General features: G+C 38.5%; 2 protein-coding genes across 8 annotated transcripts; one reads left to right on the forward strand and one right to left on the reverse strand.

Moving 5' to 3' along the window:
• Window positions 1-19,000: 19,000 nt before the first annotated feature.
• Window positions 19,001-25,610, reverse strand: RPS24 (ribosomal protein S24). Of its 5 annotated transcripts, none has more exons than XM_015633240.2 (8): window positions 25,513-25,610; window positions 24,274-24,339; window positions 23,520-23,729; window positions 22,946-23,056; window positions 22,822-22,824; window positions 22,047-22,063; window positions 19,978-20,013; window positions 19,001-19,120 (listed from the first exon to the last, which is right to left on the reverse strand). In XM_015633240.2, exons 1-6 carry the CDS (start codon window positions 25,513-25,515, stop codon window positions 22,058-22,060), a joined length of 399 nt encoding a protein of 132 aa, XP_015488726.1. In that variant the 5' UTR covers window positions 25,516-25,610; the 3' UTR covers window positions 19,001-19,120; window positions 19,978-20,013; window positions 22,047-22,057. The 5 variants fall into 5 exon arrangements, with proteins under 5 accessions (XP_015488726.1, XP_015488729.1, XP_015488727.1 ...); XM_033515843.1 differs by lacking the exon at window positions 19,001-19,120 and adding an exon at window positions 19,154-19,481; XM_015633243.2 differs by lacking the exon at window positions 22,822-22,824.
• Window positions 25,611-25,668: 58 nt separating this feature from the next.
• POLR3A (RNA polymerase III subunit A) lies at window positions 25,669-59,237 on the forward strand. Of its 3 annotated transcripts, XM_015633238.3 has the most exons (32): window positions 25,675-26,308; window positions 27,177-27,312; window positions 27,832-27,969; window positions 28,468-28,639; window positions 29,850-30,004; window positions 30,979-31,218; window positions 32,118-32,280; window positions 32,474-32,610; window positions 33,122-33,225; window positions 33,898-34,039; window positions 34,553-34,693; window positions 35,809-35,878; window positions 36,565-36,692; window positions 37,401-37,539; window positions 38,717-38,881; window positions 39,147-39,319; window positions 39,937-40,048; window positions 41,376-41,494; window positions 42,814-42,951; window positions 44,413-44,583; window positions 45,373-45,486; window positions 46,186-46,221; window positions 49,304-49,390; window positions 49,476-49,558; window positions 50,951-51,121; window positions 51,695-51,788; window positions 51,899-51,991; window positions 52,420-52,584; window positions 53,250-53,414; window positions 53,750-53,881; window positions 55,117-55,249; window positions 57,222-59,237. In XM_015633238.3, the coding sequence occupies exons 1-32, from the start codon at window positions 26,265-26,267 to the stop codon at window positions 57,368-57,370; spliced, it is 4,209 nt and encodes a 1,402-aa protein (XP_015488724.1). In that variant the 5' UTR covers window positions 25,675-26,264; the 3' UTR covers window positions 57,371-59,237. The 3 variants fall into 3 exon arrangements, 2 of the variants coding, with proteins under 2 accessions (XP_015488724.1, XP_015488725.1); XM_015633239.3 differs by lacking the exon at window positions 46,186-46,221; XR_004498193.1 differs by lacking the exons at window positions 51,695-51,788; window positions 55,117-55,249; window positions 57,222-59,237 and having other exon boundaries at window positions 25,669-26,308; window positions 53,750-53,872.
• The last annotated feature ends 11,704 nt before the right edge of the window (window positions 59,238-70,941 follow it).

The raw sequence follows: 70,941 nt of genomic DNA on the forward strand, positions 1-70,941 counted from the left end.
ATCCCAGGAGAGCAAAGGACACAGCAGCAAAAGCATCATGATGATAATTGACTGCTGGAGCTTCAGGCATTGGCGTGTTCTGCTCGCACTACTTCAACACCAGCCTGCAGCTGGGAGGCACAAGCCAGCTGGAATGGGGCCTGGGGCAAGGTGAGAGGGCCCCACATGACCTACAGCAACTCCCTCATCAAAAAGAAAGCATATATGACATTTCCAAGTCAGGACCTTTGTTCTGGCACCCAGCCAGGGTTGTAGAAGGAAGCCTGGCATATCAGCTTCCACTGACCAATGGCTACAGGCAAACCCCAGTGTCTGCCACGAGGGAGGTGAGCACATGGCTCACACTGTGGGCACCAGTTGTGTGCCCACACACACAGACACACGCCTGCAACAAATGCCTCCTTACACAAATCTAAGCACAGACTAAGTGCAGGGGCACAAACAGCAATTACAGGCTAGCAGAAAGGAAAAAATACTGCCTGACAACCCAGTTCTCTGACATGCAAAAAACGTGGAGGTCTGCTAACATGTAATGAAGCTCATGGGGAATGAAGGTCAAGACAAAATAGGTGGGAATCAAACATCATTGGTCAAAAAGCAGTAATCAGTCTTCAACACTTGCTTTCAAAAAAGGTAAGGCTCGATTAATCAGGCTCTTCTAACAGGCAAGGCTGGCTGACCTGCATCTTTCATTTGTATTATTAACAAGGATTAAAGCTCATTATTCCATGTGTTCCCCATCCTGGCAACTAGAGCAATGTTTGCCAAGAGTGATATCAGCCAGCTCATCCTGCATCTTAATCCACAGCAAATACCTTTAAGGCCAGACAAGGCTTTCAGAGTCATGGTCCCTTACCCTGTTACATCTGAGTGAAAATCTAAACCAAATAAAGAAGAAGTTATTCACCAATGGAGAATCCAACCAACCACTCAGGCTCAACGTTAGAAGTGCAAGAATCTTCATTTCATAGTTTGCTTCATAGTAAAAGTCACAGAGAGTCTTTGGTAAGAGAATATTTCAGTTCAGGTCACCAAGAAAAAAACATGATTCATTCAAATACAAAGTGACTGTAGGAAATAATTGCAAGAGAAAATTAAGTCCACAGTATTCACAGTTGTATTTGCATACTTGCTATTTCCTTCCATTTTTATTTCCAGCAAGTGAGAATTCTGTTTTGATACTCAATAAAAAAATCTATATAAGTGACTCAATTTGATAACAAAAATAGAAAACCAACAACAATTACAAAGAAATCACCAAGTGTGAGAACAAGCATTAGTGTTTATGATGGGAATCTTTGGAGAAGACAATTCTTACCAAACTCACTCCCATGAAAGTAATGCCATGGAACAGAACTGTACTAATCAGATCCCCTCCTCCTGAATGCCACTATTTGAATGGATGTAGACATCTAAAAAGCTAAAACAAAAAAAATGCACTGTTCTACCCACACTCACAAGTTCATTAGAGGGTTTTTAAATGCATTTTATGAATCTCTACCAACTTCTATTATTCTCTGCAGGAATATAACAGCAATACCTCGTAGCAGGTAATTAGAAAGCAGCGCACACAAAAATATTATATGTGCAAGTTTCAGTAACTGGAGACAAAGAAGGTGGGAGAAAGAATTACTATCAACAATTTAGTGTGAAACAAGGTAGCTTTTTCCCCCAAATTACTTGAAAATGTATGACAATAATTGGTTTATGTGGCAAGGCTTTGGTCACAGGGAGACTCCAGAGGTGGTTTCTCTAAGAAGCTGTGAGAAGCTTCCCGTACCTGATGGAGCCAAGGCCAGGCAGCTCCAAGACATCACCTGGTAGCACCCCTGAGTTAGCATACACAAAAATGGAGAGAGGGGAAATGGACAATGCAGATGGAAAGGGCAGCAAGAGTACATGAGAAAAACAATTCACTTTAGAGGCAGAGGAAATCAGAAGTAATGCTGGGCCCAGGAAGATGACAGGTGAGGGAAGGCATTTGAATATTTAGGTTTTATTTTCTCATTGCCCTACTCTGATTACAATAAATCAGTTTTCCCCAAGCTGGGTCTGTTTTCTCCATGACAGCAGTCACTGAGTGATTATCCCAACCCATGAACTTTTGTTGTATTTTCTCTCCTTTCCAGCAGAGTAGGGAAGAGAGAGCAGCTTTGGAGGGCATTTGGCATTCAGCCAGGATCAATCCACTACAGTACAAAACAAAGTATTGTTAAAAACCAGACTCTGATTAGCACAGAATTTACCAATTCTACCATATATATGTGAAACCCAATAGGTAATGTCCACTCTTAACAGCAGATTCTGTGGTGCACCTTTTCAAGCTGCTGTTTTTCAGCTCAAAAGCACCTCTGTTATATATGACCCTATTTTCATAATTCTTAAAACTTTTTAGAGTTGGACAGCATTATCAAGGGTCTTCCAGTGAGTGAACAGTGTCATGATCTTCAGTTAAAGAACCCCTTTTAAATCCTAAACCTTTATTTTGGGCTCTGTTCCAGTATGGGTCCTGAAGATGTCAAACCAACAAGTTCTTGCCCACTTCCTTGATATCCATCTTTTTCATCTGACAGTGAGGACCTGGTAAGCTCAGTACCCAGATTGTGTTTTTTGCCTCCTTTGAGATTCAAGTTGTTCAAGAGTTCCCCAAGGACCTGACATTTGGGGGCTGGGAAGGAGGGTTTGGGAAGAGGCACAGCTTAGGAAACAGGGCAGAGCCCACCAAGAACTTGTGAACTTGTTCCCAGCTGACATGGAGTTACCTGCAGAAAGCCATTCTGCCTTTCTTTACTCCTGTATTTCTGTTCCACATGAACTGACACACACCACACAGATCTATGGGATTGGACAGGGATAACTCACATGCCAGCCAGATAAACACAATTCAGCAGGTTTTGGTCTTTCAGCATTATCCCTGTCAGAGTGAATATGGCAGGTAAACCCAATAAAGTGAGACAACAGGGATGCTGGCTTTCCAAATCACAGCCAGAAACAGCAATGAAGACAGGCTGAACATGAGGCTTATCCTCTTTTATGAGGGGAACTTTTACTGCAAGCCAATCCTGAAACCTCCCAAGATACAAATTCCTACAGCATATTTATTTATTTATTTGCTTTCCCCAACTGGGTCTTTCCAGAAGAAAAAAAAAATAAATTATCTTTCCAGACTCCCTTGTTACATTTTTTTCCCCAGCTTATATATTTTTTTAAGCACACATGAGTTCCAGTGGGTTTACCATTGCAAGCTCACAGTTAATAACTCAGGAAGAAGGCAGAAGCTGATGAAAGGAAGCACATATTGAAGCAGAAAGGACAGGATCTAAATTAAACCATTGGATCAGGCACTAGCTTTTCCTGTGGGCCTTCATAAGCCACAATCTTTTTCTGTCCCTGCTCCCTATCAGCAAGATCATTAGCTGAATAAATGATAGTTAAAAACCCATTAACAAAAGTCAGATTTGCTAGGCTTGATCAATTAGGTTTTCCAAGTGTAAAAGGATCCTAACTCACAAGCCTTATGGAGGAACTTGTTTCTGCCAAATGTATTATGCAATTTTGGGTCACTGCTGTGCTTTTCCAATCCCTTCCCCACTGCTTCTTTAAAAGTAGAGATTTGGGGCAGGTAAAGATAATAGGTTGTACTTCCTGATATTCACATCAAAGACTTCCTTTGTTTTGGAGTTTAATTAATTCTATTAATTTGATTTTTTTTTTTTTCCAGATCTCCAAGTCTGAGAAGGGAATGAAAAGCAAGATGGATGCTGCTAGATAAACACAACCTGGTACTCATTCCCAGAGTTCATACCAAGACTGCAGTGGTACTGCTGGCTGTAACCATTCAAGCTCAACAGCCCAGTGGGACCAATTACTGCATTTACAGTAAAACATGCAAGGAAATCTATCCCCCTATCTCCACATAACCAGGTTTACTGAAGGATAACCTACTACATTACACAGATTAATACTTCAGTGAGTAAATTAATCCTCAGAATTTCACTCACTATTTGTGGCTTATAAATTTTAATTGGTTCTAAACTGCCACATGAATTTATGTGAGTGTATATTGATGAAGTAGAAGGGATCAAAAATTACTCTATTAACACACAGAGACAACAAGAAATGTTGGGGCAAATTTATAAACACCTATAAATATTTACAAAGCAGGATCCAAACTTGGTTTAGAGGTGTATCATCATAGCTGACATAGAACTCTGGGAATACAGCAGAAGAAGCATTAGCTGAGAATGAAAGGCACCAAAAGTGAAAATTTCAGAAGGAGGAATGCTTCCATTTTGCCAAAGCCAGATGCAAAGCTGAAGGGTAAGCAGTGCTTACACTATATTTGATTGTACCACTATTGATCCAGTCAGTCAATACTACCAGTACAGCAATCAGAGCAGCTTTCCAACACACTAACATGCTGGCACACCTCAGAAATGAATACTTGTACAAGAATAAAACACAGCACCACCTTTTCAAGTATTTCAGAAGTGCCTAACAATATAGACTGTCCTCTTTAGAACATCACACAACTTCAAAAAGTTTAATCATCAGGATAAATCTTTCCCTCCTGTGTATCTGTTTACAAAGGTTCAATTCACTGTTTGAACTTTCCAACTGTGTCGCATGATAGAATTAGTGCTCTGAAACATTATAAGAAAAGTGGGTTTTGGGTTTTTTTATCTTAATCCTGAAGCACAGCAATGACTATTTGAACACCAGTAACAGTATCATATTCCTACTCCTAAGCACAGAGGCATTCGGTACATATTTCTTTTCAGTTTTGTGAAATACAACAGCAGTTAACAATTTAATCAATCAGATACCTGACTTATAATTAATGTCAAGACTTCTCAGACTTGGTAATATGAAAGGCCAGGTCTTTCTCCAGTCTCCTGCACAAAAAAATAAAATAAATAAATAAATAAAATAACTACACAAAAGCCAGGAAGCAACAGTGTTACCCAAGGATTATCTCCCATCTTTGCACTTCAGTTGTGCATTTTTTCATTTCATGAATGCAGCACAAACAAGTAATTATGACAACACACTAATCAATTCTGTACACTATGAATGTAAATACAATATGAAATAATAAGAGGCTGATTTTTCTCTCATATCTATTTGTGCATCTACCCAAGGTTTCCACAAACATTTCTGAGAAGCTTCACAAATTGCTTTAGCTCCCAGTAGCTAGTTATTTGGGATGGCCCATTCAGCATCATTAGCAGTGATGCTGCTGGAGAGCAGCAAAAGGCCCCAAAGCTAAAATAGCCCATTGTGCCCAATTCCTCTTAAGGATGAGTCACTGAATTGCTCCAGCAAATATTTCAGTAGGAAAATGTGCAGAGCATCCCTTGCTCAGAACACCTTTCAGGTACACTACCAAGCTCTGTGAACAGATTCTTGTACTTATTATAGAGCCTAACCATAACTTTAGCTCCTATGACCACATCATCTCACTAACAAGAATATCCAATGTCTGTCTTCAGAAATCTGGATATCTTTTATTGTTTGAGTAAATCGGGGCCAGAAGGCAATGGAAGTTTTCTTCAAGGCAAACTCAGTAAACCATAAGCACCGATATCATATAGCAAACCCTGAGATTTCCCTGGAATTCATAACACTTCTTGCAACACTGAGGAAAAAATAAAAAAGGAAAGGACCAGTAATTTTATAGTCACATGTGCACTAAACCATCAATTCTTACATGTCTTCAGTTTATACCCTACAGCTGTGCAGGGCATCACCAAGTAAAACAACTTGAAAGAAGCAGAGATATACAGCCTCCAAATTGTGAGATATGCTCACAATTAAATAACAACTTATTAAAGAAATTTCACCAGCTCAAATTTTAGCTTTCTATACTGACTGAACCAAAGAAGACCTTTTTATAAAGCCACCTTTTGAGTAAAAAACTAAGGGATGAATAACTAGAAACAATTACAAAAAAGCAGCCTTACTTATAAATATTTTTTCCTAATGTATTTACTTCATCCATTTAACATCAAGTCCTTTTTTACTTTACTACATCCTGATTTACTCATTCTTGACATTTCAAAGGACAACTTGAAGTTTAGAGGCAAGGCAAGCTGCCTCTTTTAATTTAAAAGGAGAGGCACTATTGTACTGACACATTTAACTTTTTTGCTCTTTATTTTAAGCATCTTTTAAATTCTTTTAAGAATTTCCAGCTTCTGAATACAAGCAGTGAAGCTCTTGCAGTCTTAAATGGAAATCCCAAAGTTTTCCTACATTTGCACTCGGGGCTTCTTAGGGCTGCTCTCCTTGAATTTCAGGGTAAGTGATCAATCCCCAGAGCACTCAGAAAGATCTCAGTTAGGCAGTCATTCTTCCACCTTCTCATCCAGAAGTGAACTGGTGAATGTTCAGCCACCCACTCCTGCTCCCTCTTCCTTTGGGCTTGCAGGATCTGAGCAGCCATCGGGGTAGGAAGGCCAGGCCCCCCAGCTGGCAGCAGGAAAAGCTCCCTGTCCCACCTGGCTGTGATGAAAAGTCCAGAGATGTTGTGCTGCATCCCTGCCCTCCCAAGCCCTGGGGCACAGGGAAGGGGCAGCAGCTGAGCCTGGACAGAACCAGCACCTGCAGCTGCATGGAGTTACCACCCCTCTCCTTAGGGCTAATACTGGCCAACCTGTGAGGCTCTTCAGCCTGCTGGGAGGAGGAGGCTTTTGATAAAACACCTACCTTTTCTTTTCATAGAACAAATAGGGAGGGGGAAAAAAAGGTGCAATTGAATTTGTTGTTCTACTTGTTAAGAGACAGTATGAGGTACTCGAGTTTCATTATCACAGTTTTTCTCATTGTTTCCATACACAGAGCATGTGTCTTGTTATGAGCTGCTTTTGGTAAGATCTCAGCACTTTCAAGTAGATAATAAATTATGCAACTAACATCTATTAAGCATTAATTCTTTTATTCCATTTGGAGAAAGAAGAGCATATAGTAAAGCATTTTATGATTCTTGGTATGCATTCAACGGTGCTGTTCTCCACTTCTGCTGTTGCATGCCATGTATCATCTGGAAATCAAAAGATGGCTCTATATTTTAGTCTCTTTCACAGGTGTAATCCAGCACATGCAGATTGCCCTACATGAAGGGATTCTGAGTTGTCTGGTTGGGAGTTTGGAAGGCTGAGAATATCATCTTTTCTAGGGGAATTTATTGTTTTGACATCCTTTAGGAAAACAGATGCAGAACGTAGCCCATTCTTTATTTTCCAAAAAGTGCTAAGCCAAAATAGAAAAGTTCATCAGAAGAGACTTGGCTAGACACATTGCACAGATAGACCTAGCATGTTACATCAAGGCCAATAAACTAATTAGATAGTAAATATCAGAAGACCTACTTGTTCATTAGACTAATTGAGCTAATACTGTCCAGACATTAAAATATGAGGAATGAAAGCTATATGCAAACAAAACAGCTGTAATGACTTTCTGATAAATACTGCCTGGCTGCATAAGGCTGGGGGATATTACTCAAGGGGAGTAAAAAGATTTCCTTTGCACAGCAGCAATAATCTGTACATCCAGAGAGAATTTAAACACATGCTGGAGATCTACAGCACACCATACTCACTGCAGAGATAGAGGTGATGTTGCAGCTAAGCTTGCATTACAAACCAGCATCCCTGAATTTCCATCTCATCTTCAGGAAGATATTTTATATTAAATTTTTGGAGAAATTGACATAGGATGTAGAAATAAAAGGTTGCCAAGAATAAGAAAAAGAATCAGTCATTGGTGCTGTCAAATTTAACCATTACTGTCTCAACAAAACAGTCCAAAAAAAAAGAGAAGATTGAGCTTCTGGGTCTTATATACTTAGAAGATTAATGTAACACTTGTTTTTAAAGTTCATATTTTAGAATTATCATAGAATAGTTTGTGTTGGAACTTTAAACATCATCTTATTCCAGCACCCCTGCCGTGCAGAGGGACACCTTCCACTAGACCAGGTTGCTTAGATCCCCACCCAGCCTGGCCTTGAACACTTCCAGTGATGGGACATCCACAGCTTCTTTAAGCAGTTTGTTTCACTCAGATTGCCTGACTGCCACAAAAGTTTGGTTCAGCTCTCTCAAATTAATATTAAGAATCCATGTTCTCAAATGGAATGCATATCTCACAGTGCTTCTTCCTTTTTAACAGTTAGAGAAAGTAATATTTATATCAGTGCCTTCAAACCTCTCAATGGCAATTAACTTACTTGGGCTGAAAGAGGAAACTGTTCCAAGGATCATTTTCAAATGGGCTGTCCTGAAGCTGAACATTTCTTTTGGTGCTGGCTGTTTATACTCCTTCACCTGTATCCAAGTGATAGAAATTCAATCACCCATTTATGAGATATCCTCTAATTTGATATGAAACCGTAAAAATGTTTTGGGAAATAGATCTTAGCAGAACTTACTGCAGATGCCCTACAAGTCTCTTACAGCAAAATCATTTATCAAATATGTGAGCACCTGTCAGGACTGAGGATTTCTGAACCTTGTCCTAGATTGCTTTTTATATATGGATTAATGAATGAAGTAATAAATCAAGAAAGACTGCTGTGCTCTGATTATTCTCAATTCCTTGTATACAGCTTTTTTTAATGTCCTACCTGCAAGGCAGTGGGGAGAAATAGCACAGGAAAAGACAGGACTGGAGAGAATCAGCTTTTATTTTTATAATGATTCTACCTAGTGCTGCTTACCCTTTTTTTGATTGTGTTTGCTCTGTGATGTCTAAAATCTGGGTGGAAAACAGAATTCTTGCCTCCCTAAAAACACCCATGAGATCTGAGGGAATGGGTTTCTTCATACACAGCATAATTACTGACAGTATTTCAGAAAACATTATACGTTTTACAGCATATTTGTTCTTGTCTACAGTAAAGCATGAAAATACATGTAACAAATTTAGAAATTATTACATCTTTTAGTCTCACAAAGTAGTCAAGTGCAGCCTTACTACTACTGTCAGTTATAGTCCTGAAGGTCAATTATTACAGAAAACAGTGTTGATTTAACTGTCTAATCTAGCTAAGAGAACTTGTTAGAAGTTGATCTGAAAGCAAGTGAGAGCACCAACATGGTGTTGCACCTCTCCACCAATTTATTAATTTTTTCAACTATGTGCCAAATGATTTATTTTTTTTTTTTTAATAATGCCAATTTGCCATATATACAAACCCAAAATGTCTTGGAAATTCGTAAACTTTCATAGTCTACACCAGAGAGTTCCTGGCAGGTAGTACACAACAGGGTCCAAGAGTCGTTTCTAAGACTTTCAAAAGCAGATCTTCCTTCTGTAGCTTGTGGAATCTGTCTAGATTTATTTTCTTTCAGGCATTATAAAGTCTTTGGGAAGAAGTGTAAATGAGGAGGAGACATTTCTGGCTCCCAACCGTGGAGGGCTATATGACTTGTAATCACAAGTGTTCTGACAGTGTTTGCTATTCTGTTGCTGGAAAATCCCCCTTGCCTATCCTGAAGCTTTCATTTTCTCCTTATCCCTCATTTGCATTCTCTCTTTCATCCAAACAACAACACAAGTTCAGCATTTTGACAGGTTGTCATCAGTACCATTCCTATCCTGAGGGCAGGATCCATGGTGTACAGTTGTTCTCCACGGCCTCTTTCATCTTTCCTACCGAGCACAAAGGAGGATGCAGAAATATTTCAATGTTTTAACATGCAGACTACTGTAGAAAAGGGGGGATAACGCATTTTAGCATTCAAAGGGGTGGGTGCCAGATTAATATGACAAACCTGGAAGAAGCTGGATAGATAGCCAGGAAGAGATGACATAAGGTGCAGGAGGATGAGTTTTAAATTGGTGCTGAAACAAGCCATGTTAGCACTGATGTCATGAAGTCATGGAGTGTTTGCATACCACAGCAAGTGTTTGTTTTCTCCTTAGGGACAGTTTGTGTTTGCTATAGCTGACAAGAAGAAAGGTGAAGAAGAAAGAGCTAGTCTGTTTTAAAGTGTGATAGGAGAAGGGGGAAAAAAAAAGGCAAGTCTTTCGTATTTTCCTGGTGTTTGGAGAATATTTTGCTCTGCAATTTAAACAGACTGTAACTGGTGAAGGGTGGGAGTCCTTCAAAAGAAGGAACATAGGAAAACAAAATGGGAGTTGTCAGTTAAATCCTGAATCTGAATTCACCAGGATGGTGTGGGGTAGAGGGGGTATAAACACTTGAAGTCAAACAGACACTGGGGACTTGGAAAGCCATTTGCTAGTTATTTCAGGCCATGTGTACTTCATGATCCTATCAATATAATATAGAATGGCCCAGACTGTATTCCTCTTACAGTGAAAAGGGACAGATTACCTGAAATTTCAACATGCACACATATACCCACCTGCAGTGCAGTTTGGGTCAAAAAATATCCCAGCATTCTGGGGATTTTTTGGTTACCCCTGTGCTCATAGAGGGTTTAGAAGAGAGTAGCTGATGGCAACCACTGAACAGCCCCACTGATGACAAACATGGGACAGTTCATTTCCCTTTGTGGTCCTGGGTTGGCTCCAAAGACATAAGAACTGCTGAAATCAGAAAGAACTCTTTCACTACAGTGACTCAATATACTCACTGAATATACATAGAAAGACTCTAAAAGAAAAATATTTAACATATAGATACATTTTAAAAATAAGAGTTTATCCTACTAAAGCTTTCCTTTACCATATCAAGTTTTCAAAAGAGAAAGGTATTTTTCTATGTACTTCAAGCTTTAAGAGTTCAGAATTGAGATGCAAAATAAAATCAGTGTTTCAAGGTAGAACTGTGTCTCACTGCTTTCTGTGCAGTAGCCAGAACAGAGTAATTTCCTGTTGAAATTAGAAATTAAATAGAAATTAAAGTATGGTTCATATCAAAAATTCACATTGTAGACAAGTGATGTATTGTTAACTCCATTTTTTTTTTTTTAATGTATGTAGAGATTTCTTTTTCTAATTGGAGATCCCTAACAAATACTCTAAAAGAGACGGGTAAGTGGTGAATTTTTGTGTGCAAACATCCCCAGAACAGGTTAACTATCTTCAGGTGACATCTCCTTGGACAAGCAATTTCTTGTTTTCTTTTTCACTAATGCTTAACAACCCAGCTCAGATGACACCTTGGAATTCCTTAGGCCAGGGAAGATGTAACAAATAAGAGAATTTTAAAGAATCTGAGAGTTTGTGGATTTGTTTTTCTCATGTAATAGTCTCAGCCTTCATTTAGATTTACAGCATTAGGGAATATTTTTAAGTATTTTATCCATGTATCAATTATTCTCTGAAGAGGGCTTCACTGTATATCTACAATATTGCACTTGTGCAGTAAAAATAAGCATCTGAAGAACCCTCATGAAAATACATAAAAGCCAATTATTGTGATTTGTGTTTACATTCCAGCTGTCTTCTAATGAGATTTTTTCCATGCCACTTAAAAAAAAGGAGAGTGCTGTCAGTTTCTGGACTCAGAGATAAAGTTCATGAAAACATTTAAGTATCTATTTCACGTTTTGTCTTATTGAGACATTTTCCTGAAAAGATATTAATTTAAACATATCCAGGAGTGCCTCCATGAATTAAAAAATCGATTAAATAGAAGCAAGTAAATGCACAATGAGAGTGAATTCACCACCCATTTATAGCTGTCGTTCCTTCCCCACTCAAAGTAACTGCTCACCTTTGATGATCAATGCCAAATGTATGTCAGGGCAGTTAAAAGGACAGATCTGGCTTCCAGAGGAATTCTTCCAGACTACTAATATTTCTATTTGACTTTGAGCAGGGGATAGATGATCAAAGGTGAGGCCTTGTTACTGCCAGTACAGGAGCTCCACCTTTTACGGAGTGCTCTAGTCAATCTGCCCACCCCAGGCGTGGAGCCCTTCTGCCCCACAGGGACACAAATGTCCCAGGAAAGCAGCTTGCTGAGACATCCCAGCACAGCTCAGGCATCAGTCCACACCTACAGAAGCAGCTGAATGAATGCACTCCTGTGGGAAGTGGCAGTGGAGTGAGTACGCCACAATAACATACCCAAACTGCAGCTGCTGTAATAGCACCGTGAATGTTCCCGCTTCTCAGAGGCTGCCATGTATATCAAACCATTCTCAGTCTTAATTACAAAACAAAAAATAATATGATCCTCTTACTGTATGTCTTTCTTTACCCTCTCATCTGCTCTGGTGTTTTAAATATCCAAGTTTTAGTTAGAAGCAGATGCCTCAGCTTTAGCACCCTCTTGTAATGGCTTAATACTCTAGGTAAGACCAAAGACAGAGGAAAAAGATGCTACGCTGTGCACAACTTCTGAGCAAATGGACTTGAATATTCATTAAACAACATTTAATTTAAACACCCAAACCCTAAAAGCAGCAACATATGGGCCTGTTTTATTTTACATAAGCTGAATAGGAGGTTGTGCCATTAGTTTCTGCAGACATAATGTTCATTACAAATGAAGTATATTTTCCTTTAGGGAATGCACCACCATTTCTGTAGAGTTGTCATTCCCCAAAAGGTTCAGTATACTTACCATATGAAGTACTACTCTTGGCAATGTGCTTCAAAATGTAAACAAAATTCCCATAGATTTTCATCGACAAGGGGAACCTGAGGCAAATTAAATTCCTTAATGAGAAACAAACAATGAAAAGAGCCCTCCCTTTTCAGTATTTTACCATATTTAAGAGACTATGTAGACTACATAGTTTGGTACATGGGTTTTTCCCCTACTCTTTGTGAAGCAGCATTTTTGCATAACTGTGTGATACGTGGTTCTACAGTCCCCTGCTGGCTAAAGGGTTACTTTGCACCATCTCTTTCAAAATCTAGGATTTTTTTTGTATGTGCCTTTGCTGGAAAGGCACATACAAAAAAAGGCGTTTGCTCTTGAATTTCGTGTAGATTAAAAATGGCTGGATAAAAACATTTTGATTCCTCAGCAAGCCCCATGAAAAAAATTCTACACATGCTCCTGCACTTCATATCCCAAGATACTTTTCTTACTTAAGTAAGAAAAGAATTGAAAAAACAGAAAACAAAAAGTCTGGGAGAACTAAGCTGAAGTAAGCAAGAGAAGCTTCACTACTTCAGAAATTATTTTTTATCTTTGCTAAAAAACACAGTTAATTTAGGACTGAAGAAGAGTAGTATCTTGATAGACCTTGATACAGTCTATCTCCTTTCATCCCCATAACAGCAACACAAAATGCTTTACAAACTCCCCTCAGCCCTGCAGACAGCAGCCTCAGGTTTCTGCTGGGTTTTTCAGAACTTGTACCCACAGAGGTTCCAATGGAGCACTGATGATCCACTAGGAAAGACACTGATAATTAAATTGCTTTATATGAGCTTTGTGATTATTATCATTCTTACATGGTCTATGGGAATGTAAAGATAGAAAAAGCACCTGCAAGCAGAACAAATAAAAGAAACAAAAAGCCAATGGGTCCATACGCAGCTTGAACAAAGACAAGATGTTCTCTTGGCTAAGCAGGCTTGTGGGTTAAAGAAACCTCAGGAGTCTTTAGGGGAACAGCAAAAGATCAAAGATTGAAGAACTAACTAGCTTCCCCCACTTCTAAACCATTAAAATCAGTAGTAATCACACAAAGCAATTAAAGGACAAGATGTTTATGCTATGGGCCAATGAACTTCACCAATGAACACAGGGATACAAGTTATAAACCTCAGAGAAGAATGCCCCTAGTTAGGCAGCCAGATATAGGAACAGCTGAGCTGTGATACTTAAAGGGCACAAAACTATGCTTATCTATCATCACTGACAAAAGTTAATCCCCACATAGTAAGTCTGGACTGTTCCAGCATTCCTACTTCACACACAAAACACAGAAGAATAAAGTAGGAGGATATTTTTTTAAGTACCTCACTGTTTTAAAGGTGTAAGTGCAAATACATTTCTGTGCAAATACATAGAATAGACTATTTCAGTTGGAAGGGAATTACAATTATCATCTTGTCCAATGATCTGAGTCAGGGCTGGCCTGAAATCAGGTATGAAGGGCATTGTCCAGGGAATTGTAAGGTCGTCCAATGATATCCTGCCAGGACTGTAGGAGCGCTTCACCTGTCTTCAGCAGGCCAGGTTGTGCTAAGGAGGCTCCCCAAGGTCTGTCTGTGCAGCACACCATGTTAAAGCTTCTGTAAAAGCATTTTTCAGTCCTACACTGAGGTTTTCACCCTGGTCATCAGACACTTCATACCAACAAAGAATCGCCAGGAGCCAAAACATTGTTGAACCAAAATAAAGGATTTTAGAGCAATCATTCACCATGCTGAGGGGAGATTTATTTTTTTTCAAAAGCCCAAGTCAGAAGCACAAAAGGCAACTAACAGACATCAACACACATGAAGATTTTCATGTTTAATGACAATGAAAAAAGAAAATATGCATACTGCACTTACTGTTTAATGACAGATGTTTATTTTTCAGCATTTCTTTGACTCTGGACAATTCAATTTCACCCTGTTTTCTGTTGTTTATGCATGAGTACAGCCCTTCTGTGTTTGTTTTCATAAGCACTATACAGTTCATTGCTAGGAATAATAAATTTTCAGTTTAATTAACTGCTCAAAAAACATAGAAGTTAAATATTAGTGTGTGAATAGGAGGCAGTTTCTCCCAGTCCTAGGTCCTCTTTACATTATTCTTTCCTTTTCTAAAGCCCTGATGTAGGGTCTAAATCAACCTCTCTACAATAACCAGAACTGATCAATTAAAACAAGTACTTAAAACATGAAATGTCTCAGTTCTTGTATTTTCTAATACCCTATCATTTGCCTAACAAAAAAAAAAATTAAAAAATAGAAGCTTAATTTCGCCTCTTGGCTGTGGCAGGATACATCACACTATGAAGACAACAGGGAAACAAGCTATGCAAGAACTATTGACCAACATTTTAAAAATTCAACTGCTTCCACTCTTTTTATTTAAAAATATTAAGCTGTTTTGATTGGGTTTTTTTACATTGGACGTTAAACAAGACAAAAAACATTGAAAAAGCCAAGTGTCAGTCCCAATTTTCTACTTACAGCCAACACTGTGCAGGAGATATGGATCTGAGGTCATCTGTCACAGAAAAGTTTTATTATCAGTGATTGAAACCTGTTATCAAATCAACACAAATGATGCCTGGCTTAACAAACAGGCTAGCAAAAATTGACAGAAAATGATAGCAGGGCAGCAGCTCCAGTACAATCAAATCAGATCATCATGAAAGGCAGCGAAGCATGTTTCTCCTAATGGGGGTCAGTGTGCAGCCTGGCCAGCTTCATTAAATAACAGCTGTATTTTAACCCAATGAACACGAGTACAAACTGCTATCATCCACCCCAGTGAAGCACTGCACTCATCACTTTTGCTGCAACATCTACTGTGTTAAGAGAAGGCACAGGTGCTCTGAATCCTCTGCCCCAGCACATTACCTGCCTTTACCTCAGATCTCCCTGTACAAACAGCAGCCACAGAAAGGAGATGGAGCTTTGTCAGAAGTACTGGCTGCCAACGGCCAGCTCTTGGAAATCACAGTTACCTTCTAGCACACAGGATGTCTTTTAGCCACTTCTGCAGCTCTTTCATTAGCCACAGCCTTTACAGGGAGGAATAAATTAAGAGGAAACTTAAGGAATTTGAGATGTGCACAAAATTCCACATATTTTTAAGATTTAACTAGAATTCAAAAATGTTAGCAACAGACCAAATTTTCCATTTAATCCCTTTATAATGAAGGTGTCCAAAGACATGAATGTACTTGGATGTGTCTGCTCCTGTCACTGATTTGTAAAAAGTTCACTTAAATCTTTCCCTTTGACATCTTAGATGCATTACCACAAATATGGTCATAGGAATCATTTAATCCTATTGCTGTTCTGTTAGGGACATTGATGAACAAAAGAAACTTTTGCCACCTATATTGGAAAATTCACCTGCTCAGGTGGAATTTTGCCAGCGTTCATAGAAAAAAAAATAATTAACTACTCTTATCTTTCTCTTACCAGTATCAAAATACTCATCCAAAAAAAAAATGGTTAACTAGATCTCCTTTTGCTCAAATAGAAGCACAGGAGCAGGAAGCATTCACAGCAGGAGTTTCAAACTCATTGTATGAATCTAGTATCATCAACAGCTGCTACCAGACAACATTCTGTGTAAGAAACAACAACATTGAAACTCTTTTTTTTACAGGAACTGACCAGAATAATATGAACAATTTATTTTGCCTGCTGCAAGCAGATTTTATAGTGACCTACATACTTCAGTCCTTAAATGACACATCTTCTCTCAATAGAAAGAACCCACATTGCCCATTCTACTGACTGTTGCTACTGCAGGCTTCTCAAAGCATACTATGCCTCATTTATTTCAAGCCACTGTTGGTATTAGCTTCATTTCTTCCCCCCAATATTTGTTCTCAAACTTCTTACAAGCTGGTCCCTAGACAAAACCACCTCATTGCACTCAAGTGGTGCCAAATTTTGCTGTCTTTCATCTTTATCAAAGCTCTCTTTTTCTGTTCAGCCAGGACAGTAACCTGTGCTCCTCCCACCAGGCTCTGCATCACTCCTCTTCCTGGGCTGCTATACAACTTTGAGTCCTCCCTACAGGAAAACACCAACATTTTCTGTGCGTGCAACTCCAATAAGCCCTAGCCATTATAAATGGTGATTAATACAAGACTTTCCACATACATAAATTTAAGATTGCTCACCACCAGATTAATTTACAAGTTGTTCTCCAAAATTCCTTCCTCCTCTAATCTGGATTCCAGACTTGTTGAATAGATAAAATTTTTAAGATCCTGAAATATGAGGGCCAGGCCAAACAGGTAACAGTGACAAAACTACCTCTAGTTTGGCCCTACCTCTATGGGATGTGCCAAGATCAGCAGGAAATAAAAGGGTTCCTTCAGCACACAGAAGGGAAAAAAGTGCAGATTCTTGCTCCACTTAATTGTTTTACCTCCCACAGGAAAGGGGATTAACCTAGTGTTTGCAGCACAACGCATGCTTTAAAATGAATTACAGAACACCTGCTACACCTTGCTGAGACGGGAGTGCAGAGGCAAAACACTGGCAGAGCAAACCTTACATGAAGAGCTGTGTACAACTCCCAGCTGCTGAAGCACAAAGATTCCTGTGACAGCTCTTTGGTTGGTTGACATTTTCCAGATAGAATGATAGGAGAAAAGGACAGCCTTGTCAACACAGAATGCTGCAGAACAGGGGAGAAAAACTCCAGCAGTCTGATGTGATTTGATCAGTTAATTCTGTATCATTTTAACCGCTTCCCTAATTTTACTGCTTATTGCCTCACATTGCAAGACCAGAGGACAGCTTACAGATACGAGGTTATAACCCAACCATGCAACAAGAGTCAGTTGTTCTTTGGATTTACTACATGTTTTTGCTGTCAATCTTCAATCAAAATGGGGCATTAAAAATACCAAAATGCAGCACCAAGCTGTGACTGTTTCAATCCATCTGCTTTGCAGTTACTGTACTACCCACATACACAAATCTGTATCAAATAAAATGTAAGACATTACAAAGGTGAAGAAGCTAACCTTCAATATTCTGAATAATTTTTTCTAGAGGCAGACCCTCCTGGAACAATGCTGTTTACTGTGGAAACTCAAAACATTAATCCTACACAAGGCACTTTATACCACATACCTTTATGCAAGCACCTGTTTTAGGTCCTTTCCTGATTGCATAGAACTAAGGTAAGGCTTCTGAAAAGAGCAACTAGAATTTGTGCCAGCACTCTACAGCTTCCAAGCAGTAAACATTTGGAAAATACTAATTCTTATGGTCTTCACTGAAACAGATGGTTTCCATTGAATTCAAACCAAGAGTGAAACAAACATATTACTTCAAGTCTCAGCTTCTTCACACAACTATTTTAAATGCATGTTTTCAAAGAAATTGACCTTTGGCAGGGGACAATTTGGCCTCCTTTCAGCCTATTCTATGAAAGATTGCCACGTCTTCCTTGTATTTGCATTGCTGTGTTCACACCACCCCCTAGTGATTGTTCAATTACACTAAATAGCACCACTCCTCTCTTCTTTCGTGCTGAACATTCCATATGGGAAGGGTTTACCGCAGCTATGAGCTGCACAGCTAACAGTGTGACGCTGCTGAACACAGACAGTTCAAGACTCGAACTGAAGGTACTACAAGAGGCATTAAGTGCTTCATCTATACTTAGCAGATCTTGTAAAATGTCACTTTTGAACCCTTTAACAACTCTTAGCTGTGGTAGGGCTGGTTTTCTCCCTCAAACACTAGAGGTGCTTTACCTGTTACAATGTGCTGCCCAGTACAAAGGTAGTGCAATTCAAAAAGAGTGCATATGGGTAAAAAAAAAATCAGAGCCTTATTTAACACAGTTGCTAGAGCTGCCCAGTCTGTTTCAGTCCTATTTAAAGTACAAAATTTCTGCTTTCCATACTCCTCAAAACATCTGCAACAGACTGCCCACACTTCTCTTAAATGGCTCCTTTAACACTACCAGATGAAAAATTAGAGATGTGCCACACAGCTTACAGGCCCATGACAGACCCCAGAGCCTGTCCTGACAACTCAGGAACCAAAGACAAATCATTCCTAATGCCTTCATTAGTAAAAATCTTAACCATGGAAGCAGGCAGCTCTAAGTGTCTCTGTCTGCATGTTTTGTTCTCCTTTCCACTGTGTTCTACAGGTCTATATAAAACAAGCAGCCAAACAAAATGACTTTCCAAACCACAGTTTGACCAAAAGTATATTTACCTCCAACACTGCCTGCTTTGAACTGGCTCCTACTACCACGTGTAGGAAGGAGTGGTTCACTTCAAACTGATACTCAAAACAAGACTTGTTTAATTACGAAAAATTTTAATCCAGTGCAAACAGTACACCTATACTGAATTTCTGAAACTTTACAAAATGTTAGCTTCTGAATCAAAATTAAAAGGCAAACCAGTATTTTATTGACAGAGTTTATTTGATGTTAAATCAAATGACAGATGTTATTTGATGTCAGATGAGCAGCTTCTGCTTTCCAGAGTAATTCATTCTATACTTCTCCATAGAATGATGCTGCCTGTAAAGGAAAAAATAGATCACTAACACACAGTTGAAACAATTCTTACACTTGTACTTTTATAAAGCCTGAAAAAACTGTTTCCCAAACAAGTCAGGTGAACCAAACTGCTCTTCTTGTAAGAGCATAAAGTTCAAAATTTCCCAGCATTGCCATGGCAATAAATGAGCTTAAATTATAGTAATTCTGTAGAAGAGATCAACAAGCTACAACTGCTTTGACAGCTTTCTGTGTAAGACATCACACTCACTATATCAGCTCCCAGACAGACTGGTTAAGTTCCTTCCAACTGTGTCACTCAGATCATTTGTAATAAAACCAGTTTTTTCTGGAGCAGTTATAGACCACAGCACTTAGGTTTCTGCAGGAAAGATATAAAAATGTAGTCTGACTTGTCTGTAAGAGTATCCTGTTTGTTTGTTTGTATTTTACTTGAAATAAGTACCTGTAAAAAAACAACATATATCTGTTCAAAAAATAGGTCTCATGCTACTTTAATCTATTTTAGACAATAAAACTCAAATGTCTATCCTCTCTTTAGCATACCTATAAATGAAAAATATAAGCTTTGTTTACAGTAAGACTAAACAATCAGCAACTTCAATAACACTAAATGTGAAGTACCTGATGTATTATTTCAGTCTTTATACTAATCAGGTATTTCATTCAAGTCAAAGTCACATAAGCTACCAACTCAGCAGTAAGTGCAAAAGTGATTTGTAAATATTCTTAGCCTCAACTCTTGCACTGGGTTCTATTGTCTGCACCTGAGTCTTTGCATAAATCACCCTCAGATTTGTTATCATAATGACAGCACTCCTGAATGCCAGCCCTTACAAAGCATTCTGAAGACATACCTGTTATCTGTTTTCCATCCAAAGAATGTTCATTTACTGAAAAAGAGAAAGCATCAATTAGTAAGAATTTTATCTAAATTCTACTACTGTAGAAAATTGAACTTCGAGGGTTTTTACTGACACTACAACTTGTTTTTCTCAATTAACCACACTGAAATGTAATAAGAAACCCTCTAAGTTTTGACTATTGAAGAGATTGAAAACTTAGATTTCACTTACTCCCTTAAACTCAACAGCTATTTATAGCTTAACTAATGCTCAGAATGCAACTGCCTGTTCAATTATACCTACAGGCTACAATGTGCTTATCCATCCACACTTCTGTTTTGACAGCCTCACCTGTCAAAGGCTCTCACAGCTACAGCTGTGACATTAAAAAGGAGGGTGGGGCTTTTTTTGCATTTCAGTATCACTGTTTTGCATGCAAAGACCAGGTGAGACACATCCACATATACTTGTTTCAAATTTTAGCATGCTCAGCAAGCTCTAGAGCCAAAGAATATATTAAATAACAGAAAATATTTTAGAATACTTCTCTTGAAACTGCAGGGAAAAGAATGGAATTCTAATGGAGTGAGAAGTGAAAGGAAGCATCAAAGAAAACAAGACATCAGCATAGTTATGTCTGAGTTTTTTGTGACTACATCACATGTAACTTTCAGAACAACATACACTTGCCTGAACATTCCTCAGAATCAAGTACTGACTCATTTACAAGACAAAATAATTCTCACAGATTCTGTAGGTGGACTCGAAAACGTATTCCAGAGCTCCTATTAAAAATTCCTCCACAGAGCTGTGATAAGGATGATGAACCATACCACACCATGATCTTTGAACATGGATTTCTGAAGACAAAGCTTAGTGAATTTCACAAATGTTTTTCTATAATGCAGCATAGAATTCTTCTCAAGTTGTTCAGTGAGTGCACAAAAAAATTTATCTTAAGTGACAAGACAAAGTTGAACAGATCTGGTACACAAGTCACATCTAACCCATGCATACTTATCAACCATAAGATCATTTTAAAAGACATCAAAATATCTCTTATCAAAACCACAGTTCACCTATGATTAATATTGCACATCAGTTTGACAAGCACTTGATACAGAAGTCACGTCTCATACATAATTACCACAGGGCATGATCCTTGCCTTCCATTTCTGAACTGCTGATATGCTTTACGAGAGCTTCTATGAACTGGACATCATTAATAATTCATGTGAGTCTTCTGATCACTTTTCATTAACACTCAACAACAGCTACCTTCAAAAAGTCTTAAAAGGAAGAAGTTCCTCCAAACTACAGGCATTGGTGCAACACGAAATGACTCTGCCACTGACCAAAGAGTGTACATTAGTTGTCACTACTATACCAAATGCTAATTTTGTGCCATAAATCATTGTAGGACTTCATGATTAAAACCACATTAAAGCATTAAAGGAAGAAAGCTCCTAATGTTTTCTAGTTCCCTGCTCTAGTAACTGTCAGTAACACTGGTTCCTTTCCACCCAGGGATAACAGGAACTTCACTTCCATACTAACTGCAATATTGAGTTTCACTGAGATTTCCAATTCCACTATAATTTGTGTCTTAACTTGGAATACTGCAGGACAATAATTAAATACAGTTTAATGCTGACAACTATGCCATTTCCAAGCACCATCTCAAATGCACCAAGCTTGATGTGACTTAGCTTTCATATACACCACTACTTTCACACAGTGGTCAAGTTACACATGCAATTGCACTGTACTACTTTGAATCAGATCCTGCAGTGACTGAACCAATGCTGTAAGTCAACAACATTGGGCTTCTTGGATTTCTTCTCACTGGCAATTATTTTAAAGTTGATTCACTTGTTTCAAAAAGTCTGGTTTGCTACTAGCCAAATTTTACTTCCAAGTCACACAACTGAAATTCATTATGTAATTAAGTGAACCCTCACACGACAGATCTAAGTTTAAATCAAACATGCATACAAGGCAGTACAGTGCTTCAATTAAAACAATGGATCCATTTCAGTGATGGATAATTCAGGCACCAAATCCATGCTCATTTCCAGTACCTGCAGATACTTCATTTCTGATGGAGAGTTCCAAGAAAGTAGGAAAAAAAGCAAAAGTGAAGATTACTAAAGTTCAAGATATCAAGGTATTTTCACATCTACAGAAATAAGCATCAAAACCCATTACTCTTTCTCCCCTTGCTAAAACACCTGGGAAAAAAAAAAAACAAAAAGAAAAAAAACCAAACGCTTGCCTGCACAGCTTATTCAATATTTATCACAAGACTGAATACTGTGAAAAAAAGTGCCTGGCTTCCTACCCAACCTATTCTTCAACTTTGGTTCTGTTTCATGATAGAGGAAATCTGCCTCCCTCTAATCTGCTTGTATCAAGTTCTAGCTATAAGCCCAGGAGGGCTACATTAGTCTAGCCTCACCACAGGACTCCACTACCTTGGGCATCAGTCCCTCAAACCCCAAAGCATTCTACCTTATATTTCTATTTACACCCTGCCCTCACTGCCTACACCACACACCCTTAACAAACTTACCTGGGTAAGTAACAGTGTACCAACAGTAATTTGGTGGAGTAAGCATTAGGGGTTTAGGCAGCCTGAGTGACAAGCGTTAAGATTATCTACTGTGTGTATTGCGAGACTGTGTTATGTGATTACAGCAATACTGTTAGATTTACGAAATTTAACTTTAGTTCAAGTGACACTAGGAAACAGTAATTTAGGAAGCATTGTTTCATGTCATATCAGCTAGGCTGGCAGCAGAGAGGAGCAAAACTAAGCTACTGAGCTGATGACAAGATATACAACACACAGTTTACCTTCTGTTATCCAGTAGAACAGGAAAAAAAATGGAAGAAAAACAACGTTATTCTAATGAAGAATTCCTAATCAACATTTCAAAGGCATATGCTCATTCTAGCTTAAAAGATATTCTCATCCTACCTTCTTGCCAGCACCAACATTTGCCTTGGCTGTGCCCCTGACTTTCTTCATTCTGTTCTTACGCTCTTTTCGCTGCTTCCTGGAAGTCTTTTTCTTTTCATACAAGCCGTGCTATTAAAAACAGTTGAAAGTTGCTTTTAACATTGTTTCCTCTACTAACAACTCTTGAATTTAAGTTCTGTGCTTTCTTAAATGTTCAAATACAGTTTCAATTTGAAATATTAACTAAAAAGCAGGATCATTAACTAATAAATGATTCAACATAGAACATAAACATTGAAGTAGCACATGGATTAGCCCCATTTTTTATGCTTATTCTAGACATCTATCAGTGTTCTGTTAAAAGTTACTGTTAAACACCTCTGGTATTATCAGTTTTGCCTTCCCAATTCCCTTGTAATAAAGAATAAAAACACACTTAGCCTATTTTGCAAATGCAGAAGTTAACATATGCTATTTTAGGAGCTCTCATGCAACTGTACTTTAACAAAACTTGAGTTTTTACACATGCAAATCCTGAGTAACTGAACACTTCCAACCTATCCAGCTTCCAAGATACCAGAAAACAACATACCCTGGCAAGCCTGTGCTTTGGTTCATTTTTCTTTGCATAGTCCAGGGAATCATAGATCATGCCAAAACCAGTTGTCTTGCCACCACCAAAGTGAGTTCTGAAGCCAAAGACGAAAATTACATCAGGGGTTGTCTTGTACATTTTTGCCAGCTTTTCCCTGATTTCTGTTTTGGGGACTGTGGCCTTCCCAGGATGAAGAACATCAATCACCTAAAGAAGAATTTTAACAAGTTGATAAAACGTCAATATCCAGTACAAAGCCCCCCCAGGTGCTACAGTCCTGCCATGAGCTCAACACTTAAACTAACCCACTTCAGCAGCAGAAATGACTATTCATTTGATACAAAACCATTCAAAAGTTTCTTGCTTCACTGAGTCATTTAGACTGAAAAATACCTTTAAAATTATTAAATCCAATAGTAAATCAAATCCTGCCTAGTATTTCAATGGCACTAAGCCATATCTTCTAAATACTTCCAGGAAGAATGACTTAACCACTTCCTAGGGCAGCCTACTCCAATGCTTAATAATGCTTTTGGTGCAGAAATTTTCCCAAAAATCCAGTCTCAAACTGGTACAACTTCACCATGCAGATTTACCTTGAGCATACACCAACACACTTAAATCAATACATTCTTACAATTCTTAACTTAAAAACCCTGGAGATTTTAAGGGTACCATATTTATAGTGGCTAAACCTTCTTCCAGCTCAGAACCACAAAGCAAATAAAGGTAATTTTCTGTTGTCTTTTACCATCTGCTTACGCTGCAGAAGTCTGTTGGTCATGAACTTCCTGGTTCTGATGGTCACTGTGTCATTCTGCAAGAGAAAACATTAAATAAAACTAAACAATAGCTACAAATGCAACCAAAACTTGATACATGCATAAATATTGCACAGCAACAGCCAGAAGCCTCAGATACTGACAGTGAGCTCATAACCTAAATGGGCTGGTCCTGGACTACAGAAAACAGCTTTAGGTAATGCAGTGAGAAACTGACAAACTCATTCCCGGTTTCCAACATATACACCTTTACTACCATGAAAAGCTGAAGCAGCTTTTAATAAAAGACATGGATCTCAATTCCAAATACAATGCAACAGAAGCATTAAAATGCTAAAACTAAGCCCTAAATGTTACCACCTCTACAGCCTCCCACCCTCTAACGACAAGGGAGCACCCAAGATTCCTGGATGCTCCTGGTTGAAAGGAAAAACAGCTCAGTGGGTCCACAAAAGCTTACTAAGTCTTCCCAGTAAATTACACACTTACCGTGGCACTCGGTGTGTTAATACCTGACCTCAGAATAAGGACACGGCAGCGGGTTGGGGGTAAAGGGGAGGGTGAAAAGGAAGTGAGGATAGAGAAGAGAGCAAGTGACCATGCACTGAAACATTAAAGAAGCTATTTCTTATGTACAGGTAGCATTTCCTGTGCATCAGCCTCTGCTCTTGCCTCGAGTGCTATTGGCTGCCACCATCCTCTGATACCTCCCTTCAAATACTGATAGACACTAGTAAAGTCGTCTTTCTATTTTTTCTGGAGCTGAAAACGTTCAGCCCCCTGGAGCTGCTGGCCGTGCTCTTCCTAATGCAATGTGGAAGTTTCTCCTAAAATCCTGCACGCCACTACTTTCACAGCACTTTCAGCCAGGAGCAGCCGCGATAGAGGTTGGGGCGACCCACGGCAGCCCCCTAGCACCCCCAGAGCTGCACCCTGGTGTGATAGTGATCAGAGCCGGGCGCTGCTCTGACCGAGCAGGGACACGGTGCAGCCGAACGCACGGCGCGGCCCTCACCCCGCAGCTCGCTGCTATCAGCGGGCACTGACGCGCGGCGGCCCGCCCGCAGGAGCCCGGCCTCGGTGTCCGCCATAGTCCCGCGGGCGGGTGCGGCCGGGCCGGGCCGGCGGGGCGCGGCAGTGCGGGGGCGCGGCGGGGCCCGGATGGCGGCGGCGCGGGGCGGATGGCGGGGCCCGGGCCCGGCACTCACCATGGCGGCGGCGGCAGCTCCTGCGACCGGAAGAGAAAAGGAACGGGGCCGCCCCGCGGCCAATCATAAAGCGGCGCGGGGTCCTCCCTGGGATGGGGAAAAGGCGGGGTTGTGTGTAGGGCTGACCTCTCCAGAGCCGGACCTGGCGGCAAGGAGCGGCGGGCGTGGCGTTGTGTGCCCGAGGGGAGCCGGGGCGGAGGCGGCTCCGTATCCTGCCGGGGAAAGGCCCAGCTCCGTGACCGCCGTGCGGCGACACCAGCCCGAGTCAGCCCTGCCGTGTGCCGGCGCCGCCGTGCGCCCTGGGGGTCCCACCGCGGGTCACCCAGGGCTGCTGTGGGGACCTGCAGAGCCACGGACTGAACGTGGCGGCGCTGCCCTGGCTGAGGAGTTGCTTAGGGCTCAGCGAGTTACGCCTCTTCCGCCTCGAGAAGAGACGACTGAGAGAGACCCGCGTTCATGTGCATAGACAGGGAGGGGTGTCACAGAGCGGGGCCAGGCTCGGCTCCGTGAGGCCGGGAAATAGGCCAAGGGGCGATGGGCGGGCGGTGCTCAGGAAGTTCCACCTGCACGTGAGAAGCGGATCCTTTGCTGCGCGCTGACGGCGCTCGGGAATAGGCTGCCAGAGAGCGGGGGAGGCTCCTCCGTGCGGGTACCCCCGGAGCCGCGGTGCCGGCAGGGGCGCTGCGGGAGGAGGCCGCGCTCACCGGCCCGGCCCAGGCTCCGCGTGCAGCCGCGCGGGCCCCGCCGCCGCGATGGTGAAGGAGCAGTTCAGGGAGACGGATGTGGCCAAGAAAATGTGAGTGGGGGCCGTGCGGTGCCCGCGGGCTGAGGGGGGAGCAGCAGAATTGCGGCGGGGAAGAACCGCCGGAGCTGGGAAAGTGTTGGCCTGGAGGGCCGTGTTGGACAGCTCAAGGCACGGCTGCTCTGCTTTTAGGAGCGCTGGGACAGGGGTTGTCCCACATGAGTAGCCATGCCTGTGTCCAGCTGTGGGCATGCTCAGGAAGGTCGATAAATCTCTCAGATAAAAGCCACCAACTCACCGTAAAGCAGCTTTATTATTTGTAGTTATCTGGAAGAACCTGTTTCAGCAATGTTCTGAATCATTCTAGCCAGTTTTGCATTGTTTTCGAGTAGTTTGGGGTCCTGAGAAGGGCAGTGAAGCTGGCGAAGAGTCTAGGACACAAGCCCGGGGGGAGGAGGACCATCTGGGGAAGCTAGGATGTTCAGCTTGGAGAAAATAGGCTCAGGGGAGACCTCACTCTCTAAAACCACCTGAAAGGAGAGTGTAACCGGCTGGGAATTGGTTTCTTCTCTCAGGAAGCCAATGATAAGGTGAGAAGGCATAGCCTTAAGTTGTACTAGGAAAGGTTCAGGTTGGATATCAGGGAGAATTTCTTCACAGAAGAGGTGGTTAGGTATTGAATGGTCTGCCCAGGGAGGTGATAGAGTCACGGTCCTTTGTTTAAGGAAAAGCTGGATGTGGCATTCAATGCTATGGTCTAATTGACAAGGTGGTGTTTGGTCATGAGTTGGGTTCTGTGATCTTTGAGGTCCTTTTCAACCTAATTGTTTGTGTAGTTCTGTGATGCTTGCATATATACTTGTGGTTTTGCCTAAATATGTGTATATATGCCCATACATACATCTGAAATTTCCTGTCCTAGAAGCCACATCTGTTTTGGCATGAAATCTCCAGAAGAGATGCGTCAGCAAGCTCACATTCAAGTGGTCAGCAAAAATCTGTATAGTCAGGACAACCATCACTCTCCACTGCAGTATGGAGTGCTGGACCATCGCATGGTGAGAACCTTTCTTTTGTTTTCCAAACTCTTTCCGGGGAGTTGCTGGAGTGGTTAAAAAAAAGTTGGGGTCACTGAAATGTACTGTTTGTCCAAAGTAAGTTCAAATGAGTCTTTACTTGAATTTAATAAACTACTAGCTACAGTGCCAGCTACTTTTTCCATGCTTTTGGAGGGCAGGAATGCATTCTCTTGAGGCAGGAAGTTATTTTCTGCTAAACTGCTGGGACGTGCAGAGATGTGTCACCAAAATGCCACAGTGTAGGTTAATGGGCTGTAGATCAGTTGCAAAAGCTGTGTAAGTCCAGGTCACTGGTGTGAGCAGGGGCTGTGTGTAAAAACCATTTTCCTTAAGGATCAGAGTGATTATAATGCCACTGACATGCTTCTGATGCTGGGGAAAAGGAATGGCTCTGCTACTAGCATTCCTAACTAGCTTATAAACTGTTGTATTTGGTATCTATCCCATCAATTACAGCTGACTTTTTTTCTCTGTGTATGTGTTTTCCTTCTCCCAAAGGGAACCAGTGAAAAAGACCGTCCCTGTGAAACCTGTGGGAAAAGTCTGGCTGATTGTTTAGGGCATTATGGATACATTGACTTAGAACTACCTTGTTTTCATGTTGGGTACTTCAAAGCTGTGATAGGCATCTTGCAGGTAAACATGATCATGGCTTGTCAGTTTCTGGTCTTAAAAAGGAAAGGTGATGCTTGAAAGTAATTGAGAAAGCCAAAATAAGGTTGCATTATTAATTATCTTTATGTACATTTTCCTTTTAAAATACATGTATTTGAAGACCAATTTTAGTGATGTAATTTCAGACCAATTTAATCTATAATTTTTATGCAGTTTGAATTAAATATATGAAGGATAATTTCCTTTGTAGAACACCCCAGTAAGTCAAATCTGTTTGATCTATATGAATTTTTAAGACCCTGTGGAGCTTAGCTAAAGATTTGCTTCACTGACTGTATTTTTCTTTTCCTCATGTGCTTTTTAGTGTGTATTCTAATATGTGAATTGGTCTTTCAATCAAGACAGTAGTATCTCATTCAAAAAAATTCACTGTTTTGAAGAACTTAAGCTGTAGTTCAAGAGGTTACATCTCTCAATGTGTCCCTCAAACAACTGTGTTTATACATGTTTACATTTAAGATGATCTGTAAAACCTGTTGCCACATCATGCTGTCAGTGGAAGAAAAAAAGCAATTTTTAGATTACCTAAAACGACCTGGCCTTACATACCTTCAGAAGAGAGGGCTAAAAAAGAAAGTATCTGAGAAGTGCCGAAAAAAAACCACTTGTCCTTATTGTGGGGCCTTTAATGGTGAGTATTGACATGAGCAGTTTGTGAAGTTACCTGCTCTGATGGTTTTTATCTTAATGGCTGTGATAGTATCCAAATCTTGAATATGCTCATTCATTGTACTGCTAATGGGTATTCTCTCTGATCTTTGTTAAAGAAACAGGTAATTGCATTTTTAGGGCCAGACACACGCCTGTTCACATCTCAATTGTGTGGATATAGACATTTTCCTAGTTGCTTGTTTCATGGTAGTAAACCAATATTTGATACTTGAATAATGACAAAAAAAACCCCTTTTAACCTTTTTATAAAAATATTGTGACCTATTGGCAGTGATCAATATGTTCACATAAAAGCACTGATAGCATTTGTGATTTTGAGTGAGCATAATTTTTCATCATATTAGATTACCTTTCTTAAGATTATTCTTTCTTCAGGGCATAGTATTTTTGTAAGAGTTTGTATCTGGTTTTCAAAATATGTCTTGGTGTTTTTTCATCTACAGAGATCATGAGTTACTGCTGTTTAAGGACTTGGAGTATTGCAAATTTATAGTAGATAATTAATACATAACTTAACACTTGTAACTCATGGAAATTGTGGGTTCTTTGTTGAAATGGTCACCCACTCAATAAAAGGAGAGCTGCTTTAACATAAGTGCCCTATCTACACATAGGGGGCATTTAGAAAAGTTACATGATGGGTCAGAATTCTTCAGTAAAAAAAATTGAGCATTTGGACTGGTCTATGGAAGTTTCATGAATAATGTTACCTGCATGACATGAAAATATTTATCAGATTTTTCTGATAATTCGCTTCCAAAATTACTTCAGAAGGTACTGGTATGATTCACAAATGGCACTCCTTAGTCCTGTTTTTAGTGTAGGAACTTCTACTTTAGAAATATCTGCTGTGAATGAGGGGAAGCTGAATTAACGTGTGGGCTAAACCACCCACTTTCAGCCTCAGAAGCTGCACTATCATGTAGATACACCAAGCCATCCATATAAAAATATAAAAAAGTATAACTTGATTGTCCTTTTGTTCTTCTGTGAGTTTAGGAAACTGGTTAATAAAGCTGATAAAGTTTTATTTTATTCTTGTGTTCACTGAAGGTTTAGCTTGTTTTGAAACTGTAACTTGCTTAAGGTTTGGTGGTGTTTTGTTTTGTTTGGTGTTTTTGTTATTTTGAAATAAAATCCCAAGATAATCAATATTTAATTCCTTGCAGGAACTGTGAAGAAGTGTGGTTTGTTGAAAATAATACATGAAAAGTACAAGACAAATAAGAAAGTCGTAGATCCAATAGTATCTACTTTTCTCCAGTCCTTCGAAACTGCCATTGAATATAACAAAGAAGTAGAGCCCTTACTGGGAAGAGCTCAGGTGAATTTTGTTATAACCTAATTTTTTTGCTAGTTTTTGTGCATGAAATAAAACTCCTTAAACGTTTGCAATGTATCAGCTGAAGTCTTGTGGTGATCCAAGAATTTTGTATACCAAAAGATACATGAAGAATGTTTGTATCCAATGCAATAGTGTTAACTTTGAGAAAATTACTATATTACCATGTTCTGATACACCATTACCTACTTGTAAAGAAAGGGATGTTCTTGGTGTGTTACACTTCTGTAAACTAGACAAGGAAGAAGAAACACAGGTTCATATAAAGTTTGAATGTATATATAGATTCACTTTAATTCTGGTATTAATTTCAATACACAATTATTTTTTTTCTTCAGAAGTTCTTAATGTTGAGAAGGAGAGAGGAAGCTTAATTTGCTAACTTTTTTGTTTCATTAGTTTTTCATTGTATGCAGTTTTGTTTCTGTCTGTTCTTTGCAAGCTGGAAAGATCTCCAGGTACTACTTGGATAGAAAAAGTAGTGAATACTGCAGTAGCTGTACTAAGACAAGAGAAATTATGTTTTGAAAAATATCTAGGAAGTACTGTAATACTTCTTAGAGTATTGATACTTCCTAGAGTACTGATTTTTTACTAATAAAATGAAAACAATGTACTTTTTAAGTGTGTACATTTGCTGTAGGATGTTGAGTTGCTTTGTCTATTAATAATGAAATACTTTCCATTAACTCTTGAGGCAAGAGAGAAACATAAGAGGTAAACACATATATAGGGAAAAAAATTGAGGAAAAGAATGTATAGCAGGTTAACATTTGAAATGCCAAAAGCATTGGTTCAGAATAAATAAACCAAAACATAGTTTTGTTTGCATGGACAGTTCTCTATTTGCTGTTGAAAAAGGCTATTTCTGAACTTCAGTAAAGTGAGGAGAGGAGGGAAGCATTGCAGCTTGACATGATGGCTTCTTCTCCCCATTTTCCCAATGGATTTTGTAGGAAAACTTGAATCCTTTGGTAGTATTGAACCTCTTTAAAAGAATCCCAGTCGAAGACATCCCTCTACTTCTGATGAACCCACAAGCAGGTAAACCTTCAGATTTGATCCTCACACGACTCTTGGTGCCTCCACTGTGTATCAGACCCTCTGTTGTGAGCGATTTGAAGTCTGGCACCAATGAGGACGATTTGACAATGAAGCTGACAGAGATCATTTTCCTCAATGACGTAATAAAAAAGGTAAGTCAGCCTTCACGCTCTGAGACTTGCCTTTAGAAAGATTTGTGTAGAATTGAATGTAGCAAGGGGGCTTAGTGCTTACAATCTGGTGCTATATTTCTGTGTCATTGGACATTTTACTGAAATATAGGAGAAGCTCACTTCAGATGGAGCTGGCTGACTGGCTGCTTGTGGTGTGGGACCTGCTGAAGGTCTGTTGGGATTCTTATGGGAAATGGTTTTTCATTTCAGCTCTGGTCTGTTAACTCTTTCTTATTTTTCTTTTTTTTCTTCTCTCCTAGGACTGTCACACCGTTTGAGTAGTCACTTACAATGAAAATGTTAAATTCTTTTTTGTCTTGTAGATTTTCCTCTTTTTTTACACCTTTGTGCTTTATTTATTCCACCATCTGTTCTTGAGAAATCAGGTTTAATTTAGCTTAGTCATCAAATTGATACTAAAAGATGATTTGATATATTATCATTTGTTTATATTTCTACCAGAAAACACTTTTTCACGCTTTTCAAAACTGTTCCTTTGTCAGGGAGACAAAATGAATTGAGTACTAGCTCTTTGATGATTGAAAAATTATTAACTACCATTTTTCCTGTCTGTTAAGTTATATTAGCTTAAGTTTATTGGGAAAAATGTAATTTAAATAAATGCCTAATTTTGCGAGCATTTGTTCAAAGCCCATATTAGTCAAAAGGTTTGTTTTTTGGTTTTTTTGCTGGGTTCCCTTGTGATGGATGCAATATGCATCCAGTTACAAAGTAATTTTCCCTTTTTCATTCCAATCAATGGAAGTTTCATGGTATTATTTACAAAGGTAGAGTTGCACTCATAACAGTAAAATTCTTGGCTAATTTTATATGTGTTGTTATATTTATTTTCTGAACTGGATGACTGTTTTGTTTAGCATAGGATATCAGGAGCCAAAACACAGATGATTATGGAGGACTGGGATTTTCTTCAGCTGCAGTGTGCCCTGTATATTAATAGTGAGCTCTCTGGAATACCCCTCAACATGGCACCTAAAAAGTGGACCAGAGGTTTTGTTCAGAGACTTAAGGGAAAGCAAGGTTTGTCTAAAAATTGCTTTAATTATTTTTTTGTAATTGAACCACAAATCTTTGCTATTGCCAAGTGTCTCTCTGCTACCGTTGTTTCACTTCAGTGCTGTACCTTAAAAGATTGTTCTAATGTGCTGTCTTAACACTATTAACACTAAAAACCATTTTTATTTAAAGAGTTTTAACTGATTTGTTTTGTTAGGTCGGTTTAGAGGCAATCTGTCTGGAAAGAGAGTGGATTTTTCTGGCAGAACAGTCATTTCACCTGATCCTAACTTAAGAATAGATGAAGTAGCAGTGCCTATTCATGTTGCTAAAATATTGACCTTTCCTGAAAAGGTAAGTAGCATAGGACTCAAAAGCTTTTTCTATTCCTTTTTTTTTCCCCCAAGTCAGACCTCATTGTTGTTTCTTTACTCACTCTAAAAATGTATTACATTGTGTTTGAAATGCCATTTAGTGATGCTATGCCAGTTGCCGCCGGCAAATAAAGATCTGTAGTGTTGGATATAGGCAAGTGCTGACAGGATGTGGTATAAGGAGTGACATCTCTGGAACTAAGAGTTTTGCTTCATATTTTTTCAACTCATTCATAGATTTGTATGAAGGAGTGGTTGGGTATTTTAATTTCTAAGTTTCCCTCCCAGATTTTTAATTTAATTTCCCTCTGATATTCTGATAGGCTGACATTTTCCTCCTCTGCTCCTTCCTGTGAGTTCCCCTCAGCAGCTAGAGGCTGTGTAGGAGGATTGTCACTTGAGCCTAAAATTTGAGAACACAAAAGCCACCAGTAAAAACAAGATCCTGAAACATGTTCTATTTGTTTCTGATTTAAGTCTTTATGCAACAGGTGAACAAAGCAAATATTAATTTTATGAGGAAACTTGTCTGTAATGGTCCTGATGTTCATCCTGGAGCAAACTTCATACAGCAAAGGCACACCCAGATGAAAAGGTATCATGCTTATCTGTAATGATTCATTTTTCATTTCTCCGCATCTACTTGTTCTTGTTACTATGTGAAGGCAGTTAGATCTGCAGAATCTTTCATAAAGGGCAGTAAAATAAGAATTGTCTTCTGTTCTCATGTATAATGTACAGTTTTTTTAAGTAGTCTTTTGCAATTAAACTAAAGTGCACATACTAATGATATTGAATAACAATTAGATTTATATTCTTTTATGACTGAGTCTATCTTAGTTGAAAGAGAGGGTGTAGTACAGACACAACTGAAAAGAGATGGTTTTGGGCAAGTTGTACTGGCTGTTTTCATGTAGGACCTAATCTGCAGTCAGTTTATGGGTAGGGAGAAGGGGTTATCCATGAGTGAAACTTCCTATGCTCTGATACAATTGAAATAAATTCTGTGTATTTACAAATGGACTTTTTTCTTACTTAATATTCTAATCACTGTAGCTTTGTTGACTAATGCCAAAATATATTCATTGCTTAAAATATCAGCAATTGATGTTCAGTCCATGCTAGTTTCATCTTCTAGTTATTGTAATACAAATACTCCAGCATTTAATGGAAAAGTTGGCATTATAAAATCAGAAAGAATTTTTAGTTGTCTTTCTGTCTACTGTCTGTGTATCTTCTGACTGCATTATGACTTCTTCCCATGAAGATTTTTGAAATATGGGAACCGAGAGAAGATGGCCCAGGAGCTGAAATTTGGCGATATTGTGGAGCGACATCTGATAGATGGCGACATTGTCCTGTTCAACCGGCAGCCCTCTCTGCACAAACTGAGCATCATGGCTCACATTGTGAGTGCACACAGGCTGACACTGACAGTACAGCCTGGAATATTAGGCACTTGACCTCAATGGTGTTTCTGTCTCACACAAGCAAAAATAAATGGCTCCTGCTGAAACCATGTGTGTAGCAAGGATGAATGCAGTGCGGTTGTGCCTGTGCGTGGGAATTGATGTGTACCCAGGCAGGATGCTGTGTGCACACTTCTGCCAACAGCCATAATTGACCTCGCTATCTCTTGTGTGATAGAGGACTTCATTTTTGTGGAGTTGATGTGATCTCTACAAAGCGCGTTGTCTTCTGGGCTTTTTATAAATTCTTCATAATGAAAATTATTAGCTGCATTTCTATAAAAGAATGTGAGTGCAATTTCTGTCAGTTCCCAGTTAAATCCTAGAATCAGGAATTTTGACTTATATTTGTAATATAAAAATGAAGTCTTCAGGGAAGCACTTGGGCATGGCTTTTTTTTAGTCATGCTTGACTGTGTGTGCATTAATTTATTTATTTTTTTCCTCTTCCAGGCCAGAGTAAAACCACATAGGACATTCAGGTTCAATGAATGTGTCTGTACACCATACAATGCAGACTTTGATGGAGATGAGATGAACCTTCACCTTCCTCAGACAGAAGAAGCAAAAGCAGAAGCACTTGTTTTAATGGGGGTGGGTAGATAAAATGCTTATGTTGGGATTTTGCTGGTCACAAATGGGCTGAGCCCTTTAGTTCTTAACTTGCTTGTGAAATCTGAAATACTATCAAGATTACTGAGTGTGGATAATCTATAACTTTGCAAAAAAAAAGGACTTCAGATTAAATTAGGACTGTTACATCCTGGTAATCTAGTAGCCTGAGGTTTAACATCTGGGGAAAATGCAGTGTACGTAGATGGCACCAGTAGGTTTCTGCCTGACTGTCCTTAGTGATTGCTACCAGACTAGGGTGGCTCTGTTACCAGCAGATCCATCTGGTTTTTTCTGCTCTGACAGCCTGGGAATTGTAGATGGACCAGCTGGAAATGAGGTGGCAATCCTGGGCTCGTACTGGAGAAGGCAGCTTCCCAAAGATGGCAGGAGAGAATAGGCTCATAAGGCAGGGTCAGAAAGGGAGAAGGGAGGGTAGATAAATAGGGACCTGATAGTTGCAAGCTTTATCTGTGGTGTGAGTCAGTAGCACCAAGGTGAGGTGAGCAATCCATTGCTCCTTTAGGGTTACCTTAGGTAACTCCTGCTTCAGAAGTGCCCATGCAGTTGTTGGCTGCAGCCTGTTGGAGCTCACTGAACTGACTTGTGGGCTTATAAAGAACACCCCCAGTGTTTGATACAGGTCTGTGTGGGATGGGTTCAGGGAAAACTGCTCCACAGGTGGGGATAATTAACTGGAGCAGTAGTTTGAGTAGAGCATAAGATCATGGGGCCAGAGGTAGCTTGATTGTTACCCATCAGAAGGGACCACACAACTTGTAGTTTTCCAGTAGATCTCTATAGTTGTCTTTGTTCCCTGTCCTACCAAAACATGTCAAGTTGTTTGCCACTTCTGCTTTGGAAACAGAATATGTAAATTGTAATTTCTGATAACTTTTCTCAATAGATATGCATGGACTGAAGTGAACTGAAACTTCTGGCTTATTTTTTCTATCTTTTTGAAGAAAGCTGTAGTTCAATTTAGAATAAGCTTTGACAATTTCACCATAAAATAAATTTCTTAAATGGTAGGTTCCATTTTGAATAGCAAGTGGAATATCAGTGTCTTCAAATGCGTATCTTTTTGTGTCACACAGACTAAAGCAAACTTGGTAACACCAAGAAATGGAGAACCTCTTATTGCTGCTATTCAAGATTTCCTCACAGGTGTGTATGAGCTTATTTCAGAGCTGTGTGATCTAATAGTTGTTCCTTCAGAATCACTTTTCTTTTTCAGAATTTTTCTATATTAATTAAAAACTATTAATTATTAAATAAAAAATAAATATTAATTATTAAAAAGGCCCTTTTTTTCCTGAAATACAAGGATGCTCTCAGAGTAATTTCTGATTCTCTCTACCTTTGTAGCTGCAGTTATTACCTTTGAGTGTATTTTGCTGTGTTTTTCTGCAAATGAGTGTTTGAAATCTTTGTCTGTGTTCAGTAGACAAAGTAAACTGTTTATGATTATGGAAGAGGAGTTGATTTCAGTCAATGAACATTAGCTTTGACCTATAGTATGTACCTTCAATGTCTTTAATTCTTTGGGAAATGTGTGATGAACATAAGAAAGCATACAAAAACAAATGCTAAGGCCTTATTTCACTTATAAAATTGAGTCTGAGAGCAAGAGAATAAGTTATAGAAATAGACTGTACCTAATTTTTAAATATTTAGTGTGGAGCAATTAAAAAAAATTCTGGAAAGGATTTACAGCTAAAGCTTTCTAAACTACTGTAGTTTTGTATAGTAAGTAGCTGATTAGTATTAGAGTGAAATAATTGACACTGAGTATGCAATAGCTTTTAAATTGAATCTAAATTTAGTCTGTCATGCTACTTCTTTCGTTCCAGGTGCCTATCTTCTAACATTGAAAGATACCTTTTTTGATCGAGCCAAAGCCTGTCAAATTATTGCTTCTATCCTGGTTGGCAAGGATGAAAAGATCAAAGTTCGTCTTCCACCCCCAGCAATTCTGAAGGTGTGTCAAACTATTTTTTTCATGTTACTAAGACTTTCTGTATTGTGTGATCTTGACCCATGGTGATGCTACATTATGGATGCTAAATGCAATCAGGGAGCACAGTGTCTGTGGAAAAGCAAGTCACATAACTTTCTCAGACTAGCCTGAGAAAGTGGCCTGGGAAATCATAAGGAGGAATCAAAATAATCCTTAGAGATAGAAGACAGCCTTGCAGGTGTTGTTTGTCAGTTTCTTGTTTTCTTGCAAGAGAAAGTCGAGGGGTGGTGTACCCCACTGACCAATGATAGTGATGTGTTAGTTCACTGACCAATAAGGGTTTTACCTTTCCAGACCTTTACGTATTTGTCTGTAAAAGAAGATCTGGGGTAATAAACCTTGCTCTCCTGTTCAACTCACAAGAGAGTCTGTGTTGTGCTTCTTGCTGTTCCCAATATAGTGCAACATTACATCAATCTTTAAGCTCCTAAAGTTTTAAATCAAAGGTACTTCATAAAGAAATAATTGTGAAGGATAACCATTCAGCACTCAGGGGGTTTAAATCTATGAAAGTGGATAATATCTTTCAAAGAAATGCTGCTATGCATTTCTACAGGTATGAATCTCTGCAAACATATTCTGTATATAAAGCAATTTTACAATTCTTGCTTGCTCTTTTTCTGTAACTGTAGCGTAAACTTGTAATCTTTATTCTTCTGTTTCTCTCAGCCTGTAACACTCTGGACAGGAAAACAGGTTTTCAGCCTCATTCTCAAACCCAGTGATGATTGTCCTGTAAAAGCCAACCTACGAACAAAGGGCAAGCAGTATTGTGGCAAAGGAGAGGACCTGTGTTACAATGATTCCTGTAAGTGACACTTCTAAAGCCATGTTTTGGAAGTCTTCAAAGAAGTCATAGAAACTGAGCTCACTGTAGGCATTGAAGCAGTACTTGACATAGGTGTTCTTGAAATGAAAAATAAAATCTTGCAGTTTTTCTTGAGAGTTGAAGTCATGCTAAATATGTTTTCTTAAACTGAAATGTCTTTTGTATGACACTCAGCTTGTCATGGTGCTAACTTAGTGTTTGAAGGTGAGAGAGAAGAAAGCAAAGCTTAGGAAGTTGTTCAGAGGGCAAACGGAAAAATTTAGTCTACTGATGGGGGATAGTAATGCAGGAATTACAAGTCAAACACTGAAAAGAGTTAGAACGTGCAGAGAAGATGAATCCCTAGGATATCAAGCCATCCATGTCCTTCTGGTTAGGGACATCAGTGGCAGATGGAATGCAAAGCCCTGTGGTTGAAAAGGCTGTAGGAGATGAGCAAGACTTAGCTTAGAATTAATTGATCATTCATGTGGTGACTGTTGGAAAGGAACAGGCAAGGTTAGGCTGGTTCCTTGCTGCTCACAAGTTTTAAGCTGAGGAGCCATTGATTTACACTAATACTGTCATGCAATGTTGTCTTGAGAAAAAGAATATCCTAGTTGGCCCTCAAGTCCTCTCTACAGATAAGAGTGATTTCTGTAGATGAAAATAACACTCTGTGCTATGAAGTTGGTTGTAAACACAGTGGAACAATATTTTTCAGCTTGTAAATACTGTAGGATAAAAGGTCACAAAGCAATCCTGCTCTCACTCCTGTGAATGTAAGACATCTTTATTTCACAGTCTATTAATTTTAGAAAATATAGGAAGAGTTTCCTTTTTCTGAGTTTAACAGGAGCACATGATGTGGAACACTTAAAGATTTTGTTGTTGACTGTGTTCAGTTCTCTGAAAAAAAAATCATATCTGAAGGCATAGTGATTCTCTTCAGAAAGTTCTCTGCAAATTCTTAATAGTCTCAAGAAAACCCAGTATCATGTTTTCATTTGATATAAGTGATAGAGCAGGGATTTGTGCTTCAAGAATACCTAAATGCACATTGAAAATATTGAGCATGGACAAAGCTTTTATTTCAAAATTCTCTCCATAAATGATTAGTAGTGCTTAGTGAATGTTTTAGAAAACTGGTGAACTCTTTTTGCCTTTTCATTTCTAGATGTCACAATTCAAAACAGCGAGTTAATGAGCGGCAGTATGGACAAAGGAACACTGGGCTCAGGATCCAAGAACAACATCTTCTACATCTTGCTGAGAGACTGGGGCCAGGTGGAAGCTGCAGATGCCATGTCACGTCTGGCCAGACTTGCTCCAGTCTATCTTTGTAAGTACATTTCCTTGTAAAATAGTACTTCAATGCTGAAATAAAGAGCAAGCCAGATTTTTGCTTTGAATATGACATGTTGTGCTTTTAAAAAAATAAGCTTGTTTTGAAGCTGATAGACAGGGAATTTATTGTGGGTATGAAGTGCTTGTGGTGGTCACATGGTGGGAGGCAAAATTGAAAGTTCCCAATAATATTTTCTGGGTTTGTTTTCTCTATATGAGATTGAGTTATCAAAATAATTTATTTTCTTTTTTAATAATAGCTAATCGTGGCTTTTCAATTGGGATTGGTGATGTAACCCCTGGGCAGGGACTGTTAAAAGCTAAGTATGAGCTCCTGAATGCTGGCTATAAGAAATGTGACGAGTATATTGAAGCTCTGAACACTGGCAAGCTGCAGCAGCAGCCTGGTTGTACTGCAGAAGAGACACTAGAGGTAAAATTTTAAATTTAATTCACTATCCACTTGGAGTAGAGGCTTCACAAATACATTCTTGTACATTGCAAAGTCTAAAGTTGTCTTCTGAAACCTAAAAATACAAGCATATACAGTCCCTAGGCATGTAACTTGAGCTGAGTCTGTATAGACTTAAGATGTTTGTGTGCATCTAAAAATGTTAGCTAAACACAGAGCAACTGAAATCCTCCAGTGTGGAATGGGGTGATACAAGAGAATAGAATTACACAGGTAATTGTAATGGAGTTGATTGCATTGATCAAGATTTTCATGGTTATCTTCTATGTAGCACAGTGTGACTTAGCATTTAGTGCAATGCTCAATTTAGCTGATGTTTTTGATGCTGATAAGAGATTGTCATGTTCCTGGATCCCTCTGTCTTACCCCAACAGAGACATTTTCTTCAGCAAACTGGAAGCTGAAGAAAAAGACAAGCTGAAATTTAAAACTGTTTTACTTGTAGCAAAAACTGGGTTTCTTTGTCTTTACTGTTTTCTAAATTCCCTGTGACTACTGAAGGTGTTGCTGGGAGTAATAGAATTGTTTGTGGTAGTGTTTTTTAGCAAATTCTGAACCTCTGAAATACTGTATTTCAGGCCTTAATCCTTAAGGAGCTATCTGTTATCAGAGATCATGCTGGCAGTGCCTGTCTTAGAGAACTGGACAAGAGCAACAGTCCCCTGATCATGGCTCTCTGTGGTTCTAAAGGTAGGGACAGCTGAACTTGGCATAGGTTACTCACTCCTTCACTTAAATGAAAGTTACTTGTTCCATCCTTATAGCTTGTTCTGTACTGTCAGTTGTGCAAGTTCATGTCATAGCTGCTTTAAGTGGCTCAGTAAGTACAGGTTGGGTATAGTTAGTTAGAATCAAGCTGATGTTCTGATATTCTTGTGTCTTAATTTTAGTAACAATTGCAAAACATCTTGTTGGAACTTTTGATGTTCTTAGGACTTGAACTAATTAGTCAGTAAAAAGTTTTCTGTTATGTTTCTATTTCAAGTATTTATATCACATAGAAAAATCAACTGTAAATGAGACATTCAGAATTAGACCTAACATTTCCTAGAATTGTGGAATTATTTGCAAGGGACTTTAAAGATCGTCTAGTTCCAACCCCCCTGCCATAGGTTGGGACACCTTCTATCATACCAAGATGGGGTATGCACAGCTTCTCTGAGCAACCTGTTACAGTGTCTAAGCACCCTCATAATAAAGAGTTTGTTCCTGATGTCTAATCTGAGCCTGCCCTCTGACAGTTGTAAGTCATTCCCCCTGTTCTTTCACTACATGCCCTTGTGTAAAGTCCCTGTCTTTCATGTAGCCCTTCTTTAGGTACTGGAAGGTGCTATGAGGTTCCTCAAATTCTTGAGTGAGTTTTCATTTGTTTCCTTCAAGAATTTGAAGAAATCACTTTTGCATTTTTTAGCTGTCTAATAAATTGTGGAAAGCCTTGTAAGTGACATGTTGTCTTCTAAAGAAATACTGAAATCTAAAATGAGGAATATATTAGGTGTATAATTTTTGTGGGGGTGATGGGGAGGCGTTGTTTGCCAACATACTCAGCAAATAAACCTTCTGAATTAGTGGCTTCATTCTCTGGGACTTAGTTTGTTCTAGGAGTCCTGGTAGACACTGAATGCTTTATGAAAAATATTGTTGGAAGTATGTTTATTGAAGAAATTGTGAAGCAAAATACATAGGTTAGGATCATGGACTATGTAAAACACAATCTGTATTACACCCCAGGATAATATAAGGACTGGAGCCAAATTATGGCGTTAGTGTCTTTGACCCAAATTTTAAAAAAGTTAAATATTGTTGGCTGTATCATAAACTTAATTCCCAGCCTTTGCATAAATGTTGAAATGAACAGGATGAGTTACAGAAAAACTTCTCTAACTCTTGCAGTTCTGTTTTGTTGAGCAGTTATGAAGCTAAGTATTTGATTTTCATGGAAGTGAAGATAGCTCATCAGGGAAGCAGCATATCCCTCATTTGTGAGTGAGGGGCTGTCTTCTCCTTTGTTTTTCAGGCTCCTTCATTAACATATCCCAGATGATTGCTTGTGTGGGACAGCAGGCTATCAGTGGGTCCCGTGTTCCCGATGGTTTTGAGAACAGGTCCTTGCCTCACTTTGAGAAGCATTCTAAGGTAATTCTGGATGTTTACAATGGACTTTGAAGGGAAGTGAAACAAGTTTGCTTAAGCCATTTTGAGAAGAGAGCATGATAAAATGTGTTGTCGTGACATGCTGAAGGAAAAGGATCATATATGGTCAATTTCAAGTGTTTTGTGTGATTTGAGAGCTAACAACAGTGTTCTGAATTGCTGTAGGATATCTACTTAGCTTGACTTTTTACAGCTAAGCCTTGCTTTGACCTTTCTAATTTAGTAAAAATTAAAGTGAGGTGATGATACATTTTTGGTTCTCTTGAGATTCCTAAAAATAATTTTTTCAAGTTTCTTGCTGGTGTTATATTTGACTGCACTAATACTTTCCAGGAAAACTGCTGAATGTGTGTTGGTGTCTTTATAAATAGGTGAGACATGCCAGATAAACTATTCTGGTTTTGCTCCTTTTCCACCAGGATAGGTACAGTGGGTTATTTTCAGTGTTTCATGTCTCAGTTCGGTTCCACATGAAGCAATAATGACTCTCATGCACTTGTATATAGAATTCAGTGAGATTAATTTCTTTTAAAGTGCTGTTTGAAATCTAATGAACACTACAAAGGTTCTAGGTTTAAGCCCATAGTCTAGCTAGTGTGTTAGTTGGTAGATGTGTCAGATGGTATCTATGACGCTGGCATATGTGGTTAAGTGTCTAAATTCAGTTTCTGAGTTCTGTAACATACTGAATAAGTAGAAAAAGAAACAATATTTAATGGATTAAATAAAAAGAAAAAAAATTTAGCTCTAGCTTTTTTTCTGATTTAGAAAGCATTATTTGTTAAATAACAGCAAAAAGTAATTTTTGACTTAAAGAGATGCCTGTATAAATTTCACTGGCAAGAACTATCCTTATGAGTGAGGGAAAACCATTCCAAAAAATTAATTATATACATATCCCCAGTTATATTTTTCCTGGATTCCTTAGTCTTCAGCAAATACCTTTGAACTACCATAGCAAAATGAACATTCCCACTTGCGTTTTCAGTTTTTTCAAGTTTAATGGAATGTTGGTACAGTGTTGGGGAAGGAATAGCTGGAAGTGTGACAAAGTTTGTAGGGGGAAGGAGAAACTATTAAATTAGTTTGGAAGAACTAGGCAAGGGTTTCTGAAACCTTTATTCAGATCTGAAAAACAAATATGGAACTTGAGAGCTAAGCAGAGCTGAGATCATTGTCCTGTGTTGGTGGGGGTATTGGCTAACCTTGGGATAGAATTTCGATGACATTCACCATGTCTTTCTGTAACATACAGAATGCTTGTTGCATTTTAACTGTGTTTTTCCCACTCTTCCCTGCAGCTCCCTGCAGCAAAAGGCTTTGTTGCAAACAGCTTCTACTCTGGGTTGACTCCCACTGAATTTTTTTTCCACACAATGGCTGGTCGAGAAGGTCTGGTTGATACAGCTGTTAAAACAGCTGAAACTGGGTATATGCAGGTAACTGTCAGCAGAGTGAGGGTTTTATCAGTCTTGGAAAACGTGGCTATTTCTCATGTGCATGTCAAGGTGATGGATCAGGGAGAAGTGCAAGCATTGTGTGTTTTCAATGTAACAGAAAAATTTATACTGTGAAATACCTGGCTTGCTCTGTTCTTCAGGAGGTGTGGAGTTTGTGAGACCTCAGCCAATGGTACAATAACATGCTTATATTAAGCTATTTCCTCTTGGATATGGGTTTTAAAAGTCCTTGTTCTGTGCAGCTGTTGACAACTGCTTTCTGTGTAGCGTGTTCCTAAACCTGATGGAGTGATTACAGAAATACAGCTAAAGCTCCCTTTCAATGTCAGTTCTCTCTTGGTAAGAGGCACCTTGGCCATATAGACTTAGACTGGTTCTGTAAGACTTCAGTGTCTCTGGCTGTAAATAAATGTCCCTCCAACAAAGCTTCTTGCTGTTATGTGCAGTCTCAAGATTTCTGTTCCAACATTTAAGTAGTACTTAAATTATAGCCTGCTTCCTGATGTAACAGTCAGTAGAAAAGCCAAGATAATTTGGGACTGGGAACACATTCCAAGATACACAAGTAACTATACAAAGACAGAAAGAAACCACCTTTTGGGGTGGGTGACTAATTAGACCATTTGTCCCCAAAACTAATGGAGTAATCTTGGCATGTGTGCAAGTATTTACAGATGTATATAAATATAATAAGCAACCTGCAAAATACTTTTCCTCTTCAACTTTCTTCCAATATCAATGAATTTTAACACTTGGACTTTGAAATTAAAAAAAAAATCTTGGCATTTATTTTATCTTACCTTTTTTCTCATGCTTGAGAAAAAAATACCAATTTATAGTCTACTTTAGATGATCTAATTTACTTTCAAGGAAAAATGAAGTCCATATTTCAAGTAAAAATGTTTTTAACCTAAAATGTTTCATAGTATGCTTTCCTTTTGGGAATGCAAATGAATATGTTAGTTAAGACTTCCCAATATAAGGAGTTAATGTAGGAGAGGCAAATAAGCCAGATAGAAAAATGGCTTTGGCAGGTGACCGCTTTGGTTTTTCTCAGTGAAAACAAGTAGTTCTGCTTTCATATACAAAAAGTATTGTATCCCATGGAAGGATATGAATGTTATGTCAGAAAAACCCACCCAAATAAATCCCTCAAACTACAATAGGGTTTTGCAGCTTAGCATTAGGTTTTCTATATAGTGCAATTCTAAATGTGTGGAGTATTGTATTGTTGTGTGAAATTTTGTTGACTTTCATGTTCTGTGCAATGTACAGTAAATCCTGAGGGCTGTAATGCATGATTTTAAATAGGTTTTCATGCCTGCTCATCACTGTCAGATTTATTTCCTGAGTCCAGTTCCTGTACTTTTTGTATTGCAAATCAACAGTTATTTTTAAAAATATACATTTTACTTTCCTTGGTTTTTTTTTTCCTTTCAGAGACGTCTGGTGAAATCCCTTGAAGATCTTTGCTCACAGTATGATTTAACAGTAAGAAGTTCTACTGGTGACATTATACAGTTTATTTATGGAGGAGATGGCTTGGATCCTGCAGCTATGGAAGGGAAGGATGAACCACTGGAATTCAAGCGAGTTCTAGACAATATCAGGGTAAGGATTACTGAAATACTTTTTGAAAGTGTGAAAATACTGTTAAGCATGGAGAAGAAAGTAGTAAATTATGGGGAAAACTGTTTCAGGCAGTATTTATTTTCAGATTGCCTTTTTTGAATGGTCTTGGTCAGTCTTTCAGCATGTGTGTTCTAAGAATAGTAGATATTTTTTCCAGTTTGTGTACAGAGACCAAACCATGTATAAGCTGTGAAAAGTAAAATTTCTTTCTGTGCTTGAACATAGTTTTAGGGCCTAATACCTAATTCACTAGATAAATTGCTACTGGCTTATTTGAGTACTAGTTTGGTACACTGCATAGATTAATTCTCTATTAAATTGAGATGTGGATGTTCTTGAGTTGAACTGGCTGGTGATTATTCAGTAATATTGTGATGTTTGAAGACTTGTATTGTTCAATTTTAGTTTTCTGGTTGGTTGGTGTGTTGTGATCCCTTTCCACCAGAGAAAAGCCTTTTGCTGAGATAACTGTTTAGATTTCTGTAATATGAGTGTAATAAATGGGTAGAACTAGAAATGTCTGAGTGTGTACCTAGAGATTTGCAGAAATAAGTAGGAGTGGATGTGGCTCTTCTTTACACAGTAGTCTAATATAGTTTAGTAAACCAAAAACAAACAAAAAAAAAATCTCCATTAAGCAAACTACAAAAAGACACAACCAGAAATAAAGAATGCTGTTACTCAGTTCTACATGTGTGTTCTGTGTCTTTGCAATGGAGTTTTTGTGCATGTGCTGTCTGTGAAGAAGTCGTGTTTTTTCCTGTGAAGGCTGTCTATCCGTGCCGAAGTGAACCAGCCCTTAGCAAAAATGAATTGGTGTTAACATCCGAGTCCATCATGAAGAAGAATGAATTTCTTTGCTGCCAAGAAAGTTTTCTGCAGGTAATTATCTCACTTCCTTATCACACAGTCATTAACTTTTCCTTATGAATTAAGGACAGGACTTTAGCCTGTCTCGGAGACTACTTACGTGGGTTTTAAGGGTGAGTGAAGGTTCACATGACTGCTTGCACTTTGAACTGTAAAATTAAATTTGTTTGAAAGAGTATAGGGCAATTTTAATATTTATGAGAGCAGCCACTCTCAAGATTTCCTTGAGAATCACTGATCAAAACTGTAGAATTAACCTGCCTGTAGAATTAGCCTTACCTCCATATAAAGCTGTTATCTTGATGAACCTTCTGATTACTGGCAGTGATGAGAACAGGATGAATTTAATAACCTGTCTTTGAAGGGTTTCTTTTTAATAGATCAGAGTGCTTCAGAGTACAAGGTAAACCTGAATTGCATTTCTGTTGATAGAGTCAAGTTGAAAAAATAGTTATACCCATATTTGAAATATGCTGTAAATCTTAAATGCAAGGAAAAGAAATCAAATAATTTAATATCAGAGTTTGGGGATAAAGCTGTTATTTGAGGTATGCATCTTCTAAGTCATATCATGAAAGTTTAAATAAATGTTATTAATTTCAGAAACACAGATATGGCTACCTTACCTTAGTGATAATTAGATTAAGATTTTTAAGTTTTAGATAGTTACATTTTCTTCTTTCCTTTTTTTTTTTCTGTTCATCCTTGAAGGCTTTAACTGAGACAGGTTATGAAAAATATAATGAGGTAATTGTAGCATGTGTGTGCATTGTGTGAGCATTAATGTTAGTGCTTTTTAGCTAAAGATGTGTGTATAGTGCTAAAGTAATTGATTAGCATATATACATTACTGCTTGTTTAATTACGACATAGGTGTTCATCACAATTATTTAACTTTCTTAATGTGGAAACTGTGATACATTAATTAATACCCATTGCTAAATTGAAGGATTTTGAGGAAGCTTTATTTCAGTACTTGACACTTCATTCTAAAAGTCATTCCTTCAGTCTCTAGGGATATGAGCATATTTTTCTGGTGTTTACCTTTCCTTCCTCCACTTTTCCATTCCAGAACAGAGATGCTTCTTAGTGCTGTTATTTTAGTAGGAGGTTCCTATAATGGGCTTATCCAGTCCAGAACATAGTATGTTCTACACATGTAAAATAGCTTACACATGTCTAAATAGCCTCATCCAAATGGGCAGCATTCTTTCTTCCTGCAGTCTGCCCTTGCTGGAGGAAATTTCAGCTGATGAGAAAGCAGACTGTTGGCTGGCACAGTTAATTATAGTAATATTTTAACATATTCGAGTATATTAAGGTAAAGGTGAAGGGATTTTTTTTTTATTCAGACTGGAATTGGGGAAATCCTTAAAAGCCCTCACAATTAAAAAAATCAGTCGTTTTTCTGTGCTTTTTTTTTTTTGAGATGATGGAATTGGGAGTGCTGGAAGTGTGTTGCAAACACAGAAAAAGCTCAGCACACAGCCAGTCAGTGCTGCCATATTCAGAGTTGGCCTACTGGGTCTGCCCCAACTGGAGCAGCTTTTGGCTGAATCTCGTGGCATTGTCTGTGCCACTCTGCATTCCAGTGGTTTCTTCACTGCAAGGACTGCAATGTGAGCAGTGCTCCTGGTGTGTAAATGATCCCACTAAACTGGCTGCTGGGACACCTGATGTAAGCCCTACGAGCACAAGGTTTGCACCCTGAACTGTCCTTTTGGCTAAACAGCAGCTCTGGAGGAGCTGACGAGGCCTGTGTTGAACCACATCTCACTGAACCCCTGTGCTGCCTTTTTGTTAATCTGGTCCAGACAAAGACTTCATGGATTTGGAAGTTATGAAAAAAATCAATGTTTTTTTGAATCCACTCTGGAAGTTAAATAGCTGTGCTCATAGAGTACAGTGTTGCACTAAAGATTATAAATCCATAGAGAGAGATAGGCTTAGCAAAGATGAGCTATTTTCATTCCATTTGTAACAAAAAATTAATCCATAGTTTAGATGCCAGAAATCCAAGAAGAATAAGTAATTTCCTCTTTTAGGTGTTCTGCATGAATAAAAATTTGACAATGAAATATAAGTCTTCATAGATTTATCTTCCACCTTTTCTGACTCTGGTGTATGGAAATAACATCTAATTTGAGTACTTTATTCAGAATTACACATAATGATGGATTTATTGTGCTGGAGTTGTTTGGATGTTTTTTTAAAGGACTTTTGAACTCGAGCACTGTCAAAGAGGAAAAGTCTTCTGCAAATTCTGCAACATTCCTTTCTTTATGCACCTGTAATAAAAAGATAAATTCTCTAATACCATATTATTGCCTAAACACTTATTTTAGGAAATAAATCACATTATCAATTTTTGCAAATATTTTGGGGTCAAAAGCGTTAAAAATGTCCAACTACAATTATTTGTGAATAATGCTACTTACTGCAGGGCAAAAGAAAGGGGCAAAAGCATAAGTATTCATCCTGTCATCCAAGTGAGGAAGCAACTTTGAAGCATCCATTCCAACAGCACTTCGGTTGTCCTTCCTTTTGAACTCAGTTCTGGTATTCACAGAAAATAATGTACTCTCTGCAAAGACCTTGAATGCCAGTAAGAATGTTGTTATTTTGAGAGTGAGAATTCTGTTAGAATGTAATAGAAGTGTTTTCATAATGATTCTATGAACTTGGCTGTGAAGAAAAATAAAAAGGCAGTCCCTCAGATACTTAGTTTTGCAAGTAATTGTCAGTGCTCATCTGACTGTGGTGGTTGCAAGTAGTCTGGTACCTAGTGCAGAAGAGGTGATACTCTGTAACCATCACTCTGTTAAGTAGAAGTAATGGCGTAGAAGGGGTTTAAAAAGACTCTAAAAAATCCAAGTGTTTGTTTCTCAATGGAGGTTTTCCTAAATCATGGTTGAAATAGATGGGAAGGAATTCCTTTTGCTTTTTGTTTGTATTTTGGTTTTGATGACCTTGTGTTATGGTAATGACTTGCACTGAGTCTATGCTTGTGGAGGAGTTTAATCACGGATGTCATATTTCATGACTTCTTGTGTCATGAAATGTATAGATGTCTATATCCCAAGTGGAATGACTGAATGATCTTTTGTAGAATAAATGTTGTGTATTTTTTAACAGTATTGTTTCAGTGTTGTTATGTTCCAGTAAAGACCATTAGAACTTATTTTGGGTAAGCCTGGTAAGATAGTGAAGGGTCTGTGTACTATGATGTGTTAAATGCAATTATCTGCAAGACCACTCCACAGCATAGAGAAGTTATTTGAATTATATTAGGTAAAGACTGACATGTATATGATAGTTTTGAGGCTTTTCTCACAAATAAAGTGCACCTCAAATCTATCCAGCAGATATACTTTGTATACTTCCTCTCTCACCACAGTCTTTCCATTTCAACTATTTTGAATACTGAGAAATGAGTAAGAATGTATTTGTGTCAGTATTGCCAAAAAATAAAAATTTTGAGTTGGGTTTTTTTAAAGTTTTTAAATCACTTTCAGTTAGTAGGAAGGAAGGAAGGATCAGCCCAGGTATCAAGTCAGGTATCTTCAACTGTCAGTGTGTGCTTAGGAAGGATGCTTTTTATTCAGCATGGACTGTAGTCCTCATGTACTACTACTGATTTGTGGCTACATGAAAGTCGATCTGGTTTGCTAAATTCTAATGTATGTGCTTGTCTAAATTTTGATGTTCTCTTCATATTGTGCATTATTAACTTATTGTAAATATTTGGAGGGTTAAGTAAATAATTTACTATGGATGACTTCAAATGGAGGCAATGTCTTTGCTTACTGTGGTTTTAATGTGATTTCAGGAAATTAAAAAATTCATCAAAGGTGTTTCTGAGAAGATAAAAAAAACTAGGGACAAGTATGGAATTAACGACAATGGCACAACAGAGGTAAATAGTTTCAATGGGGTAATGATGTACTTCTTTTCAGTCTTCATAAGTTGTCGCTTTTCCAACTATTCCATTTTCTTTTCAGCCAAGAGTTTTATATCAGTTGGATAGGATTACTCCAACACAACTAGAGAAGTTTCTAGAGACTTGTAGAGACAAATACATGAGGTGAGTGTTTGCCCTGCAGTGTTCTCAGTGCTGCTGTTCTGTTGGTGACTTATGGGTGTATTTTGCTCTTTTTACTGTATGAGTGCTGGTTCTGTTGTGAATGCAGTACAAAGACTTAGAAACAATTGGCTCCAATGACATAAACATTGCAAGACAAAGGTAGGATTAAAAAAAAAATAAATCACTGTCTACAGATGTGCTTGTTAAGGCAGAGTTGAGTCTTGTAAGTCTTATACAAAAGTTCTAGAGGTCTAACAGGTGGAGTTCCTACATTTGTCTTGAATCAAAATCAGATCCTTTCATTAACAGACTTTGGTATCCTTTTATACTGTAAAAAAATGCTTTGTTTCATTTTATATTTCTTGAGCATGCAAAGCTATCTGCTTGTGTTTAAGCACCTTCCTTCTGAAGTAATAGTAATCATACCAACAAGCACAGTTTCAGACTTTAGCTACTCATTACTTGTATCCACAGACTGTGTTTTGACAGCAGATTCTGGTAAAAGCCAAAAGTGATAGGATTCAGAGTAAGGGAGGATATTGTTTAAACACTTCACAATCTTACACCCACTGCCAGACATGTTTCCTTCCTCCCCCTCTTGCAGAAGGTTTTTGAAAACCTTCAATAAGTCCATACAGAACAAAGTCTGAATAGATGAGTTTCAAATTCATATGAGTGTTGATAGCTATTCTTATCTACAGAGTCTGAGGAGTTATATTGCTCTTTGTTCTAAAATGTTCTTTGATCTGTTAGGCACTCAGAGGATCCTTTGTTTGCTATCCTTGGTTTTTACCAGGATAATGCTAGTGTGGATGTTCTAGTCTCTTTATCCATTGAGATTTATTTCATTTACTTAGACTTCTTGGATTTGGGCACTCACATGCAGCCATGAGTGATCTCTCCTTTGTGGTCTACCTGCATCAATTGTTTCCTAATGTTTTATTCTTCTAGAAAATTCATGAATGTGTTAGATTCTTTACTATTTTAAAGCAATTACCAGGTTTTTACCTTACCTTATTAGGAGTACTTGTTTACATTTGTCTTAAATGTTTTTAGACGTAAATCATGATTTTTACTGTAATAAGTAAATGTTAGCATATGGGGTTTCCCTAAAGGGAGAATCCTGGATTGATGCTCAGGAGGAAGAGGAGAAGCATTTTGTAATTTGTTATGGAAGTTATGCTCCATCTGAGGAATGCTTATATAACAGGGCATCTTTTTGCTTTGCATGAGATCAGCCTTAAATTGGTGACCTTTCAACCTCTCTCTTGTATGTTTACTGAAATAGTGTATCAACAAGCTTCTCATGTATCTACCAGAATAGTTTGTTATTGTTTGCTTAGGATCTTACACCTTATTCAGTTCCATATCTCTTTCTGTATTTTTTATCAGGGCACAGATGGAGCCTGGTTCTGCAGTAGGAGCTCTCTGTGCACAGAGTATTGGTGAGCCTGGCACACAGATGACTCTGAAGACTTTCCATTTTGCTGGTGTTGCTTCAATGAACATTACTTTGGGTGTGCCAAGGATCAAAGAAATCATTAATGCTTCTAAGGCTATTAGGTACTAACATTATTTTGATTTGTTTGGGGTTTTTTTTTTTTTCCTTTGCCCAAATTAAACCTGGTGGATAAATTTGCAATACATGATAACATTTCCCTGTCCTCAGCAATCTACTAGGCATCATTCAGTGCAGATACTCAAACAAGAAAAATCTGATGTCTGCCCAACTGTGATACTTAAGCCCAGAAAGAAAAGCTAATAAAGGAAAGTGATTTTTCATAAGTGTAATATTTCCTTAGATGTCTCATCTGTTGTGAAGGGCTCTGGTGCTTAGCAGTACTTGAAGCATACCTATTTATAGGAATGCATGAAGCCATGCTTAAATAATACTAGAATAATATATGCCATGGAAACAATGGCTAGTACTTTTGTGTTTGCTTGTTTTTACCAGCCTGAAGTACCTGAACAGTAATTTTTCTTATATATACCTGGGGAAGCTGAAGATCTCTTTATCTTACTGAATACTGCTCTAGATAAGAGAGAAGTATAGGCAGGCTGTAATTCAAGTTGCCAGCTGTACTCCAGCTGAGCAATTTCTTATCTGGGTTTTTGTGTGTGTGTTTATTCTTGTAGCACCCCTATTATAACAGCACAGTTGGACAAAGATGATGATCCTGATTTTGCCCGTCTGGTTAAAGGAAGAATTGAGAAAACTTTGTTAGGAGAGGTAAAAAAAATTGTATTATTGCTGATGCTTTAAGTATAAGCATTAGCCAATTGCCATGGGGTATTTTAGCCATTTTTGCATGCTAACTGTTTTGCCCTTGTCTCTTAAAGATTTCTGAATATATTGAGGAAGTGTTTCTTCCAGATGACTGTTTCATCCTAGTGAAGCTGTCTTTAGAGCGCATTAGACTACTGAGATTAGAGGTGAGTTGTTCAGTTCTTACACAGATTATACTTTTGATATGTCTCTTAATCCTGTGTCAGTAATCACACCAGGGGAAGCTAGAAAAAAGGAAGTAAATGATGAATGTTGTGTGGCTACATTACATCATCTTTTTTTCCTGGCAAAGTGGATAATAATTTCCCCCTTATTTGGAAATGAGAGAACATACATTTATGTCTTGCTAAACACAGGGATGCCATTTCCATCCATTGGTTAATGTACAGGCTGGTACCCTCAGCATAGGATACTGTTTCATACAATTTATAAAACTAATTTAGAAGAGAGTATTTGGGGATTTTTTTTACTATCTTTTTCCTTCTATAGTGTGTTGAAAGATTTCTGCATTTATTTGAGCACACTGATATCTGCTGTGATCACACTGATGTTTTCTGGTTGCCTTTTGCCACAGGTGAATGCAGAGACTGTGCGCTACTCGATTTGCATCTCTAAACTCAGAGTGAAGCCTGGGGATGTTGCCGTCCATGGAGAAGCAGTTGTGTGTGTGACCCCTCGTGAAAATAGCAAGAGTTCCATGTATTATGTATTGCAGTCCCTCAAGGAAGAGCTACCTAAGGTAAAAGCAAAGGCTGTTTTATGCTTTTGTGGAAGGTAATCAGTAGTAATAATTTTTCCCATAGTGGCAAGATGAAAAAATTCTTGTCAGTATTGACAGTGAAGACAGGCTGGGTCAATAATTCTTAGATTGCAGTGGTACTGCCTTGCTGTTGGAACCAACCCATCCTTTACTAGTACTTGCAAATAAAATGGTAACTTTGATATTTCCCTTACAACAAGCATTCCAAGTGCAGCAGTTGTATGAATGAAATAGTTACATCTGCTTCCAGCTACACCTAGAATTGGACCACATGACAGTATCTGGCATTTTTTCAGCTTTCTGTGAGGAGACTGTCTACTCTGGACTTGAAAAACAGAGATGAGTGAATCTTTGTTGTTAGCAGCTTGCCTTTTTATTTGTATGGGTCTGCCACCATTCAGACACCCAACCTGAGTGTGGGAATATCTGACATAAAATATAAAATGTAGATAGTGAGTAAGGTTTCTAGTACAGTGTCAATTTTGCACTAGTGTGTTTAAGAGCAAGAAGTCTTACTCACGTCTCTTTTGAGTGAGCCTTTACTCTACATACTAGACCTTCTGCACAGGTTGAAATGCTGGTGTTAACTTCTTATATTGTGTTACTGTATACATCAAAGTTACTAGGGTTTTTTGTTTGTGAAGGTTGTAGTGCAAGGCATACCAGAGGTTTCCCGAGCTGTCATTCATGTTGATGAACAAAGTGGAAAGGAAAGATACAAACTTCTGGTTGAAGGTGATAATCTACGAGCTGTTATGGCTACTCATGGAGTGAAAGGAACAAAAACATCCTCTAACAACACTTATGAGGTAATGTCTAAATGGCTGCTGTGGGGTTTTCCCCATAGCATCTTTAATACAAGTGCTTGTTTATGCTCAGATGCAGCAGTTGTTATGGAATGAAGCCTGATCTCACTAATACATGTCAGAATGAATTAACACAAGAGAATAAATCACTGGCAGCACTGTTCACTTCAAATAAGCTGTTTCTATATATTTAAAATGGAGAACTTTAAAAGGGTAGTCAAAGATATGGAATATCAATACGCTATCAGATAGTATTTATTCCAGGAATATACTTGCTCCAAGCTCTTGGTTCTTCATTCATGTAACATGCAACAATCATGTAACAATCTCTTGTGTAGGTGGAGAAAACTCTGGGAATCGAAGCTGCTCGAACTACTATTATCAATGAGATTCAATATACAATGGTGAACCATGGCATGAGCATTGACAGGAGACACGTTATGTTATTGTCTGATCTAATGACTTACAAGGTTTGTACTATGTTTTTTCTAAGTGTTGCATTGGCCTGTTTATACAAATTAATTTTATCATGTTTGAGAAGGGTGGGTGAGCTCAGGAGATGGAAATTAATTCTGAGCTTAAAGAATTCAAAGTTGTACTGACCTAATACTGTTACATGTATTTTATGCAAAATGCTTAATTACTCTAATTCTTTGGGGGAGGAGGATCTATTTTGACTGGAAACAAATTGATATAATGAGTAGAGAATGATAATTTCATATTGAAAATAGGAATCCTAAAAATGATGGTGTGAAAAACAACTGTCTGGGTAGCCATGCATACAGTTCAGGGTTTGCTGTGCAGAAAACCCCATGGGGAGTGGTTTGTAACAGCTGCACCATATGTGAGAGGCAAGGGATACAGACATTACAAATAGAATCAGCTGATATGAACAGTCTTATACAATGTGTTAGTACAAAATCATATCTGGTCTTTACTGATTGATTTCCTTTAAAGTTCAGTGCACTTAGTGAAGTAAGATTTTGCAATTTGCCTGCCAGGGTGCAAGGGTTTAATTTGAGTGAAATGGATGGAGTTTTGATTTGTTCCAAAACTATAGAGCTTTGTTGGACTGAGCTGCACCAGTGACAAGGGCTGACCCTGTGAAGCTGCAGCACAGCAGTAGAAAAGGGCATCAGAGTGCTATGTTTCAAACTTGGTGTGCTCCTACGTGCATTCTTTTGCCTGTACTTCTGACCTAGGCTTCAGTGTGCAATCTGGTATAATCAGAATGTTTCTAACAAACATAGGCACAAACAAGTCAAATTAGTTTAAAAAACTAAGTATCTTTTTTTCTGGAGAGTGAGAAAATGAAGATTTAGCGTCTTCTGTAATCTCCTGGCAGATGAGGTCAGATTTACCTGTAGATAATAGGCAGTAGATTCAGCATAGTGCTCTCAGATCCTGCTGAAGTTTGTAGCTCAGCAGCCAGTTATAATTGTGGCAGTTTGTGGCTATGTTTCTTTTGATTTTTTCAGTACTCGAGATCTATTCAATATTCAAGATCTATTAACCATTTATATCAGCTTATGTTGTATATGAATAATGCCTTATATGTTATGTAAATATTGATTATTACCAAATTATTAACCTTCCAGATGTTGATCTGTGAATCATGTGCATTTTGTGTATTATGGCAATACTGACTTGTAGATAGTATATTTATTTACTCAGGCTTACTCTTTGGGTTTTTCCATCAATCAAGGGTGAAGTGCTGGGCATTACCAGGTTTGGACTGGCAAAAATGAAGGAAAGTGTGTTGATGCTGGCTTCTTTTGAAAAGACTGCAGACCATCTCTTTGATGCTGCCTACTTTGGACAGAAGGATTCTGTTTGTGGTAGGTATTGCAAAGTCTGTTTCACTTTGTGATCTTTAGCTAGCATCTGTAAAACCTTTTCAAAGCATTGAAGTTTTGTCTTTGTTAAGCTTCCCGTTCAGCTGGTATGTCTTCATACTTCAATAAACTTCAGGTCTGAAGCTAATTCATCCTGAAAATTTGTTGTATATTCTACTTCTGATCTCTGACTGAGGTCTTGAAGTCAGTTGGATATTTGATGTTTTTTAAAGTAGACTTTGAGTAATTTGATTTTACTTCTCACCTTACATCTCAGTGAAATTAGGAAATTTGTCCCACTATCAATAGTTCTGTTTTTTCAGTTGTGAAAGTTTGTGTATCTTCAACACCTAGAGCAATTGAATAGATCTAGTACCTCACTCAGTTATTCAGGTTTCATTTTCATTCCTGCTAAGTAGAAAGACAGGTACATTTCAGCCTAGCTGAAGATTATCAACATGACACTCTTACCTGATTGCTTAGGTCATTTGGCACTTGTACCTAGAAATAAAGGCCAAGTTCTTCACTTCTTCATTTAGTTCTAATCTAAACAGATTAAAATTGTGGGTCTTTGTTTTTTATTTAGAAGCCTTGTTTATCCATATTCAGTTCGTTAACAGCAGACAGCATATCTATTGTCAGAAATTTCTTTTTAAGTGTATCTGTTGTTGAGTTTTAAATTTAAGTGCATTAGCAGCCACTGAATCATCTTACTGAGTTCATGAAAGAACCTGTTAAATTTTGAAAATACATGGCTGCATATGCACAAGTGTATGCATGTCCCTATACATACAGCAAACAGAAAGCTCAGTAAATGAGTCCTGGCAGTCTGTTTGTCTCTGTTTTGTATTTTAGCCATGTGCTCTAATATTTGGAATTGAAACAATTTTGAGGTTTTTTTTTAGTGTCTTTGGCCCCATTCATTTCAGATTTTCTTCTCTTTTAAGCTACATATATTTGGGGACTGAATTGTTAAAAAAGCTAATAGATTAAACAGAGAAAATAAGTAAAGCAGGTTTCACCCTTTTCAAGATCTGTTTATGCAATGGCTGCCCTCCTGGAGCTGGAATTGCTCATTGGGAGTTTCTGGGTGCTAATGAAATACAGAAATATGTTAAAGTTAACTAGTTTGTGTGGATGTCAAGGTGTAGCCAGTTTTAAACAGTACTTTTTGCACAGTATTTTCTGAATCTTCATTCGTACACATTCAAATTGTGAATCAAGTAAGAATTTTAAGCAAATTGATTTCGTCCTTTGTGCATTCAAAGGTACAGCTATTTATTGTTACCTTCTTAAACATTTATGGAAAAGACAATCTAGTTATACTCCTGAGAACGTGCAAAAATGTATGCTGAGAAATACTGGTATCTGAGAGCTTGATTTGTGTGTGGAATGTTCTTTGGAACAGTTGTTCACCATGGTAGATCTGGAATGCAAAAGTGCCAGCACATTGGAGTGAAAAATGTTATAACCACCCAAATTCATTGGGAGAGACTCAATATTTCACTTCAAAATGAGCTCTTTTTGAGTGGTGAAAATGCCAGGAGTGTTACAGCTCAAGTAGTTCTGTGCCTTTCTCACTGAGAACTTGGGGAGGTTTCAAGGGAACCCTGCCAGGTTTGACTGAAGCCTTAGTACTGAGTCAGAGAATGAACATGAAGTAAGTTTGCCTTGCATCTTCTATGCTATGGGCACTGCATAGAACAAGTCTTCTCTAAAAACAAACCTGAAGGGCTTTCATTACAGGAGAAGATGTTTAGGTTAGGTGGAGTTTTTGCTGTAGAATTTAACACTGTTTAAGTAACATACTGGTTGGATGGCCATAACATTTAACTTTGTCTAGTAAACAGGCTTTGGTCCTTACATGTGAAGTTCAACATTTTGTAGGCAACACAAAACAGAATGGGTAAATGAAAATAGTTTTGTAAATCCTTACTGTTCAAACGTTCATTGTGTTTGTTTGGTTTTTTCCTAGGTGTTTCTGAGTGCATCATCATGGGAATTCCAATGAATATTGGAACAGGACTTTTTAAACTGTTACACAAAGCAGACAAAGAATCAACCCCTCCCAAGCGGCCTCTGATATTTGATCATAATGAATTTCATATTCCCATTGTTACGTAGAACTTGGACATAAAACAAGATAGCAAAACAAGAAATAGTAAGCAAACGTAATTTAAATTAAAAAGAGTGTATTATCAGTTCTGTGTATATCAATAGGAGCGAATTGGTAGGTGAAATAATATGAAAAGAATTCCCCCAATTGTTCACCACCTGTTGTTAGTACAGACCCTGAAAGGAGAGTGCACCAGAGAGTGGAAACAAATTTCCAGTGGATTTCACCTGATAACATTTTCCATTTTGTGTGATAATTTTCACTTTTTCTGTTACTGTTAATGGATGGAAACTGTTTTTAACTCAGTATTTATTACACATGTATTCAGATTTTATTAAAAATTAAATTAAATTAAAGAAAAATTGCAAGAGTTCTGTGAGTTTTCCCAGACTGCTCTTGGAAATGTCCTCTCAACAGGAGCTGCAGAGCTCTGCAGCTGTTAAGAAAAGAAACTTCAGAAAGCTGGAACTGAGCCTGTAATTAGTTCATAGTGAATTCAGGAGTGCTGTTCAAAGTGTTTGAAATATTTGCTCTTGGCTTTTGGTTGTTTTAATTGGTTTTTCTTTATCCCAAGTTATTATCCAGTAAATTATTTTCCTCCCTGGAATTCTGTTTTGGGACCATATCTACAAGAAACTGTACATTGTGGATGGTGCTAAATTCTGAGAAGACTATTGTAAGAATATTGCATATTATAGAGAGCTTTTCGTATGACAGCAACTGTCTAACTGCTGGAATCAGTAACTGACAGCAGTTGTAGTTTTGGGAAGGTTTATAATTGAGCAGGATCATCTGAACAACCTAGTTTTATTTTATTATATAAAGTAGAAATTGAAGGGGATGCTGTTTTTATGCATTCCATGAAATAAGTTGGTAGCAGCTTTAGCTGTATTCCATTAAAGCAGTTTCCAGAATGAATATAGATTTCAAATAATTTCAGTGTAGTACATTTCAATTTACTGTGGTGCTGTGGAGGGAAAGTGTCTCAGTGTTTAGTTAGCAATGTTTGGATGTGTGCTCATGACGTGGTTGGAGAGAAATGGAGTAGAGGAAAAAAGCTGCAGTTGTGCCCTCCTGAAGTAGAAGCAGGCTGCTGAGTATTCTAGCATTTGAAGATGAACAAGTTTGTGCTGCAGTTTGTCTTTATGTCCACCAAAAGTGTAAGGCTGTATTCAGATGAATCTATTGGTTTAAGTCTTAAGGTGCCACTGTGTCTGTTTTTTAATTCATCCTCCATGCAGACAACATCTCATGTCAAATTCAACACAGCTATTCTCAAATTATTTTGTATTTTCAGTGTGATGCTAAGATTTATGTCTGCCTAGATTTTGGCAGGGTGAAGATGGAGAATCTAGTGCATTTATTATCTGCTGTAAAAGCTACATATATTTTGCTATCTCTGTTTTAGCAATAGAAATTTCAGAATAAATTAAAGTTTTCTTTGTGATCTCAGTGAGATTACCACTTACTGATTTGTCTGTTTGTTTTTCAAGATGCACATTTAACATGGATTAGGGGCTTCATGGATAGAAAAGCCTTTCCTGTGGTTAAGTACTTTGTTTTATCATGGGAAATCCTACTGATAGTGCTTGACATTTTTGTGAATAAAGATTCTTCTTATGGTCCAAATGGGTGGAGTTTGTATTGGAATAAATAACCATGTCTTTCCTTTTCCTTTTGTTGGTTGGTTGGGTTTTTTATTTGGTTGTTCAGTTTGGGGGGTTTTTTTGGTTGGTTTGGTTTTGGTTTTTTGTAAATCTAGAAAAATTACCCATTTAAAAACTGGGTTCACTCGTGTGTTTTAAAATTAAGAATAAAATTTCATCTTTTATCATTGTCTTAATTATAACAATAAAAACAGGCAGAGGTAAAGAATATGTGAACCTTGTGTTTATTTATAGATTTATTATATTTCTGCATAATTAATTCATGGATGAGCTAACCTCTATTTCTTTTATTTGCTTAGTAACAGCAGAGAATTATTGAGCTTAAATCTCAGGTATTTACAACATAAATGAATAAGTTATATAAAACCTATATTGCTTAAAGTTACTATGTAGTGTCCTCATAGCATGCTCTGAGCCTCATGAGTGTTTCAACCAAAAATAGATTGTTTACAAGAGCACTCTGAATTAGTAATTATTGTTTGAGCTCCCTGTACAGTCAGTAAACAAATTAGCTGTTTGATTTCACTCATAAGCAGCTTTATTTAAGGGTCAGTTTTAACAGTCAAGAAATGGAATTCTTGAATATTAAAATTAACATTTTTATTAATTTTTTAGCTTTAGCTTGGGTATAATTTTTTTTAATAAACCCTGTTCTTCACATTTTTCTGTTTTCTAATTAGTGTGATAATTAAAATTAGTTAAGTGGAAATTTTCAAGAAATAAGTTAGTTTTCAAATTTTTCCATATCCTGCTTTCTCATCATTTTTTTTCCATCTGTTTTAAAACAAATTCAAACTTCTCATTAAATGAAATACTTTGTTGGTGTGTTTATGAGGAAACCCACATCTCTCATCTGCAGAGAGAGAAGAAAAGGGCTGCATGTGCTACATAGGTTTTCTGTTATGACTACAGAAAGTTGGAAGTAAATCCAGAATAGTGCTGCTTTGGTCCATAACTTGAAGAAATTTAGTAGAGAGGGCTATTCCTCTTTTTGCTTATCTGTGCTTAAAGAAAAAGCAAAGTGCTGTGTTTTATAAATTTACTACAAGTAGGATAAAATTAGGCTGTTTCAGGACAGATAATCCTTGATGTCTGACCATTTGTCACTGTTTCAGTAGAAGCTGAAGGAACCACTTCAACAGGAATTCCTTAATTTTGTATCACTGTGCTTGTAGACAGGAATGTCTTTAGAAACCCATAGCAAACAGGATACAGAGTTTCATATTTGCAATATTTGCATATTTGCCTAAGTTATTCTGTGCAGGTAGCTAATTTATCTTTGAAATGGTTGGCTAAGCTTTATATTCAGACCTAGGAAAGTCTGTTGGTAATATGTTGGAAGAAAAAAAAGAAAAAATTTGCCTATTATAGTATTGTCTAAGAACTCAAAAACTAAAAGGGACCAAATTCTAAGCTATGTTAATATTTTAATGCACCAATACTTGGCAAGTTATCTGCATGGGAGTATGGTGCTGATATAAATGCATAGCAATTTTATCTTGAAGAATGAATACCAAAATCTCACAGGCCAATCTGAAAGACTCATAGAAAACAAACCTGCTACTTTTGTGTTTCAGTGCTTGTGAAAATGAATCAATGTTTCTTGTAACTGATAAAATGAAAATTTTATACCATTCCTTCTGATTCTAATGGAATTAGAACATATTGTCATCTTCCACTAGAGAGCAGCGTTTTCTTTTGAGAAAAGAGGTATTGGGTAGCTTTTTTTTTTTTTTTTTTTAATTGAAAATGGGTTTTTTGCAGTATCAGGACTGAAATGTAACTATGAGAGGGAAAGTTACCTGTTAAAATTACATACATGAGGAAGGAGATAAAGGGACTGTATTTTCTTAGGAGAAAGCAGAGTCCGTGTATGCTTTTTCATTAATTGTCAGAATAATTTTCAAAATTTTTCAGAATAATAAAGTACTGGAATGGTCTGCCCCTTCACTGAGAGACAGTGGAGTCACCATCCCTGGATGTGTTTAAAAAAGCACAGTGTGGTACTCAGTGCTATGATCTAGTTGTGGTCTTAGGGCATGGGTTGGACTCAATGATCTTGGAGGTCTCTTCCAACCTAGTCGTTCTGTTGTTAAATTCTGTCATTAATTAGTAAAATTTTCACTTGCATATCTTTTGTCTATCTGGCTTTAAAACAAACAAAAAGCAGTACTTAAGTAAAAGCTACAGTAATCTCTAAAAGAATGTCATGAGTTGCTCCTGGAAAGTGGTAGAATAGCAAATCTGCAGTGAGTGGGGACATGTCTTCTCCATTTTCCATGCAGCTGAAATTGTTCCAATCTGCATTCAGTCTCTCCAGCTGAAATCCAGCTCTGAGAGCTGCTCTGAAGCGTGAAGTTCTGGCAGCTGGCTCAGGAGTGGCTCACATCCTTCAGCTGCTAGAGAACTCCAAGACAAGGCTGCATTAAAAACATTTGAAGGTGATGCTGATCAGTGCAAGAGACCAATGGTTAGGACTGGAAATAATATGAAACAGGTGCTCTTCTTTATGTATAGACAGCTGAAACCAGCAAGGTTTATGAAAGATGACTTCCACTTGAATGTCTGAAAGCTACAGGGTGTCTGTGGTTTGTTGGTTCCTGTTGGATTTGTGACTTGGTTCACAGTGGTGAGAACCTTGCATTGGCTGGCTGTGCTTAGGGTTTCTGTGGGCCTTGAGCTGCTCTGACACTGCATTGCCTTAACCACCACCGTTATTTCTGTGTCACATGGTAAAAGGTGATGGTTCTTCATCCAAACAGTCTGTCCTGTGAGTCCAAGCCTTCAGGATTAGGAATAATTGCACACTTTTTTGGAAGCAAGGACAGCAGATAGGCCTGATCTTGTGCAGGAATATGATGGTTTCTGCAGGTGTTGAGGATAAAGGGAAGAAGGCTGAAAAGACAGGAAATGCAGAAATAAGCAAATGTGTTTGGAAGCAGAGGAGAAATTCGGATCTGCTTGGAGAAGAAGCAGAGATGGCAGCTGGGTAAAGTGACACAGATAAACATAATCTCTTTAAGGAGTCCTAGTGAAGTAATGGAAACAGGTGGGGGAAAGGACAGGTATTCATTTATTCCTGAGAACTAAGATTTTGTCATTTTGTCCTGGGGATTGTTCTTAGTGGCTGTGACAAATGATAGTTAAATCATTATTCATTTTGTAGATGACTGTTAATAATGAGCAATAACTCTGAATTAATTCCTTCAGGTATTGTATCTGTTTAGTTATAAAGCTCTTTCAACCAACTGTGCATAATTACAGCTGCTGTACTACAGTGATTGTTACTGTTAAGTGTAAAAACTGCTGTTCCTGATGGGTTCTGGTACCACTCATGTGGAAGATTGTAGCAATAATTAGCAGGCAAGTAGGAATCCTTTAAAATGTCTTGATGCCTGCAGTTAGATCAGAAATACTCCTAGAAAATCCTTACCAGAGGTGGTTTTAATAATATGTAAGTCATGCTACTGGGACAAGAGACAGAAATTACATCCAGTACATTCCTTTTGTTGTGTCTCTTCCCAGAAGAGGTGACAACATCTATGAAGAGCAGACCGGTAATTCAAGGAAGTCTGGGAAGGAAAGCTATTCTATGTAGGTTTTTCTGATGTTGCTGTTGATGGTAGCACTGTGCTGGCAGATACTCATTGCAAACTGTCTTAATTTTTATGTTGATTTTGGAACCAGATAGTGCAGAGGAATCTCAGTCCATGGGAAAAAGAGGACATGCAGGTGCCTCTGTCACTGTGGCTTTCAGGGTCCACAGAAAGCTAGGGTACCCCTCAAGATTTCATACCAAGTTGTCCTTCGTGATAGAGGTGTTTTGTCAGGTGGAGACAGTGTTGGCCAGAAATGAAGCTGTTGGAAAAGGAGCAGGTACCTGGATTATTAATCACAGGCATGTTACTCTCTTTTTTGTGAAAGTGTAGGTTGGTTGCTTATACTTTTGACACAATAATTTTCTCAGTGGACATCCCTTTTAAATGTTAAATTCTGTAGATTTTTGAAAGCAAAATAAAGTTAACTGCCAAAAAATGCAAAAGCAATGGTGAAATTGTGCTGCTAAACTTCAGGAGTCCCAGAAAATGCCAGAATCAGTTGTGAGACTTTACTTGTTTCCTGATTTACTATTCCAGGATTTGTTGGCTTCTGGGAATTGATAGTGTGGTGTGATTCATCCTGATGTGTCACAGGCAGGGGATTCTTTGGTTCAGGTTGATTGACAGCCCCCATGGTAAACTGCTGATGCTGGTGTTTGGAGTGATGAGGAGTGATGAGGATGGCTCTGGCCCTGTCATGGTGCAGGCTTGAAGCAGGGACAGTGTGTGCCTCATTTCTGTAGGGCACAGTGAATAGGGAATCTCTTTCATGGGATGGAAGGACACACCTCACCCCTTACTCTGCCCTGATCCCTGCACTTCTCCATTTCAATGATGCTAAAATGTCTGCTATATATGTAGGCACCTTGACAAGCCCCCAGAGTAACTTGCTCCCTTTCCATTATGCCATTCTTGCAGATTTTTCACTCCTGCAGGTATTTTCCAGTTACAAACTTTTATTTTTCAGAAGATACATAGTTCTTCTGACTTATACTCCTGCTGTGCATTTTCTAGTTCCCTTTGCATTTATTTCTTTCTCCTTGTCCTTGTTTCTCCCAGATTCCTCCCTTCTGGACCCGTAGTGACTGTCACTGCTGGTGACACTGCTTCCCTGCAGCAGTGCTGTGTCAACCATACTGTGCCACTGGCTGGACTCAGCTCAGCCATGCAAGGTTACCGTGAACACTTGCCTGGAGGATAATTAAACCACTCAAGGAAGAAACATCTCCTCAGCACATCTGGATGTGGAAATTTACTGCCATCAAAATTACAGCTATGGTCAAATAACTTCTGGGAAAAAAAATGACCTTGTTATATAAGGTAATATATTTGTACTTTAAACTGAAATGAAAGGCATCCCTGTTTCATGTGGCTCTTTGCAAGCACTAAAACTGTATTCAGGCCTTTAGATCTCCACTTACTTTTGTCTTTAGCCTGTTTCTGCTTTCTTCTTCAGCCTTCCTACTTAGCTGGTGCAAATGTCTTCTCTCCCTTGCTTATCTATTCTGTTGAAAATAAGCGTGGGGAAGGATGAGCAGCACAGCAGCTTGGGAGGTAGCTGGCAAATGTAGAATCAGTTAACTGTTGCTGCCACAGTCTTAGAAGACCTGGGGTAATCTTTACACTCTCTGTATTTTAGATTTTCTTAAAGACTTTGAAATTAGAATAGTCTCTCCTGAGCAGGATGGTTGTGAAAGTTGATAGCATCATCAAGGTGAGTGAAGGAACTATGCTTGTGGAATCATACATGTAAGGAGTACTTAGTAAACAACATTGCCAGGATGTGGGGATTAAAGAATGTCATTAGCATCTGATGTGTATAGTTCTTTTCATTCTTTCATCTTCCAAAAAAAGGCAAAAAGGCTAGTAGTTGGTGCCCTTGAAGTCAGCTGCAATACAGACACTGACTTCAGCTGGAAAAGCAGAGGGTAAAGAAGTGAAGCTCTTGGCTGCCATTAATGATCTTGGAAGGGAAGGGTGGCAGCTCTGAAAGTGAGTTAAGGGAAAAAGATTCTGAAAGTACAAATAGCCCATGGTAAAAAGGATAATATTTGGCTTGCCTTGCTGATAAAGTATATTTATCCTTCATGGAATATCCCTAGCAGATTTGGAGACTTTATTTTGGTTATTCTTTTGCACAGTCTTTTTATTACCAAACTGGGGCTTAATCCAAATCCCCTGGAAACCAATTAGAGAACTCAGCAGAACTGGATGAGCTTTGATATATGCATTATATTAAATATTTCTATCCATCAAACTCCCACCAGTTACTGCATCTTTATAAGTTTCAAAGAGTTGAACAACTCTTCTCTAAATATCATTGCTGTAGACTTGACTCAAGAAGAATCATTTTAACCTCAATCCTTTTTAAGACTTCCATGCCATTCAGGACTTTGTCTCAGATGTTTCTCCTTATTCTGGGCCATGCTGGATATGCTCTTTTCCATATAGTGTTGAGGTGGGGATTTTCTATTTGTTTTGGGAGCTGTTTGTTGTTCAATTCTGACAAATCTTGGAACTTATAAAAATTAAAGTTCTAAATTATTTTAGTGCTATTTTTCTTGTAAAAATACTAACTTGAACTGTTGAATGTTTAATTTTTACATTTGTGTTACATGGGGGAAAAATACAGGTAAGTTGAAGATCTGTAGTCCGTTTTAAACTGGATGATCAAACCTTGTGGAAGCTGGTAATGCAGCTGTGACTGTGCCAAGCTGAGACATTATTTCATTCTGGAACTCTCTGATGGCTTTCCCATCCCTCCAAGGCATGTAGGCTGAAGCAGAGACTGTGGTACTTTTGCCTTTCAAATGAGAGTATAATTTAGGAGTTACTTCATTTCACATTTGTTATTGTTAACAGAACTGATTTCAGTTAAGTCCGATATTTTTGTCATTTTAAACACCTTTCAGTTTTATGTTTCATCTTGACCCATGGTCTGCTTTGTCTGAGCAAGTTGACTACAGCAAGCTGTCCAAGGTTTTCTCTTTGACTTTGTTCTCACTGTCATCCCAGTGCTGTTTTCTTCCTACAAAAATAATTTTCCTCTCCTGTCCAAGGAATATCCTGCAATATTAAAAGTAAAAATTTCTCCTCCAATCAGAAGCATATCAAATTTATGCAGTATTTATGTAAACAGAAATCCATGTATCACTGTCAGGTAGCAGTTCAAGTCTTAGCTATGACACACGATTTGCTCCAAGTCCAGCATATTTTTCAATGTTCTGACCATCTACCTTTATCTGGTTTTCACAGGCATTTGTAAAACTCCTCAAAATTTATGAAAGTACACTAGGAATGCTTCTTCTGTATCATAATCCAGATGAATTCAGAATGCTGGAGCATTTATTATGAAGCAATAATAATCCCCTCCAGCTCCCTACAATACTGTTTATCTTTTTCCATGCATGAGGAGGTTTTCCAGTCCAACCACATCTGAGTATTGGTCTGTTCTCAAATATGGATCTGCTGGGTTCTGGGGCTTTTTAGGAAATGGGCTGCCTCCTCTGTTATCCCCTTGGCTTAAACATTGCAAAATAGATGAGCTGTGGGATGAGGTTTTCACACATGTGAGGAAAAGACTGGTGTTGCTTGGTATCTAGAGAAGCACACTTGCATGCACACTTGTCTCCATTTCTTCAGGGAGCTCTTTGGGCTTGGACTAGAGATACTTGGACTACCCTGGAATTTTTGAGGAATATGGACTTTTCTGGAGCCATTTTGTTTGAGTTCAGCTGTGCCATGATTAAAGCACTGCCCCTGGAGTCCCTGGAAAATTTACCTTGTACTTGATGTGGATTCAACTCTTCAACCCTTGTACGGCAGTGAGCAGGGGAACTACTTGATGTTAAGAGTGCATATGTAATTCTTAGCAGAGCTGAGAGATGGACCATAAGGAAATACCTTTGCTTCTTCAAGAGCCTTTAAATTCAAATCCGGTTTGAAAAATACTCATTGCTAACAGAAAACTGATGAAGCTGGTGAAAATGTGCTGAGGCATTCTCTGGAGTCTTTAGATTATATTGGACTATCTTCTTCAACTGTAGTTTGGGTTTTCTTCTTAAAAGCTCCCTGTTTGTGCATGGCTTGTTTATAGAAGTTGCCCGTGGATGTTTAGGGCACCCATTTGCTTTTATCTCCCCGTTACATTAGCGCTAAAAGAAGTAAAAGCAAATGATTGGTGTAAATAATCTCTTGCCTTGACTTGAAAAGTGGCCTAGAAACTGAACCAATAACAAACTGCAAGCAGCAGCTTTGAAAGGGGCTGTTTAACATCTGCTTGCTTATAGAAGTTAACCACATCACAAGCCAGCCCAGTCTCCCAAAGAAAATCAAGTCACGCCCCTGGTCTGTTCTATGCAGATGAGTACTTGGGGTTTGCTTGCAGAGTGTCTTCACTACAAAAGCTCAAAATCTTATATCCCTGCAGGACCACCACCAACGTGCCTCCATAGGGTTTCTGGTTTTCTTTTGCTGCCTGTTTTTGGAAGCAGTTGTCTGAGAAGCAGAAGTGATTGTGTGTATTCCTAGCTCCAGGAGGAGAGATTTACCTACTCTTTTCTTCTCCCCCTCCTCACCCCAAACAAACAAACAAACACCCTTCCTGTCAGCTATTCTGCCCTTGAGGAAGGATTTTTCCTTCTCTTTTAACAAGTTGATTAAGTAAAACAAATTTTTTATTTGCTTTTTGAACAGCCTGGGGTGGGGGGGAGAATCTAAAAACTTTTGCAAAAGAGTGGTTTTTTTCCCTTGAAGCTTGCTGAAGCTGACTGAAATAACTGTCTCCTTCATTTTAATTTGCCCAGAGTGGGAAAAGACCATAATAATTTTTATCTGAAAACTGCCTAGTGCAGTACAAGATAAAGTGGCTAGAAGGCTTTTAAGGGTACATAAAAAACAGAAAAAAAAAAAAAAAAAAAAAAAAAAAAAAAAAAAAAAAAGAAGGCAAAAAGTGGCAATATAATCCTCTGGTCTGCTTTCCCTCATACGGCATGTCTCAGAAGTTCAGTGAAGAAAGAGCTAAACCATTTCCTGAAGTTCACTGTTACACATATTTTGGAAGACAAATTATCCTAGTACTTCTGTGAGTGTCCAACGGCAGCTCCCTCAGTCTGCAGCTTCAGCAGGAGCTCTGAGGATTTCAGAATTTATGGGCATAGCCCATTCCTGGATACGATACTGCCAGGTGAAATATTTTCTCTGGGCACAGCCCAGACTGCTCACATTATGGTTTTGGATTTTTTTAATGGCTAAATGAGATCCTTTGATCTGCTGGAACATTAAACCAGCACGTTTCTATCCTGCAAGTGCTAATTGATTGTCTATCAGTTACATTAATGTGAAAAAATGAGCTGCTGTTGAGAACTGCTTAGCTGCTAGTGCTTTGTGTTCCACCTATGACGAAGTCCCTGTGGTGTTCATGCTGTACCTAAAGAGCTCTAATCTTAACTTGGTGATGACTTGTATTTTTCATATGCCTGTCTTGGAGATTGCATAACCTTCTTTCCATTAACTTATGGTAAATCTCTCAATTTTTTTCTCTAAACCACAGTTGTTTAATTCATATGATTATATGAGAAGCGTAGCTCTTGTTACAACACCATTTCTAGGCTACATGACTGCCACTGGAGCCTGAAAAGCTGTATCCTAAGGGCTCCAATACCAAAAAGCAAAATGTCTCCCATGTGTTTAAAATTAATTTAAAAAACATTTTAGTCTTAAAGAAAACCCACTACTTTTGGCCATTAGAATCTTGTTCAAACTGAAGATTTTGAGGAGGGGATTTACCAGGAAACCTACAGCACCAGAGCTGCTGCTGCAACTTGGGCAGCAATAAGCAGGCAGGTGCAGAGGAGTGACAACTAATTTTGCACATAAAACTATTGTCCAATAAGAAGTTTCATTAAAATGAGTTTAAGAAGCCTGCTTTAAAGCCTAGATATGTCTAAAGGGTGTCTTATCAGAAAATATCATCATTCTGGGGTACTGCAGTGATCTGAATTTGGGTCACTGTATAAAAGTTTGGCATAATGAATTTTCATTATTTGAGTCTTGAAAGTACACCTATGTCTTATGACGATTTTCCCTGCACTTGCTAGAGAAGGTCTGCACTGAGTTAAGTAACTGAGGTAACAGCAAGATCCCTCTCTTAGACAGGCAAGCTTCTGATAGCTGGACCCATGGAAGAGACATTTGTGCAATGAGAAATTTGAATTTTTCTGAGAGCAGACTTGCTATTTGCAAGACAAATGGAGTGTTAGAGACTCGGATATGACAAAAAGGTAGAAACCGCATTGCCAGAAAGGAACCTGGTACAACAGGGATTGTTACCAATCAACCTGCTACCTGGCACTGCCTGAGAAGGGCAACAGGCAATGTGGATCTGCAGGCAAAAGCTGGGGCAGACATGAAGAGAAGGTGAATGTTTGGTTTTGAAGAGAAGGCAAAGGACTAAGTCTCACCTCTGGGAGAGGCGGGAGTAGAGCACCTAAAGCCAACACTTCTCTCTAGATTTTCAAATGAGACTTGAGATAGTCAGGTTATGCCCTGCCTGGACGATGCCATTCCTGTGTTACTGCAATCCCTGCTGAAAGGTGCACTTCAGTGCTCAATCAGGCAGAAGACAGAAACCAAGATTGTCTTTATTATTTCAAACAGCAGAGGACTGCTGCATCAACCTAAAGGAGAGCTCCTAACATAATTCCTTGTAATGAAATTTGATGGCATGTTTCCTTTCCTTTACAGGAAACTGTTTAAGCAAATACACAATAAAATTATGTTGTTAAAAGAGATTAGCTGAGATTAGAAAGCCTTTTAAAAAAAGACATATTTGAATAACTTGAGCAATCTTTCTTCAGTCTTCCTGTGCATGTGCCTTCCAAAAGCTTTCCATTGCACTTTGCATTGTCCTGTGGCAGGCACAGAGGGACCTGCCTTGGCAGTGGCCAAGGGCAGTCTGCTCGAGTGGGTGATGCCAGGCAGCTTTCACCTCTTACCCGTGCTGTGAAGCCAACAATTAATGCACACTGGTTAACCAGTTCTTGCAGAATGTACAATTACTTGACCGGCTAAGCTCCCAACTTACTAGAGAGAAATAGGCAGATTTTCTGATAAATTCAAATAGACTAGGACTAACATAGTTTGCAGGAATTTGTAACATTAGTCATTAGACAATAAAGGTGATCTCTGTGTATTTTGTGTAGCAAAGAAAGTTGTTGGAAAAAACATGGATGCAAAATTAGAATTAGTCTACAAGAATATTAAATAAAAATGAATGGACCAACTGTGAAAATACTTGATTCAAAATCACCCCATAGTTCCAAGTATTGTTGTAAATAATGACTTAAAGTTGAGAATAGTCCCTAACTCCTCTTATTCTCTATCTGCCTTCACCAGAAGTAGAATGCATAGCACAATTATGCATGTAACCCAAAGTGTTTTCACATGCAAGAAATCACCAACTACTGAGCTACATGAAGTAGTAGTTCAGGACCTGAGTTCTCCCAATGGGTGTGTTAACAGGAAATTTTAAGGAACAAAGGCGTTGCCTTGTACCTTACTGAGTCCAGATCTCTAGACACTAAATAAACCATAGAGTTGGTTCGACCGGAGACTGTCAGATAATTGGGGTTACTTCTTGCTTAACACCACTACCAGTAAAAGCCTTTCAGTGTTATTGAAATGTATGAAATGTGAATTTAAGATTTATTAAAAATTTATAAAATTTAAGAGAACTACTTGTGGCCTTTGTGCAGTCTGCAAATTAAGGTAACATTTGGTGCAAGTGATGTCGGCAGCCCATTTACTTTCAGACAGAAAAGTTGTAACTCTCCTATTTCTTTGCTGAACAATTGCGTCCTCCTGCTGCGGCTGAGTACGGATACATCTGTACTGTATTTGTAAATCACCTGGTCTCTGGTCATTCATGAAACGCTGAAGAAATTTACAAGGAAGAGCCAACAGCTCTTGCTACTGCTTCGATCTCTTTTGCAAACTTTCGCTTTTGCAAATTCTAATGGACAAAGCCCCTAAGCAGTCTGTTATTATTTTGATGTTTAGCTTTTCCCGGTTTAGAACGAAGTAAATCTTGTCGGCCGAAGCTGCCGCCCGCCGCAGACTCCGAGCCCGGCCCCGCCGCCGCACGGCCGGCAGCCTCAACAGGCGGCCGCTCCTGCCTTCGGGAGAGGGCAGCGGCACGGCCCGCCCGGCCCCGGCCCGTCACCAACGCGGCAGCGCCGCCTTTGTCTGGCCGCCGAGACACCCGGACTGGGCACCCCGTCCTGGCCCGGCGGAGCCCCGGAGGGAGGAGCGGCA

The sequence above is a fragment of the Parus major genome, chromosome 6, assembly GCF_001522545.3.
Source record: "Parus major isolate Abel chromosome 6, Parus_major1.1, whole genome shotgun sequence".
Classification (NCBI taxonomy): Eukaryota; Metazoa; Chordata; class Aves; order Passeriformes; family Paridae; genus Parus; species Parus major.

Excerpts from the sequence above, each read along its gene's own strand:
- RPS24 (XM_015633240.2), bottom strand. Across the intron at positions 23,730-24,273 it reads TTCTGCAGCGTAAGCAGATG|GTGATTGATGTTCTTCATCC; the intron begins GTAAAAGACAAC and ends ATTCTTCTTTAG. Across the intron at positions 23,057-23,519 it reads CAAAGCACAGGCTTGCCAGG|CACGGCTTGTATGAAAAGAA; the intron begins GTATGTTGTTTT and ends TGTTTTTAATAG.
- POLR3A (XM_015633238.3), top strand. The coding sequence starts at position 26,265 with ATGGTGAAGGAGCAGTTCAGGGAGACGGATGTGGCCAAGAAAAT. Across the intron at positions 37,540-38,716 it reads CCTGTGTTACAATGATTCCT|ATGTCACAATTCAAAACAGC; the intron begins GTAAGTGACACT and ends TTTCATTTCTAG. Across the intron at positions 53,415-53,749 it reads CCTCTAACAACACTTATGAG|GTGGAGAAAACTCTGGGAAT; the intron begins GTAATGTCTAAA and ends TCTCTTGTGTAG.